General features: G+C 45.2%; 1 protein-coding gene and 2 non-coding genes across 4 annotated transcripts; all 3 read left to right on the forward strand.

Annotated features, from left to right (window-relative positions):
• Positions 1-27779: 27779 nt before the first annotated feature.
• Positions 27780-27861, forward strand: trnal-uag (transfer RNA leucine (anticodon UAG)). Its single transcript has one exon. It is a non-coding gene; the product is annotated as a tRNA-Leu (tRNA).
• Positions 27862-27998: 137 nt separating this feature from the next.
• trnal-uag (transfer RNA leucine (anticodon UAG)) lies at positions 27999-28080 on the forward strand. Its single transcript has one exon. It is a non-coding gene; the product is annotated as a tRNA-Leu (tRNA).
• A 2951-nt stretch (positions 28081-31031) lies between these two features.
• Positions 31032-48998, forward strand: slitrk4 (SLIT and NTRK-like family, member 4). Of its 2 annotated transcripts, XM_068581677.1 has the most exons (3): positions 31032-32395; positions 33221-35765; positions 47660-48998. In XM_068581677.1, exons 2-3 carry the CDS (start codon positions 33263-33265, stop codon positions 47821-47823), a joined length of 2667 nt encoding a protein of 888 aa, XP_068437778.1. In that variant the 5' UTR covers positions 31032-32395; positions 33221-33262; the 3' UTR covers positions 47824-48998. The 2 variants fall into 2 exon arrangements, with proteins under 2 accessions (XP_068437778.1, XP_068437786.1); XM_068581685.1 differs by lacking the exon at positions 47660-48998 and having other exon boundaries at positions 33221-38286.
• Positions 48999-72089: the final 23091 nt, after the last annotated feature.

The following is a 72089-nucleotide window of genomic DNA, read 5'->3' on the forward strand; positions in this document are numbered from 1 at the left end:
TACAATTTAGCTTTGGCTAATTTGAAATGTTTTAATTTGATATTGATCATTGTATCATAGATCAGGATTCTTTTTCTTTTATTGATGTATGAATATAAGGTTGTTTCCATTGTGATGTGTGTTTGTTGTCTTTCTTACGTATCCACACGTCATAATATAAGTATTCAGGTGTGTTTTAGCGTCTCTAGTCAAAAGATGAAATGTGTGAGTGAGCTGTGGGCGCTGCCTCTTCTCCATCACTGTGCATGCTACTCGATCGGTTAGCGGTCCGCTGAGCGGAGGATGACAACTCAACACCTTGTGCAGCGACGCAGCCTCTGTGATGGACTGACAGAGAACAACCTGTGATCTGTCAGCTAATTAGCACCGAACATGAAGTCAGGCCCGGACTGGAGGGAACGCCTTTAGCTTTGCAGGGATTCGGTTATGAACTGAAGAAATGCAACAATATGGACCCACGATGCGATGGAAGGGCAGAGGATCACCAGATTCATTCGGATGCGTCCTCTGGGAACCATGAACGTCTGTCCAAAATATCAGGGCAATCCCTTTCACAGTTGTTGAGATATCGCACTCTGGATTAATAACTTTAAAATCTCAAATTGTAACACAACAAGCCCGATCTTTTTTTTCTTTGCCGAGACTTTTACACTCTGTGAACTTTGTGTGTTTGCAGGCCGGCCTCAGAACGCCTCAGGTTGATAAAAAAAATACGATTCAGAGCCGACATAATAAGCTTTTGTATTCTGCACCTGGGCTGGATACCTGGAGCTTTGAGTCTTTACAACCGTAGTTCGCAGAGTCTGAACAAAAAGAGGCCCGGAGGCAAATCCATGCAGAACTAATGATTTTGGGCCGGTTTGAAAACTGTTATGTTAACTTTTAGGTGGCGTACAGTTCATGGGACGTGTTTAGCCTGCGTTAGTTAGCTAAAGGTAGAATCTTTCACATACCAACGCTTTGCTGCATCGACACCAACGCAACGCACCCTTTAGCGTCCGCGCCTTGTTAGCTCCTAACGCCTAAACGTGCTCGTGTGTGTAACCAGACCAACAATTTGGCAAACACTTATGTTAAAGGCTCCCGCAGCTCTCGCTCATGCGCACACGCATCTTTACACTGTTTCCAGTGGGCGGCAAAAACCCCAGGGCCTAAAAACATGAAGGTCGTCACATTCTTTTCTTTCTTTTTACCCTCTTTTTCCCGCTCGGTCCCTCTGTTCGCCTCACAGACGAGGAGGACACACAAAGTCACTCATGCAAAGCGTTATCCAGTCATCCTGCAGGCTGGAATCCTCCCTCCTCACTATAAGAGACACATAGGTGCTGAGATAAGGGGGCGTTTAGGGGCTCGGGGAATACTAGTGTGTGTGTGTGTGTGTGTGTGTGTGTGTGTGTGTGTGTGTGTGTGTGTGTGTGTGTGTGTGTGTGTGTGTCGGTAGCCACATTACACTGAAAAGAAGAACAAAATAAGTGTATGATGTGTGTGGGAGAGATGGAGAAATGGCAGCTCCCCCTGGATGCACCGATCCAATGAAACTCAGCCCATCCACCAATCAGAAGCCAGCAGCCGCACGCGGTTCAGGGTCCACTGGGGTTAACCAATCATCCGCGTGAATCATGATCACAGGATCCGATTCACACCGAGATGCCCACATGCGGCTGTTCAGACTCCTCCTGCGGCTGCGATTGTTGGGACGCGCTAATGACTCATCATAAAAATCCATATTATAAATTGGCAATTTAAGCTCCTCGACAGATTTACGCTCGGTGGACTTGAAACAAGTGGCACAGTTTGTGTTATTGCTTTTCTAGTACGAGCTGCGCCGCACTAAATCCCAAAGATGATCGCAGCGAGAACAAAGTCAAACTAATGAGTCACACTGCACCGCTTCGAATTGTTGGCCTAGGTAAAATATATTTATCACGTCCTTGCAGACCTGCCGCTGTGATGTAGAATTTGCGGTTTGTTGTGATGTCGGGGTGTTAGAGAGATGTTCCTCTGTTTTCCAGCCCCGGGCCTCTACGCTGCGCCCACCAGTCATTTTGTTTTCTTGTTTAATTTCAATGTCTTTCGTTGTTATAATTATCCCATCATTCCATTTTTATATTTAGGAGATTAAGTGGTGGTGGTGGGGGGGGGGGGGGGGGTGACAAAATTAGGATAATTCGGTGTAGCAGAACTGTGTCTAGTCTCTTAATCATTCAACCTGACCCAGCAGACGGTTTGTTTGAACACGCAACCGAGTGAAAAGCCGCCGTTGGAAACCGTTTGGAAACGCTTCCAAAGAAATACTTGGCGGGTGATTGGATGAACCATCTGTCAATCAAACTCTTACTGAAGCGAGCCAACATCTGTTCTCCGCTTGATAAAAAGGCCTTCGGTGCTGTTATTTCCTCTTCCTATCATGAAGCAATGCTCTCCTGTCCTGATAGAATTGATTATATTGCGGCTTCGACGCTAAGCTCTTCGGGAGCCGCCATTGTTGTCAGGAACGAGCAGTTCCCCATCACACTTTGTCTCTCTGCCCGCTGACTTTGTCTGTGCAGACTGGACTGCGTTGCATCTTTTGAGAAACTTTTCCTCGAGGACTTTGTGTCTTGAGTTCCTCAGTTTCTTCAGTTTATTCATTCGAGCGTTGTTCCCTCTCCCCTGGTGTCCTGTCTGCTTTTTAATTCCTTGCCTTTGTGTTTTCCCGCCTTAATTGATTGTCTGTCCCGCCCTGCTGTTTTGGTCTCCACATTGCAGCTTTGAAGATTGGTCGTAAAAACACATTTGAAAAATTGCCCATTTATTGCAATTCAGCGTGTCCTTTGCTGGTCCTCTGAGAGCGGCTGAGCGTGTTGTTCTCAACTGAGGGTTAAAGGTTGGCTCTTTATGGAGGGCTGTCCGGCTGCACTGGTCTTTCAGGTGGTATTTCATGTTGGCCGAATTGTTGCTCCGATTGCAGATTTGAAAGTTCCTCCAGAGTTCCTTCCTCCTTTCCTGCGCTCTCCTCCCTAATGTGAGACACACGTCTTCTCAGGATGAAGACAGTGGACTGCAGTCGCATTGTTAAAGCTCAGTTCACACGTTGGACACATCAGTGTACGTGATGGAGCATTGATTTCCAATGCAGAGAGTTGCTTATGCGGTCGTCCTCTTGATAAACTCAGTCTGTTCATCCATTGGCAGCAGAGATAAGCCGTCGGTGTGTGTTAGCCAAGCGTTGTCGGGCGCGAGCCCAGCTGCAGCTAAAAATAACTGACATGACCTGAAATCATCTTTTAAGTACATATACATGAATATGCAATTATACATTATTATAATAATTATAATCTTGAACTGAAATTGCTCTGCTATGCTCTCCAGCTCGTCTGCTGGTTGGTGTCGCCGGTCCAAACCAGATTATTGGCAGTTAGACTGAACTAGAACATAAAATGATGGGAAATGAAACCAAAGCTGTGACCTGATGGACGCCGAAACAAGGCGCCGATAAAGGAGATGTACCATTTAGGTTAAGCTGTGAATGTATTTAGTTTTAACCGTTTTGGCAAACAATTACAAAATAAGTATTTGCACTTTAAAATGAATTACATGAACATTCATCTCATGAACTCAGCAGGTTTCCTCCTGTGAGACTGACTGAGTGGATTAAACCTCACGGCAGCCAGTAAGAAAACAAGAAATAAAGCGCTTCATTCAGAGATGATCGGGTTTATTTCCGTCTCTCTCAGACTCCTGCAGCCGAGTGAGATCCCTATCGACACAACAGCAACATCCCAAGATGCAATTTGACTCAGAACAGCACAGAGGAAAGAAAAGTCATTTTTGATGAATACAGGAATACCGAGAAATCGACTTATCACGTAAAGCCCAGAAGAAAGTTTTATTTTTGATGCAGCTGGAGGCTGCAGACCTCAGACACTCGAGCTCATGACAACTCAAAGTGTGAAAATGTACAATGCAATATGGAAAACAAACAAGAGTACGCTAAAAGAAAGGAGGGTATTAATGCATATTAATGCATAAGATGTTCAGGGTGTGTAGCTGTCAGAAAGCATGAGGGCAGAGTTTCAGACCACATTTCCAAAGTGACGAGCCAGAATGTCTTGACTCAACGTCACCGAGGTGTTAAACAGGGAAGAGAACATGCATATGTATTGTTTTGCTATTAAATCCTCACTGTGAAATAGATGTCGAAGTATTACATTGAACACACACACACACACACACACACACACACACACACACACACACACACACACACACACACACACTAGGTTGTTCTGCCCCCCCCCTCTCTCCTCCATCAGATGTTTCTTGACTCAACACCAGATAAAGTGTCTGTTAAAATGTTCTGTTTAATCTCGTCTTTTATGAATTAATTTAGCCATCGTTCTTCTTCCAACAATATGTTCTGAATCCTGGTTCCCATTCCTCGCCAGCGTGGGGAAGACCACTCAGGAGGGGTAATTAAAAGTCTGTTTATTATCATATTTAATAATCACTTTGGTTTCCTTTGCTTTCCCACTCCTCGGGCTGCGTTCCATGATAATCCTAAAAGCATACAACGGTTCATTTTCATCTCAGCGATTCACGTTATTGCCGGTAAAAAAAAAATATCTAAAAAGTACTTAATCATCAAGCGACTGTTGCTCGCGATTCCCAGGCAGGCCAATTAAAAGCTAATCAGTTAATTAGATCCCTGCAGCCATCTGAAGGCAGCCGGACAGATATGTGATGAATCTGCAGCCGGCGAGTTTAAAGCGTCTGCACGGATCCACGCTGTCGGCCATTAGTCCTGTCCAAACACCCGCAGCTGCCATACAACCAGGCATCAAACCGCTCGGCTATAATTGTATGCCGACGCAGACGGACTGGACTACTATTTGGATTTCCATTTATAGCCTCGCCCGCTATATTTAGCGACTGACTGCACAGTGAACCTCCTCGATGCTGCCGGCTTCCCGGCGGCAGACTCGGGCCGTCTCCATCGTGCAGAAGGTCTTCTAGGCTGCAGGGCTGCCTTCATGGAAATGCATCATGCTTTTTTGTTCTTGAAGGTCACCTATTTGTGCACTGTATCTCATGTTTTCACATTGGAAGGGCATTCAAGAGTTTACTCCATCATGTTGTACCTACCATAGGGGAATTCAAGAGTTTACTCCATGTTGCATCCACCATAGGGGAACTAAAGAGTTTACTTCATGTTGCATCCACCATAGGGGAACTAAAGAGGGCTCTTCATCATGTTTTCTCCACTGGAATGGGACCATAGAGTAGAAGTTTGGTAGATGAAGTGCCCTCTTGGAACTTTCTCATGTTTTTATCTACCATAGACAAGTCCCTTTATGGTGCCATTCCAGTGGAGAAAACATAATCAAGTGCCCTCTTGGATTCCCCTGTCGTAGATACATGACATAGGGAAATCCAAGAGGGCACTTTGTCATGTTTTCTCCAATAGAAAGGTCCATAGAGGGCACTTCGTCATGTTTTCTCCAATAGAAAGGCACCATAGAGGGCACTTTGTCATGTTTTCTCCAATAGAAAGGTCCATAGAGGGCACTTCGTCATGTTTTCTCCAATAGAAAGGCACCATAGAGGGCACTCGTCATGTTTTCTCCAATAGAAAGGTCCATAGAGGGCACTTTGTCATGTTTTCTCCAATGGAAAGGCACCATAGAGGGCACTCGTCATGTTTTCTCGACCATAGTGAAATCCAAGAGGGCACTTTTGATGCTTCTGAGCCACTTCAGAGTCGCTTCTGCGTCTCACTGGATCTTAAATTCAAAGCAACAGAAGCATTGACAGAAAAGAGGCACAGGTGAAAGCGGTAGGATAGATCAGTGTGGGCGGGGCATCGAGGCCTCGGTGGCCATTGGGCGTGTCTTTTTCAAAAGGGCATCAGGGCAACCTACCCTGGATGTGTGGCTGCTTGCCCCATTGAACCCAGCCAGTTACATTTTTAATGAAAGGCAAATTCAATTGCATTCCTGCTTGTGCAGCAGAGTGAAAAGCTAATACAATCCAGTTGAATAAAGGCCACTGGTTGAGTGCCACAAGCACCAGCAGGCACCAATAAAAAAGTCTCAGACAATTGTTTTCTTATTGTTAATTTAATAGGCTGCACTCAAAACAGAGTTCAGAACCAACTCCCCTATTTAAATGTCATTCTTGTTTATTTACCCATGAACCACTTGGGCTGACATTTCTGATTCCCCGTTCCACCAACTCGTCCTCACAGTGAAGTCTGTTACGGTGAGACGGACGCGGCGCTCGCCGCTGAGCATTCACGATATGGAAATCTTAGCCGTGTGGGATATTTAGAAGAAGACATGCGGCGCCACGCTTCAGCAACAATCTGCTCTAATGATTTCTAATGTGATTGGATTTCTCTTCATGGCCACTGGGCTGTGTCCAACGCGCCGCTGATTCTGCTTTCAAATGAAGACCTTGTCACAATGTGGAGGTTGAGATGCATTGTGGGAGGCCGAGCCTCAGCACTGACCCCGCCAAACCAATTCCCCTCCTTTCCCTTTATTCCCGTCAGGCTCTTCCCTCCTTGTCATGTTCATTTCTCCTTTGCCTCGTCTTTCCTTTCCTCTTTCATCACTCACTTCCTTTCCAGTCTTCTATCCGTTATCTGAGTTTGAGATTTTTTTTGACACGGATGATTTATTTCCTTTGACCCTGGCCCTCGTTTCCTCTTCACCGCCGTCCTCCCTTTCTGGTTCTTTTCCTTATTGTTTTCTATCCTTGTTTCCTTTCCTATGAGACTAATAGTGCAGATGTTGTTGATTTGAATTATGCAACTATCATCAGTTTGAGTCAACTCCTAATCCAAAGGTACAGATTTACATTTACGGTTCATAATTTTCTTGTTTCTTGAAGTGTTGTTAATGTAAAAATGTTCATATTTTTAATATATAGGAATATGAACTGTGTGTATTATTGTGATGAATTAATTTTGCTAGATTATTTTTTAATTAACTTTCTTTTTGAGTTGTGAAATTATAGAGACAAACTTTCTTTTTTTCCATTCAATATGTGTGAAAATGCGATGTTAACTTAGCATAAAGTGAGTCCATTAATATTTTAATGCTTATCGTCATGCATAAATCTACTATGTGTATAGATATACTGCAGAAAGCACACAAAATGATCCGAGTCTTTGCTCATGTTAAACATGTTAAACCAGAACAATCCATGCAGGACAGATCTTACATGAATGTCTTGTTGTTCCACAATTTCAGGTATGTAGGTTTCTAATATTGTAGTATTTTTCAAATTTGAATGTGTTTTGGTTATTTATAATTCTACAAGTGCAGGGATGTTATGCTGATGCTCTGTGTTTCTTTGCAATAAATGGTGAACAGATAATCCCAAAGGTGTGTTTTTTGTCCACAACAACACACCGAACACACAACCATGACGTCAACACAAGTCATGCAGAGGTAATGTCCATCAGGGGGCTTCCTGCGTCCGCATGTCTGAATCATTTCATGGACAAAACCTTCCCTCCCATGTTGTATTGGCTCTTTTATCACTTCGATGTTTAGCCTGGCTGTCGGTCTGCGGTGCGCGACCACGAAACACGTCTAGAAACGAGCCGATGAAGGAGACCGAGGAGATGGATTGTTCAATAAGATCAGAAACAGACGACAGGTCTTTCAGAGCCCGTTTGGAAGAAGATGGTGGTTTGCTGCCTGGAAACGCATCGTAGAGTTTATTACGTGCAGATAAGCCCAGCGGTGTGTCTGCAGCGTGGATCCAGCAGCAAATAGAAATGCTTTGAAGGAAGAATCGCAAACAACGGAAGAATAAAACCTTTGACAGTCACAATGGATGACATGACATGAAGGCATGGGAGGCCTTGGCTCAAAGAGGAAGGTTTTCATATCTATCGGTGTTGCCTTCGCCAAAGAGGTTATGATTCTGGTTCGTTGATCTGCATCACACAGATGATGTTTCACCTCATTTAACATTGCGAGGCAAAGCCCGGCCTTTGGTTGGAGGTCTGCGCTCTCTTGGTGCCCTTCGTGGTGAGTTAGTGCCAGTTCATAAAGGACTCAATATGCTGCAGATGAGGAGCGTGTCAGATTGTCTAGCAGCGTAATAGACCTCCAGACGTTCTGCTTGTCATCGCAGGCGGAGCTCAGGATGACGTTAAAAAGCGGCCGCGGTCCATTCAGCAGGATCAGGGTGCATGCTGGGTGGAGCCGAGCCGCCGGCAACCACGTTTACTAACCTCTGCTTTTCTGCAACGCCAAGTCAAAATGTTGAAAATAGATTGCGGATATGATTGAACTTTTTTTGTTTGTGAAAATCTGACAAAGAAACTGTCGACAGCGGTCACAAGAGTTTTATATCAACTGTCCTCATTTGACAGAACTGTCTGTGTTATCCATCAGTCCTGGAAATGTCCATCAGAATCTGTTTTCTGTGTAACTCAACAAAACCACTAGTTCGGTTTTGGAAAAACTACTAAAAAAGACTTAAAGAGATATTGTGGAAAAAGGCCGTAGCTGGTGGACGGATTCAAACACATGACTAACCTCCTCACTGATCCCCTAAAGTGTCCTTAATGATCCCCTAAAGTGTCCTTAATGATCCCCTAAAATGTCCTTAATGATCCCCTAAGATGTCCTTAATGATCCCCTAAGATGTCCTCACTCCAGACAGAACAGGAAGTGAGTACGTTATCGTGGTTTTCGGGTCCAAACACGCCGTTGGGATTTCTGTTCTGAAGTTTCAACAGAATAATATCACTCATGCATAAACATCACATTTTAATTATTGACAAACTGCTGTACGAGCTCCATTTATTGTGTCTTCATCAAAGTAGATCATGTTACTAATTGAGTGTTTTCATCATGTCTCTCATGCTCAGCTCCGTTCTTAAGCCTGAAAAAAACTGTAGTGCAATGTGACTTTAAAAAATGATTTTCAAAAAGAGATTCCCAGCTGAGGGTATTTATAATGTTCTGTCTTTAACACTAACTTCTGAATATTGTGTTCTTATTCATGCTAAAACCTTCAGCTTCAGCGTATCTAAGGTTTGCAGAAACACATTCACTTGCAAGTGTATGTGAAAATCAAGAGTATTAAGTAAAGTTAAGGATGCATTTGGCTGATACAATATATTATTGGGCCATAATAAACATGTAGTGATCATTGTGACAGTCCCACCCCAGCCGGCTCTCAGAATACATTCATTTCATCCTCTGAAGAAATGTTGAAACTCTGATTTTTCGTGTTATCAGCGTCCTCAACACGAGTGCGCCTCCAAAAAAGTTGAGCCAAGTGTAATTGTGGAGGCATCAGGAGCTCAGGGAGCTGGAAGTTTTCAAAATTGGATTTATGACCGTAAAAAAAGGCATCTCAGCCGCTGTAAATCCCAGAAATGTGTACTCAAATCATCTTGAATTATGGATGGCCATATGTCATGTAGTGCCCCGTCTCGGTAAATGTTTAGACACTCGAGAGCCGGAGGAAGGGAAGGAAGGAAGGATGACAGAAAGGTTGAGAGAGGCAGTCTTTCCCTCTCCCCACACACACTGACTGGTCCTCTAAGTCAGTCGCTCATTTCAGTCATCAACCCACCAAAGAGCTTTGGACCATTTGTTCCTTCAAATTGTCCCCAAGCTTTATTTGACATAAAAACCAAACACACACAACATTCAGAAATAGTGTCCAGAACGAGTGTGTGCAGATAACGAGTGTGTGCAGATAACGAGTGTGTGCAGATAACGAGTGTGTACAGATAACGAGTGTGTACAGATAACGAGTGTGTACCGATAACGAGTGTGTGCAGATAACGAGTGTGTACAGAGGAGTCCGGCATCAAGGGTCAAAGGCTTCTTATACGAGCTGACGCATTTCATTCAGGTGAGCTCGTTCCGGCCGGTCGGTCAAAATGTCCGCCGTGAGAAAGGTCCACAGCGGGGAGTGTGTAGTGTGTGTGTGTGTAGTGTGTGTGTAGTGTGTGTGAGCAGCCACCTGACACCGATGAGTCACGGTTCTGTCAGCAGGTACCGATCAGCTGATGGCCTTTCCACACTTGTAGTTGATCAATTATTTGGACTCAGGACGACCTGCAACTTGGGCGAGAAACGTCGGAGAGAAGCGAGAGGAGCCGGTGGAAGTTGCGGCAGGAACTTTTCTCTTTCCATGTTCTTTGTGTCTGTTTCCTGAAGAGGCAAGTTGACCGTCTCCTTGTGCTGAAAGCTGGAGCCCTGAGCCAGAACGGCTTCAGTCAGGCGGTGACATGGTGCGTGTGATGTGTTGGGCCACCAAGAAGAGCTCGAGGTGTCCGCCTGTGTTCCAGCTGCCGGATCACCGGCTACATCCAGAGCTTTAAGTTACAAGATGCAACTTCTTTCTTTCACCACGTAGTTTGCTCTGCCGAGACACACGGTAGCTCACTTATCTTTGTTATTTTACTTTTTGTTATGAGGCTTCCACTCGGCTGTCTTTGTGACTCTCCATGCTTCATATTCTTTTTCTCGGTGTGTTAAAGTTCAAAACATTACAAATTCCATGCTGGTATTTAAATGTCATTGCTAAACCAAGTCCTTGCGTCTGAACCTCAGTATGAGAGGCCGCTGCCTCCCCCATGTCTACCTTTACCTTCAGACGCTCGCAGCAGGAGGGTCCACCGTGTCACTCACTGTCCTGGTCCTGAAAGCTCTTTCACAGTCAAATCTCTCAGGTTCCCGTCTCTCAACCGCACAGTGAGCATTTATATTTCACCTGAACTTCATCTCGCCGTGTCATAAAAAACACATTTAAAAAAGTTATATGACGGCAGAACTGACAGTTTTACAACAAATGCAACTAACAGGAAAAATAAAGAAGCATCCAGGAAGGAAAGAAAGAGCTCATTCTGCGGTTCTTTGTTCCTCTAAAGGTTCCCTTCTGAATATTACAGGTGAACATATGCATAGAGGAATATATACATGCTTTTATACTGCGTCTGGACGCTCTGTGCGTTTACAAACTCTGTGCATCAATAATACAAACAACAACAACATGGAGACGCAATGCAACTCCCCATATTCAAAAAAATAACTTTACAAATGAGCAAATGAGTGTCAGTGTATATTCAAGAGTTTTGATAGATGTCACTTGGATTCTGGACTTCACTTGTAGGTCAATTCATTTTTTAATGTTTTTAATGTGACCTTCCTGGACTAAAGAATCAAAATGAGACAAATTGACAACCTGCTCTTTCCCCAACTTGTCAAACAAAATGGCGGCGCAGTAGCTCCCCACCGACTGCGTGGCCCCAGTGCATGATGGGAAACGCCGCGTCAGAGAGCTGATTGGCTCTTAGATTTGACAACAAACACCACGTGTTGTTCATATGAAGTTGTAATACCTAACATTTGGCTATTTGTCTTAACCGAGCTCTTTCCCTCAACCAACGGAGCGGTTCCTGTCACCAAAGACACAACTTCCTGTGAAGACTTTGTGTATTCAACAAGCAGAGACTCACACACCGTCCCTGCAACGTCCAAAAACCATCACTAGAGGGTTAGCTTCAGCGTCTCAGGGCTGAGACCCGCTGACCTCATGAGGACGACCTGACGAGTTGAAATGGACTTCCACTACGACAACAACAACTTACACAGTTCAACAGTTTAGCTTCCAGCTCCACCTGCGCTGTAAGTCTTCCCTGTGGATGGATTCTTTGGACGATGACGTTGTGCTTCCATCTTTTTTTGTCTGTACAAAACGCCTCCTTCCCTTGATTGTTAAAGTTAGTGACAGGATGCGGAGACGCCCGCTCAAGATGGAGACCAACGCACCGGGATCAAGGAACAGGAACGACGGCTCGATCCTCCTCCTCTTCCTCCTCTTCTTCCTCCTCTTCCTCCTCCTCCTCCTGAATACATCAAATGTGAAGGAGGGCCGGTTTGGGAGCGAGGCAACAGATTGATGTTGTGTTTCTGTTTGTCGGCGTCAGGCGGCCGCCGCTTCAAAGAGAAGGTTAAACATTATTTTATTAATACGATGTGTCACTTCCCAAAAATATCTTGATGTCGTGTAACATCGTACGCTGTCTGGAAGTCAAAGAGCTGCCAGCGGAGACAAATCACAAGGAACGCACATTTTATCAAAGGGCCTCATGTAACTGCTGTATTCTTATTATTGGTGTGAAGCTCTGCAATATCTGTAAAGGATCAAAGGAGATCGTACAATTATCATAATTCAACCAAAAGCATGCATATTTTTTAATACAATCCTTGACAATTACACTTTTCAAACACTCTGTGACACATAAATATATAATAAAGTGTTCAGCCGCTGTATTGTGAGTGAAACAATGAAGCTTGTACAAACTGTGGGAGCACATTAAAGTTTGTTAGCAAGAAAGCTACCTGTCTGCTATAAAACTATTCATTCCAAATAGTTCCATCTTTTCCAGATCTACATTTCAACTGCAACGTTTAGTTTTTCAGGCACAAGAAAAAAACGTTCTTGGACGTCATCATCTGGACAATCAGCAACACAATCTGCACCCGATCAGTTCCCACAGAGCAGATGCTCCATTGCAAGCAGGTGTGTGTAGATGCTCCATTGCAAGCAGGTGTGTGCAGATGCTCCATTGCAAGCAGGTGTGTGTAGATGCTCCATTGCAAGCAGGTGTGTGTAGATGCTCCATTGCAAGCAGGTGTGTGTAGATGCTCCCTTGCATGCAGGTGTGTGTAGATGCTCCATTGCAAGCAGGTGTGTGTAGATGCTCCATTGCAAGCAGGTGTGTGTAGATGCTCCATTGCAAGCAGGTGTGTGTAGATGCTCCATTGCAAGCAGGTGTGTGTAGATGCTCCATTGCAAGCAGGTGTGTGTAGATGCTCCATTGCAAGCAGGTGTGTGTCGTACATGTGGGTCCATGAAGGCAACTGCAGAACCTCAGCTTGACTTCCAACAATGGAGGAAAAAAGCTATTATCTTGAGACGAGAGCGGTGCCATGCGGCTAAAAGCCAGCAGAGAAACTGCAGCTCGACGGACAACTGGTGTTAAAAAGTATGATTACTTTATAAGTTATTCTTTTTCTCATGTGTATGGCCTTCAGGACCTTTGATTGGTTACCAGATCCAATATTTGTCCAAAGCATAAAGGCACAAATAAGAGCTGTGTCTGGGTTGTTTTGTGTAGTTTGTGTCTCTGCACTTCCTGATTGTCTAATCATCACCTTCCAGACTCCTCCCTCCTCGTGTGTCGCTGGACATCACTGCTTGCAGTATTTCCTCCCAGTATGACTGAGGCATGACCTGCACTACTCCTGCCTGTTATTGCAATATCTAAACAAAAAGAACCGTCACTGACAGATTTTGAAATTGGCCGAGGGCGACGCTGAGGAAGCAGTTTGACTCAGCGAGCCTGCGGACTGGTCTGCGTCAGCCGAGCAGCTCGACAGTGAAGCACCGCTCGTGAAGGCCACGCCTCCTCCGGCGTGTGCAGCGTCGGGTCCAGAGTTGTACGTCATTGGTAAAAGCGTCAAAGGGAACAGCGTCCACGTTGTCCCCGGCTCAAAACCACCGGACCAAGCGAGTCGTGGCATCCGTCCACCGCCGTCGTTGTCGTCTTCGTCTTCATCTTCGTCGTCCTCCCGGCGACTCGTCCTCGGTGGCCGCCGGCCAGCCGCTCGGCTCCATGAGGGCGATGTCGGTGTCAATGCTACGATTTAAGCGCGAGGATCAGAGCGATAAGCGTCAGCTTGACGATCTGCCTCCTTCCTCACATCCTCATCCTCTCCAGCGAGTCTCTGGAACGTCTTCCCTTCGTGGCGGCGATGATAAGTCACACTTGAGGAGCGGAAGACGACAGAAAGCAGCTCAGAGGCACTTCAGTCTTTAACGCTGACGCCCGATTTGACATTTCAGTTACTGTGATGCATCGGAGGAAAAACTAGCAGTGTGTGTGTGTGCGTGTGTGTGTGCGCATGTGCGTGTGTGTGTGTGTGTGTGTGGAGGGGGAAGAGGAGTTTCTCCCTTGCCGCTCCATCACTGTCACTGCTTTTCTGAAGCATCATATTTTAATATAGCAAATCTAATTGTGAATGGGCCGGCACATTAGCGACACTTCTTTTGCAAGTTTGTGTCTTCTGCAGATTCTCAATGGAGATAATTTACCTGCAGGCCAGCTGATGGAAGCAGGACTCAGTCATGGTGTGTGTGTGTGTGTGTGTGTGTGTGTGTGTGTGTGTGTGTGTGTGTGTGTGTGTGTGTGTGTGTGTGTTTCTCAGAGGCTGGACATGTCAGCAAGTCAAAGCTATAAGAGCACTGAGCCGACCTTTCATTCATCAAGCTCTAAATGCACATTTATAATCAAAAACACTTCAAAAATGTAATTTAATCAGACAAAACACAGACTGCATCAGCTGAATGTCCATAAAGAAACAGACTTTCATAACAATATTAAGAATTGGCGCTTCAAAGTAAAGGTCTCTAAAACAGCAGATCTTTGTTCAATTGTGTTAGGAGTGTAATTTCTTTGAATTCTTACTTTTTATTGTCAAAAAGGTGGAAACATGCACAACAGAGGGATCGCACAAAAGAAACAAGAGTTATGTAACGCTAGACAAACAATAAAACAATACACACATTTAATGTATTAAAGGGTTTGTGACCTCGACCACCAACCATGAAAACATCTCTAGTGAGTCTTTGCGCTCATACAACCCAGGGTTACGCTCGAGGCTCGCTGTCTTTACTCGCATTAAGTCACTCCTTGCATTTTCTACTTCAAAATAAAAGCTCTTATTGTGAATTATTGAGATTTTTAAATGTTTGTTGCTGAATTAGCTGAGCGGTGTGAGCAGCTATTCTTGAGTCTTTATGCTGCTGGGAGGAAGAGCGAGCAGCAAAAAAGTTCTTTTATTTTGAAAGTTTAATGGAAAACATGTTTTACAGACGTGTTTTGACCACGAAATCTCTCCAGCACGATGCAAAGCGTCGTTGGCGTCTGCAGGTCTACGCTGTGGTCCATCACTGCCTTCAGGCTTTCTGACTCTTCAAGGGGTCGACGGCCATCAGCCCAGAAACACAGGACTGCTGATGTTGTAACTTCATCTCTGAGCTGATGTTGAAGCTTCATCTCTGAGCTGATGTTGTAACTTCATCTCTGACCTGATGTTGTAACTTCATCTCTGAGCTGATGTTGTAGCTTCATCTCTGAGCTGATGTTGTAACTTCATCTCTGAGCCAACTTCCCCATCTTCTCTCACTCCGGCTCACTGGTTCGCTCTGTGGAACGCTGCCAACGCCGACGGTTCAAACCCGACAGTAAAGGCTTGAATGACACTCATCTCAGACTACAGACGTAGTCACACCTTTGGTTTATTTCTGTTCCGGTTTAGAGTCAGACGTGTACTTTGCTGGATTCAGCCGGGATTACCGTCCCGGGACGAGAACAGTGGGAAGCGGATTACATCACACGGCGACGCGGTCGAACTTTCAAAGTCAACTTGTTTTTTCTGTCATTGAGCGTTGTGTGTGAACGTTATCCTGCAGGATCGTCCGCTGTGAAGATAATTAAGGGAATGGGTCCGGGACGCGACGGTGAATATAACATTATATGATATCAGTTTCTTTCAGGGCCGCTGAACACGAGCCTCAAAGCAGAGGCGCAATATTTAACTCGGGTCACCTGGACCGTTTCTTCAGGAGAGGAAAGTAGAGTGAAAGTTGAATTGAATGAAAAGGAAACTGCAGATGTCACAATGCTCAGACTTTGATGTCGAGCGTTACGCGAGTCACCTTCTCATTGACGACATCATCGTGATCGTCACGGCAGCTGCTTCAGTTCGTGTTTGGGTTTAACAAGCGTTGGTACGGGTTAGCAACAAAGCTAGCCGAACATAATTAAGAGCGCTGACTCTCACTCGGAGTGTCCAAGACAAAGAAATGTACAATCTGATTGGTTGAGTCTTTATTGATCCCCTTCTATTCAAGCAAAACAACAAAGTCATTGGTCGACGTACGTATGATGTTCGTTTAGCTGTCGGGTGGTTTGCTCGGTTTGTTGTGCGTCTAATTAAACCTTTGAAGGAATCTACAGACAGAAGGTCAATGACATGAACAAGGAAGCGATGCTCGCCACAAACCGCTGCGTACGTGCAGGTGATTCACGAGAACTGGTCGTGAATTCTGAAAATATTTCGTTAGCTGTGCCAGCTAACGTTCTTATGTTTCAGGCTCCGGTTCCATCGAATTGTCGACGAGCCGCATTCACCTCTACGACACACGATCATTTAACTTTACCTTTTGACTTTGGCTGTCACGACTTGTCCCAATTCCAATATTTGAACCCGTCACTCGTCTCAGGTGCTCTGCAACGTACTCTACAACTTCTGACGGGAGTGACGGCTCAAATGAGTAAAGTTTGACCCAAGCTGTGCTCTCCACTGCAGCTCTAATGAAAGATGATACCACTTTATTTTCATTAGAAGTTGCTCCGGCTGGCAAAAAATAACTTATTTAGATGAGCAAATACGCCACACATCTAATAACCACTGCAACGGTAGTTGGAGCGAAGTATCTGCAATGCTCTGTGAGGAGTACAATTATTCTGCACAGGCAGGCTCTCGGGGGAAAAAACACATTAAATCAGATGTAAGCCTGCCATTAGCTTGTTGCAATGATAATGGTGGAAACCAAAGGTCGGCTCTTTAGGAATCTGGTGTCAGAATCCTCATTGAAGCCTTCGCTTGGTTCCCAACAGAGCCATCTGGTTTCCCAGTTGGATTTCTTGGATAACCCAGTAAATCTGACTTGATTCCTGAAGCCCTTTTGTTTTTACTTCCATTGACATGGATTCCAGGAAATCCCATGTCGAGTCCAGTGGGCCGCCGCCGACAACCTGCAAAACGCTCGCCATCGAATCCCACTTGATTCCCCGCAGAGCAAGATGAGATCTTTGCATTTGTTTTCAGCTTCATTTCTAAAAGCTGAATGATAAGCGATGTCCCCGTTCAGCCCTCGCTGGATGCTCTGCATCCTCAGCATTTAACATGCGACGCTCACCCTGCAGCTGTCTTGTGCTTTAGAAAAAAAACTTACTAAAAACAGCTGTTATTATACATTTTTGTAAAAAAAAAATAAAAAAAGGGTTAAAGTTGGAATACAAACACATAACTGGTGGACAACTGTAATAGTGACCTTTAAATCAGGTAAACCCGCCAAATTATCCAATGGTTTCCTTTTGCAGGCCTCTTCAATACAAGTGCTTTCCTTCAGCAGCGTCGCGTCCTGCAGGTCTACAAGTAACCATTTCAACCAAAGACCAATTTTTATTACACATTAGATAAATTGTGGGCACAACAATTGTTTGCTGGTATTGTTTGACGAGAGAAGTGTTGATACTACTTGGGAGCCAGTGTAGAGACCCATGGAAATGTTAAAGTTTCCACTAAAAAGCACAAAAAAGCACTTCCTCACTTTGCATTGTGGGTGTTTTTCTTTGGTTTGCAGACAGACACAAACCCAGTAAAGCATGGCCGTCCAACACCTGGAATCTCCTGCTGAATGCAAGGTGCGTAAAATATGCACACCCACGACAACAACTCCTCCAAAATGGAAAATTTCATCACAGCCGTGTGCGTCGCCACCATTTTCATCACTTCTTCCTTAACACAATAAAATGAGAATGTAATCAAACACATGAGCGGCGGCCCAATTGAAATTCTCAGCAAAGCCCACATTTTCATATATTCTTCCCCCGCTGCATTCTGATGATGTACTTTACTCAATAAGCGCTCATCCAGCCGTCCGGCTGCCGTTACCTGTTAACGTGGCATCACCGGGCTGTTGCGGACGCCTCCCTTCATTTCAACTTATCAGCAGTTATTAAATCGCTCCTGGACCGATGCAAACTTCACGTGTTTCTTCACATCACTGCGGCAAAACGGTTTCATTTGTATTTACAGCGATGAAATACCAACAAAGGTTTGTCGAGGACACAGACGTTTACTTGCAAATGATTCGTCAAAGATTTAGTGGCCATTTTAATTTTGGACCTCATATGAAAAACAAACCTAGTTGGGGCCGAACGTCATATTTCACATCTTTATGATCTTAACGGCTCCACAATAGAAGTTTAATTCTGCTCTTTGTTCAAGGTGGTAGAACCATCACTGTTTGAATGGAAGAACATTTCTTTGCTGTTTTTCTGCTTCTTCTCTCCAACAATCATCTCACAACCCATTTGATTTGTCTTCAGAGTCTTTGGAAGGGATCAATACTCAAAGGGTTGGGGACCACTGAAGTACCCGACAGCAAACTGTACAACGTACTTTAAACAAGCTCCATCTCCACCAGCTACATTAGCACTGGTGGTTTTCTTACCAGGAAACGTTCCATCTTTGTATTTGTGTCGTTTCTCAGCGTGCTGGAGCAAAGCTAGAAGTTCCTCCAGTCAGCAGCAGCGCTCTCGAGGACGGCCTTCAAGAGGTTTGATGGGTCCTCCTGCCACTTTGATCCAGACATGTTGAGGAAGCAAATGCAGTAAATTGAATTCAATTCCATGACAAATTCTGACAGATGTTCTGCCACCAATGCTAGCATGACGCTATCACTACTATGTTTCCAGTATCGTAGTCTCACTCTGTCAGCGTTCAGAGAGCTTTTCTCTGGCTGCTATATATATATATATATATATATATATATATATATATATATATATATATATATATATATATATATATATATATATTTTGGTCCGTTTAGGTTTCCCATCTCTGCAGTGAAGACATTTGCATGATGCTTTCTGCCCAAGGAAGCAAAACACATTCACGCATGCCTTTCTAAAGAACCGACGCGACAGTGACCGAGTGATGTTCAGGTTTCCAACAACCCATAATCCACCTTAAAATAGCCATCTTCACTTCCTGTCGTGGGAACACTGAACCTCTGCATTCCCTTCTGGGGCTCTTGTCCTGACATGTAGACATTCTGGTCACAAACAAAACCAGAGCGCTTCATGTGACAAAAGAAATCTAAATAAATCTTCTGTGGACGTCCTCCATCTTTATATGGTACTAAATCACAGCTGCCCGGGTCATCGAAGCCCAATGGATGTTACTGATGTAATAGAAATGCTAATCGGCCCCGCCCAGCGGCTCCTGATTGGTGATTCATCACCAGCTCGTCTCACCCTAACGAACCCAGACACTGATTACGAGCAGCCCGTCAAACAGAGACCGCCGGCCTTCAACCCAATGGCCTCAGCATCGTCCAGTCGCGACTGCAAAAGTAGGTGAGAGAGAGAGAGAGAGAGAGAGAGAGAGAGAGAGAGAGAGAGAGAGAGAGAGAGAGAGAGAGAGAGAGAGAGACACGTTAATATTTGATGGAATGCGTCACTTTTTAGATAAAACCGGCATCGTCATGTTTTCTGCTGGTGTAAAAGCTCCACAGTTGTTTATAGTTTTTATAGATTAACTGAGAGGTGATGAAGGTGGCGGATGCAGTTAAAGACATTTGAGTCGCGATATATATTTAAATCATGCATAAACATGCATTAACTTCAAATGAAGAAACTTCTGTTGTATCACAGAGTCATGGGTTGAGTTTTGGTTCCTGTTTTATTTTGTAGTCTTGTGTCCTCTGCACTTCCTGTTCTGGTGATTGTGTGGTGATTGTGTGTCTTCCTGGTTGTGATTCTCTTCACCTGTGCTGCCCTCATGGTGTCACCTGTTGCTCGTTACCTCCTCTGGTGTTTGAATACTGTTTGTTTGTCGGTTCGTGCCGTGTTTCTCTGGTGTGTAAATGTTTTATTTCAGTTTCCCTTCAAGTCCCAACTTGATTCCAGTTTTGTGTTTTTTGGGCTGAGTTCAAGTCGGTCCTTGTTTTTCTGTTAATAAAGATTCTTGGAACGGTTCATCTGCGTTTGGGTCCTGTTTCCAACACCCCACGTGACACACAGCGCTCTAAAATATGGGCTCATTTATAACGAGTTCTAACCGGTTGAGAGTGATCTCGTCACAAGAGAATATAATGATGTCGCCCATCAGATTACACAGTCAGACCTGGGCTTCAATAATTGGTAAGCAGTTTTTTTTAATGCTCCAAACTCAACTCACAATACTAAAATATTCACAAAAATAGCATTTCTATAAATCTGTGCACGATTTCTTCACATAATAGACGAGAACGATCGGGGACAGAAACGCGTCTTCTGGATTCGTCTGGTGAAGACGAACAGCAGGGTTACAGTCTACCGTCATTGGGGAGGTTTGGGTTGTCTCATGTAATGTTTATGGATTCATTGGTGGCTCATCTGAGCAGGTGGACCGGTGGCATGATGGAGACGAGTGCATCAAACCTGCAACTATCTGAAGAGGAGCCTCAACAAACAGGTGACGCAACAGCGGGACGTCCAGAAAAAAATCAGAAAATCTGATTCAGAAAGAATCAGACGATCACGACGGCCAACGAGCCGGAGTCCAAGATGTCCAAACCCACCAGGGACTTCCTCCAGGACTTGTATACTTGGCTCTGCAAAATATAGGTTAGAAGTCCATTTGATGTATTCAGGCCATTGTTTGACGAGAGGGAGTCCAACATGCTTCACAGATCTATTCAGGTCAATTTCAGTCTCCCTGCTGTAATAAACATATTTCATTTCTAATTATTTGACAGACTGAGAGGCATGTAAGAGCTTTCAAATTTAGCTGATACTTCAAGACCTCTTTCTCCCCCCAGTGGGAAATTTACCAAGCGGCAAACTGAAGCGTAGGATGAAATACAGGCGCATTAAAGGCAAATTGGATGCAATCACTTCCAGAGTGATGCAGTAAATATGAAGTACAGAGAGCCGTGTGAGAAGTTTAAGCAATTTTGCAGCACAAGGGAGAATTTCAGCTTCTGTGATGACGCTCGGTTCAGCGCTCGGACCACCGGGTTACACAAACAGAAGCTGTAGTGACTGTAAGCTTCACGTGTCCATTGAAGTTTGTCCGGGCCTCTTTGACCATGAGATTTACACGTAAGAGGAAATGTGAACTTATTAGAAATGTGTGAAAAAAGTGCAGAAACTTAAGTTGTAAGAATTGTGACTTGCATAAAAATGAGAAAACCGATGGATAAACTTCAGATGTGTTGCTTCGGGCTCCTCCCAGTGTCCCCACTGGGAGGAATGGGTTACCCTTCACATTGGGGCTTTCCACGTCTCAGGCCATCGATCTTTGCTCCGTAACGAGCCCAAAGCAGCCGATCCTCTTCTCTAAACTGCACTGGGAGCTAACGTCTCTCTGAAGTTGTTCGGACTCAGAGGATGTCTGGTTCCACAGCGCTCGCTGCTCCGATCGCTCCGTTCGGACCGAATCTGTAACCCCGTCACACATCCGTGGCGGGTAATCTTTTCAGACCATCGCCCCGGCGGCGCCTCGGATCAGGATTTTCCATCCAAATGTCAGGATATAAAATGGCCCAATAATCTAATAGTGTGTCTCCAGCCTCAGAGGAATAGATGAGATGGCCTGCGGGTCAGATAGACGCTCGTGTAACAGAGAAAGAAAAGGTTGGACGAACTCTTTCAGACGTGCTGACAACCTTTCTTGCAATATGTGCATTTATTGAAGAGGAAGATGCTGCTCATGCTCATTTTGTATTGCTTTGTGTCAAATCAAAAACAGTGGAGGTTTACATAGGAGAATAAACTTCTAGCAAACATATGTGCCTTCTTGTCCGAGTGAATACCGGGTACGTCCCTCAAGCACATAAACCTGAGAGCCAAGCAAACCTACTGGCCCCGAACACACCCTGCACCAGTCCTTCTGAAGTTACACAGCTCGACTAATACCACTTTATCAGGCATGTTTTATGTTAAATTTAATGCACACAAAGTAATGTGGCTCTTTAAACGAACGTCTTGAAGGCGTCGCTCGAAAGCGGAGCTTAAATCGCACACGAGTGGGCCGTGGGACGATTAAGCCGAATCCTTAAATCTTAAAAATAAGAGTCAGATTTAGTTGGAAGCCACAGGCTGTGTGGCGCCGCTAAAGCATTCGATGTCCCTGTAATGGAACATAAACAGCCCGAAAACACCAAACAGGCTCTGAGGGGCGGGCTGTTTATAGTGACCTAACCCGAGTCTGCTGGGAAAACATTTAATGAGTCGTCACAGAGGCTTGTGATCTAAAATGTATCTGACTCTGAAGATTACAATTACAATTCAGCATGTATTGTGTAATAAAAGGAGTCTGGCCTAGCGGTAGCACGTTAACCGCAGAGACATTGTGCTAAGTGTGTAGCAGAGCATCAGAATCACACTCGTCTTTCATGACGTTTCCAAATCTATGAAATAGAAACGGCCTTTTTTTCTCTTTGTGATTATTGTGCTTCCACACAAATTGTTGTTTTGTGTGTTTGCCCCACTATTTACCATGGCCATCACTGTGCTGTGTGCTGGAGGGCAGCTGAACTGCTGAAATTGTACGTTTCCACACAGAGAACACTGACTCACGGCCTGTGAGTCACGAGCGTTTGTTTGTCTGCAAAAAGCAAAAGAACCAGCAGAGAGGTCGGTAACGAGAGAGCAGGAGGAAGGTGAGCGCTGGAGGTCTGACGTGAATGCAGAGAACCATCTGACGGGAGAGCGAAGCTGGGGCTTATATACTAGAGGAGGAGCTTATATAGCAGAGGAGGAGCTTATGTAGCTTATTCCTCTGCTACATAAGCTCCTCCTCTGCTATACAAGCTCCCCCCTCTGCTACATAAGCTCCTCCCTCTGCTACATAAGCGCCTCCTCTGCTACATAAGCGCCTCCTCTGCTATACAAGCTTGTATAGCAGAGGGAGGTGCTTATGTAGCAGAGGGAGGAGCTTATGTAGCAGAGGGAGGAGCTTGTATATCAGAGGGAAAGGTGACAGGTGAGCGTGATGGAGCTGAGGAGGTGGGTGTGGCTTTGAGACTATCAGAGTCAGAGACCCCATGCGGCTGCGAGCACACTTCATGTCCTCCTGGGGGCTTACTGGCTATATTTCTTCTTATAGCCAAAACTTTGGACCATATCTCCTCCTGCAGCGTCGCCAGCTCATCAAAATACATCAAAACGTGCGGCTTGTGAGAGGCAGCGACAGAAACTGTTAAAAAAATAAAACATATTCTGTCTTTACTCCCACAATGTTCACTCTTCATACACCATTGTTGGATAGAAACGGTACACATGCGTCGTGGAATCCAACAAACTTATACTTTTTTTTATCAGAAAGCCTGAAAGCAACATCAAGTCCGACCAACTGCTCCATTGGACTCCATGTTAAATCTCACCAGATTTTCCTCCCGTGTTGTGAAGGTTTCTAAACTGAAGTTATGCTCTCTTGCAACGCAAGTCAAGAACTCTCCCAACTGTTAATTCTTGATAACTCGCAGTGTTAACGTTCAACACAGAACACCAGTGTGTTCATGTCATGGAGGCCTTCAGCGTTCAGGGCAGCGTCAGAGTCTGAGCCGTTCTCTTCCTCCTCGCACCGCCGTCTTATATCGTTATCGCCATGAAGGGAGGGAGGTGATGATTTGTACATCTATCCAACCTGGGTCACATGCCTCACCCCCGACCTTCTTTCTCTCTCTCTCTTCTTCTTACCCGTCGCTCTCCCTCAGCTGACACTGGGGGGCATTTGTTGTATGTCCCCTAACCCGCAATGTTTCCTCTAACGATGATATATAAATATGCTGCTTAGCAGAGAGAGAGAGAGAGAGAGAGAGAGGGAGAGAGAGAGAGAGAGAGAGAGAGAGAGAGAGACAGAGAGAGAGAGAAAGAGAGAGAGAGAAAGAGAGAGAGAGGGAGAGAGAGAGAGAGAGAGAGAGAGAGAGAGAGAGAGAGAGAGAGAGAGGAGAGAGAGAGAGAGAGAGAGAGAAAGAGAGAGAGAGAGAGAGAGAGAGAGAGAGAGAGAGAGAGAGAGAGAGAGAGAGAGGGAGAGAGAGAGAGCTGTGAGATAAGGAGAAGAGATAAAAATGTGTTGGCAAGATGCAAAGGAGGAAGAAGAGACAGAGTTTATGAACTCAGGTCTCTGTGTGTCTGTCACTCAGACACTGTGTGGGATGGCGTGGGAGATAGCTGCGTTGTGATTGGCTAACAGACAAAGCTGCTTCTAGTGTTGATGAGGCCTCTTGCTTTTAGGCCTCTCGGCCTTCACACACTTAAAGATGCAAGAAGCAACCAGGAAGAGGGGAAAGAAAACGACAAAGGGTCATGAAAAAATTGCCAAGAGGCAAAAATGACCATGAAGGGACACAAAACAACCACAAAAACCACTCGGAGCCCTAAAACAAGTATAAAGTCAGTGTCTTGCCCTCTTTGCATGTCTGTTCCCACATGCACATGCTTTTATACAATATAATCATTTCACATTTTTATCACATGTGAAAAATGCAAATTTGATATACTCGCATGTGTTTTTTTTGGACTTGAAGCCCATATTCAATGTTTCAAATGTGCTTTTTCCACCTGTAAAGCTTGTGCTCAGCTTTTCATACCAGTGATTTACAAACAGCCAACAATGTTTTTTCACCGCGAGTCGTTCTGCCAAACGCTGCCTCAGCTTTAGTGTCTGTCAGCGTCCGGCCGGTTCAGGACGGACGCCGTCTCTGGGTCTTCATGAAGTTGATGCATTTAAACTGAGGTCGTCCTTCATGATGAGTCACTTATGGATGATGAGCCCCAGTTTTAACACAGGAAAACATGCCACATGTACTTTCTCCTGTGCATGAGAACAAAACAAGAGTCTTGTTTACTGGTCAATACATGGATGCAGCAAACTGGGGAACAAGAGTTTTGTTGTTTTCCCAGACAGGTTTACTTAAAAACTGGGTGGGAATATTGATCCGAGTAGAGAGAGAGAGGGAGGGAGAGAGAGAGAGAGAGAGAGAGAGAGAGAGAGAGAGAGAGAGAGAGAGAGAGAGAGAGAGAGATGGAGAGAGAGAGAGAGAAAGAAAGAGAGAGAGAGAGAGAGAGAGAGAGAGAGAGAGAGGGAGAAAGAGAGAGAGAGAGAGAGAGAGAGAGATGGAGAGAGGGAGAGGGAGAGAGAGAGAGAGAGTTTCTCCGTGCCCAAGTAACCGTCCACTTCCAACTCTTTGTTTATAATCGGTTAAAGGAACAGTTCATCATTTTGACAAGTCTGATTTTTTTTCTACGGAACTTTATTTTGAAACGACAGTGCGCGTCCAGAGTGACACTGTGTGTTGCTATTGCAGAGACACAAAGTGTACTTTTTGCACAACTACTACGATTAACATGGACTTTCTATTGAGCATTTCTTTTTTTTATCCGTTACCTACTTGAACTCATTCGGCACTAAAAGCCTGTGTGTTGTTTGCTAAACACCGGCGTGGAAATGCCACAATCAATTATCAATCACCTGCACCCAGAATGCACCTGTGCAGAACACCTGGAACCAATTCGAACCAATTCAAAAAATGGAGACGGAGTTGAAACACTTTAATTGTAGAACACAGTATTTTGTTGATGGCAGCATCAGTTCTATGTCCAGTTAAAGTCGTCTTCAGGTCTACAATAATAAACCCTCTGCACGTGTGTTCACACCGCGTGCCAAATACTGTTTTATACAACACATTCATGCTCAGCTGGCATGTGGAAAGCACTTTCTGAGAGATACTAGAGCTTTGAATTGAGTGTTTTGCTTTTGCGAGATATTCAGTAAATGTGTGAGCAGCCCAGTTTGAAACGAAGATGTTTCTGGCTTTGCAACAGCAACCTGTGAGGCAGCAGCACGTCTCCAGCCGTCCTCCTTTCCCTCTCCGGGACATTAAACAGCCCGTCGTCTCTGCGTTGGCACATTTCCTCGCCGCTCTGTGCTCCTCAGCTGTGTGTAATAAACGGGCTAGCACCTCGCGCCGCTGAATAAATAACGAGCCATCAAACGCCGCCGATTTCTGTAAAACGGCGGCGTCCGTCGTGAGCGTTCATTTCGCCCGCCGCCGGCTGAGCGGAGTGACGGGCTCAGAGCGGGGCGGCGCCGTCGGGCCGGTTCAGCCTCCTCTCCGGATTATTACGCCCAAAATAAGTGTTGCACTATATTTGGCTCGCCAGCGCCATGTTTATTTTATGTGTATCTTTATTATTGAACTGGTTCCTTCCTGCTTTGGTCAGGCTGCAGGTAAAAGATGCATTTTTCTATTTGTAGATTGTTACCTTTTTTGAATTTACTTTAATTAAAGCGCATTGTGTCGGACTGGCCAGGAAAGAAAGTTAAAGAACAGATTGAAAGGCAAATTACTATCGCTGAACTAATAAATTGGCAGAACCATGTTTCTTCTTCTTCTTTCCTATCCTGTAAATCATCACTGTCTCCTTTGCATGTTTTATTCTGCGACGCACAAACCAGCAAAAAATTGCCCGCAAGGGGAAAAAGCAGCTTAAAACAATTCAATTAAATATAAATTGAATTTCCAGGAGACACAGTTTATGTTAAAAAATTCAAAGGTTTTAATTAGTCGCTCGTATGCGACTAGTATGTTCATGTTCATCATGTGACCCTCGGAGGGGGAACGAGGCCTCTTTGTCTGCACGAAAGTGCTTCGACGAATCAAGATGAGATCAAAAAAACATTTAAAAAACGCAATAACGAGTGAAAAAAACATTTTGGATCACAGAGCAACAACAAATGAACAATCTTCAACCTAAAATAAAAAATAAAAGACAGGCCAGATTCCAGCGAGTGTTGTTGTTGTTGTTGACACCACATGGAGGCTGTTCCACCTCAGCATCGTTAAAATAATCTAATTTATAGTTTTCTTCCCCTCGCATGGCGATTAGAATCAGTCTAACGATCATCTGCTGCTCAGCTCTACGTACAGATCACTGTGTTCTCCGGCGTTACGCTCTCAGCTTCAAGCTGTGAAAGTCTCGGCGCTCTGAATACGACGGCTCCGCCCCCTGACGGCTCCGCCCCCTGACGGCGTCCAACAGGACGACGGACCAAAGGCCTCTTTCCCACTTGGATCGCCACGTAACGCGTCAGAGATTCACCGGAGGCTAAACGGACGGGCAGGCCGTTCACCGTGGGAAAATAAATGTCACTTCACAGTTTAGACAATGATTACATGTGTGCGTTCCAAATGAAAGGTCTTCTAATGAAAGGTAGAAAAATTGCTGTATAATTTGATTTATGACTGTTATTGAGACACTAACCCTGCAATTTACCTTAGTTTATAGGTGATTTGGCTATTTGTCTGAGAGTCAGAGCAAAGCAAAGTCCACCAATGAGTCACTCCGGCTCTTGAAGCTCGTCTCCGTGAGCAGACGATGACTGAAGGAGCGGCAGCATTTTAATCACCTTCTCGTTTGCCCGGCGTCTGGATTTCCACATCTGGGCCGTCAGAACATGAAAGATAAGATCATGAAAGATAATGACAAACATGTTAACTTTGTTTTGTAGAACACACATTAAAAAAAAGACCAAAGCGTCTCGCGAAGACATTCAATAAAATCCTCAGAACGATCGAAATAGAAACAGACATAAGCTATAAAAGGTGCAGAATGCAGATCGCCGCCAGATGTGTGTGAAACTACCGCTGCTGTGACGTGTGATTGGATTCGTTCAACCGGCTGACCCCACATCTCCACACCGATTGGCTGTGAAGAAACAAACTCATTTCATTTAAACCCCAAAATCAGCAGCGACGCACGCAGGCAACATGTAGAGGACGCGTCACACCGAGTAGTATACAACCGGCACACTGCGGAGATTTGAGCGATTATAGTTCACCTCAACATTGAGCATGCGCCAAAAAAAATTACTCAGTTTGTTGCAGCTGGTAGAGGACTCACAGGTAGTGTGGCCGAGTGGTTGAAGGCGCTGGATTTAGGCTCCAGTCTCTGTTGAGGCGTGGGTTCAAATCCCACCACTGCCAATCTTTCTTGACTTCAAGATTATTTAAAGACAAGTGTCCAGATGAAGTGACCCAGTGAGGGAACGTCTTCTCTCTTTCGTGCAGCGGTGCACATGAAACATTCGGCCCAACAATCTGATGCAGTCGTCACATTTTCAGGTAGTGTGGCCGAGTGGTCTAAGGCGCTGGATTTAGGCTCCAGTCTCTCAGGAGGCGTGGGTTCAAATCCCACCACTGCCATAGGTTTTGGGACTGACTTTGCTTTCAAATAGAGGTGAACACTCGCTCAGACACATGAATGTGGTCGCATTGCGTGGAGCTCCTGGGAGAGATGATGGAGAGAGACAACTGATAGTGGCAAACTGCTCCACAATGTGCGACACAGCAACACACAACTTATGGGTTTCTTCCGTTTGGAGTAACTCATATTCAGAAAACACTGATTTAAGATCATCATTGTTAACATTGGACAGGGTTGAAGGAGTGTAACATGGTAGCTTTCCTTGTGTCTTGTGAGTTTTTATTTGTTCCATAAAAAGAGAAATAAACTGTCCAGATTGGCGTCCGTGTTAGTTTAGCGCTGCTGCTGCTGGAAAACAGCTGCAGCGAGACAACAGGTGGCGCCGTCCTACAAAAGGCCGGCGCCATTGATCAGCCCAGCATGTTGTGTGTGTGTGTGTGTGTGTGAGAATAAAATCCAGGAGAAAAAGAGCAAACAGGCCTCAGCATCGCCTGCATGTCTTGTGGGTGCAGTTCCCTTTCCGTCCAGACGGGGGCGACACATCAAACCCTTAAAAAGCCTTCAGTCCTCACAAAGTGCAAACGAGGGCTCTACACACACACACACACACACACACACACACACACACACACACACACACACACACACACAAATCCCCCTTCTTCTTCATTTTTAAACGCATAATAAAGTGCTTTATTTTAATCCAACAAATGGGATTAGAGCACATGAGATTGAAGGGTTTGTCTTCATTGGATTTGACCCCCCCTCCAGTGTTTGGACACAGGAAGCAGTGTCTCGGCCACATGGCCAGACTACCAACGACAGCTGAGACGGAAGCGGCGGCTTTGCCAACTGTCTGGCTCTTTCCCTCAAGGCCGCTCACAGCCGGGCAGGAACACGTCCAGGCCGTCCGATATCAGCGCACACTTTGCAGCCCTCCACGTGTTGATCTACACACACTTAGGGGACACACACACACACTCAGTTTGTGTTTGTTTTTGTTGCGCTCATACTTTGGATTGAGTGATGATAGCAGGAGGCCTGATGAAGGAGAACTCATTGATGCTGAACGTTCTCTGGAAGCAGTTTGAAGAGGCTCTTAATGACCTGCAGGCTTCTCTCCACATGAACGGGAGACAATGGCAGACGTCCTGTGATGTGTGCATTGTTCTTTAGCGCACAATGTGTCCGTCAAGCGGCGAGGTTTCAGATGGAGGCGATGCGTTGACATGGAATTATGACACAAATATCACGATTCATGGAGGCGCCACCGTCACGCGTAACACATCTTAGTGTAATATTTATTATTAACATGGAAGAGAAGCTGGGAAACACGTCGCTGATGCATTAGACGTGTCGGTCACAGACAACGCACAGCGCGTTATAATCTGCGTTAATGTGAGTTATGAACACTTTTAAATATGAATACGGCTTCGTACTAAACTTCTAAACACTCAAAAAAATGTGTTTCTTTACTCAAAGGCCATGTAACTAATAATCACAAATACAATATTTTAACTTTTTATTTTTTAAATATGCCGACATGATTGTACCTCACTAAATATACAACATAATAATAGTAATAATATATATATATATATATATATATATATATATATATATATATATATATATATATACCACACCTGCCACGCTAACCACGCCCACTTTCACCCAAACACACCCGCGCCGCCGGGCTGAAGTGGGCGGGGCTAAGGTGGGCGGGGTTTCGGTTACAGCAACACTTCCCATCATGCCTTTCTCCAGCTCCGCTTGTTTTGTTTGTTCTTGTCCGCGTGCTCTTGTTGTAAGAAGAAACCAGAGGTGCTTCCGGTGTGGCCGGAAGGAAAGCTGTCGGGTTTCAGGTGCGACTCCGCCCCCCGCCCCCCTCCTCCCTCCCCCATGGGAGGAGAGAAGGTGTCAACTGCAGGAGCGCGCGTGCGCTGCGCCATGATACTCTCAGCCCGCATGAATAAATGAGAGAGAGAGAGAGAGAGAGAGAGAGAGAGAGAGAGAGAGAGAGAGAGAGAGAGAGAGAGAGAGAGAGAGAGAGACTCATTTAAAGCAGCTTGTACAGTTTGTGGAGGAAAAGAAGAAGTGTATCCGCCTCTCACGAGCGCTTGCGTCCATCTCCTCTCCATCCTTCCGTCTCTTCTCCCCGCAGAGCTCACAGAAAGAGGGAGAAACAAGTGTGAACCGCGTGAGCCCTCTGAGTGACTGATTTCCCCTCCTCCTCCTCCTCTTCCTTCTCTTCTCCCCCCTCTTGCAGCCCGTCTGACTGCAGCACTCTTGAATAATAACCCTCTCTCTCTCTCTCTCTCTCTCTCTCTCTCTCTCTCTCTCTCTCTCTCCTCCTCTCTTCTATTTAAGATGCCGCTCACAAGGCGCGCTCCCGTGCCAGGTTTTAAGCACACACACGCGCGCTCGCGCTCTCTCCGATCGGACCTCGGGGTCGCGCTCACGCCGTGTCGCGCAAGTCAAGTCCAATGCGACGATTTGGCAGGTCTTTTTTTACTGTGTGTGTGTGTGTGTGTGTGTGTGTGTGTGTGTGTGTGTGTGTGTGTGTGTGAGAGAGAGGGGGGGGGGGGGGGCTTTGATCCCCTTGGATGTTGAACGTGGAGGGAGAAATTAAATTAAAAAAAATAGAGTTGCAGAAAGAATATATAAAAATACAGGTTGATTAGAATAAAGTGTCCAAAAAATGAAGTAAATGCTCAAAATAACGACTCGTTTCAAGGTCTGAAGTTCTTTTTCTTTTTTTTCGTCGAGCTATGTGAGAGTCTCTCTCTCTCTCTCTCTCTCTCTCTCTCTCTCTCTCTCTCTCTCTCTCTCTCTCTCTCTCTCTCTCTCTCTCTCTCTCTCTCTCCTCCTCTCTGCATTCTCTCCGTCCGTCGTGTTACTCGTGAATGCGGCTGCAGAAGGAGCAGCACACTTGCGCGCCTGACACGGATCCTGCTCTGTCTCACAGGAGGTGTAAAGGAAGGAGGGAGGGAGGGTGAGGGGACGGACGACCACAAAGCTCCCTCCATTTCCTACAACTGGATGTTATATTTAGTTTTTTTTTGATGGGGGCTTTAAAAAAAAGAACCCCCCCACATCCATCTGCACTGTAAGTATCGTGTGCGTGTCGTTCCTGTGGACGCGCGGAGTTCCAGCTCCTCTCCTGCACCGCAGCGGACTAAAAGGCTGAATAGCTGCATTATTCATTTTCTTTTTTCTTTTCCAACACACCGGACTTGTCTCTCTTGTTTCTCTCTGCTTGCCTTTTTGAAAATTTGTCTTTAAAAAGAGAGAAAGAAAAAAATCGGATGGAGACTGAAACGAGCATCTCAGCCTGCAAATAAAAATCAACTGTTTTTTTTTTTTTTTGCAAGGAGGAAGAGGGTGGTGGGGGGGTCCGGGTAAAAAGAAAGAACCAGGATTTTAATGCTGCCTCGATGGAACATATCACTCCGACATGCCGGACCCTGATGGGAGCGCTGCGCTCGCGCTCGCCCTCTGAAGCGTCACCACCGCGCGCAACTTCTCCCGAAACAAACCGGCATTTATTCCCTGGATCGTTGAGCTGCTGAGCCGAGCTGAAGCCAGACGCACAGTGCTGGCCGTGCTCTCTCTTCCTTTCTCTCTCTCTCTCTTCCATTTTCTTCTCTGCTCATCCGCCTTCTGCTCAGTTTCCTCATATATATATATTTAAAAAGCTCGAAGAATGATAGACTTATTTCAGCGCGTCACCGACCGCCTTGCGCCTTTTTTCACGCCTTGGAGTCACCGGACGCGCTGTCAAGATCTCTAAAAGCTCCCTCCCTCCTTCCCTTCCTCCCTCTTTCTCTCTTTCAGTCTTTCCCAATCTCTCTCTCCCCCCTCCTCCTCTCTCTCTCTCTCTCTCTCTCTCTCTCTCTCTCTCTCTCTCTCTCTCTCTCTCTCTCTCCTGCAACCAAATGAATGCTCTCCCATGGAGGTAGTACAACCACCTTGGGGACCGAACGACCAGAGGGGTGATTTTTCCAAGCAAGAGGAGCCCGTCAGCAAGAGACGCATCGGGTGAAATCGGAGCTCCCACCCCCCACCCCCACCCTCTCCTCTCCCTTCCCCCCACCTCACCTCCTCCTCCTCTACCTCCATCTCCACCGCACCCCTGCCAGTTTGCTTGGCTGGGGTTGATGTACAGTAGCCTGCATGGGGACTTAGGGGGTCTGGAGGAAACCTGTAACTGTACGCTCGACTTCAGGCCCGACTGTTTGCCTCCATCCATGTCTCACCGATGCTGCCCCGTGTCTCCGGAGGGAGCCGCATTCGATACCGACTCAGCTTTGGGTGAGTCTGGGTTTTCTTCTTCTTGAAGAGCTCAGTCCTTTTTTATTTCATTTGAGGAATATGTTTATTTGCGGGTGTCAATGCGCGCAGCTTTAATCCTCTCAACATGTCAGCGATGGGCACAGAACCAATTGTTCATCTTCCCCTTTTGCTCTCACAGTTGCTTTCCTAAATAACCTGAATGTGCTGCTCAGTGGTGGTGCTGCTGGCTTCAAATGAGACCCCTTTCAAAAGAAAAAAAGAAAAAGAGAGAAAACTGCAGCCGTTTGACTTTGATTATGTGGAATACGCTGAGAGGTGAAGAATAACAGTCGTGCTGCTGTCTTAGACAGTTTCCAAGACGATGCTTCATGCTTTGACTGGCAGGAAATAAGACGCATAGACGTGCAGCCGATCGCGGGTTTGAGTAATTTCCAGAGCGTTTGGCACTTTTCTGTTCCTGCAGTACCCGAGCAGTCTGCATCAGACATGTGCTGTCCAGATCATTAGGGCCAATCATTGCTTCATCGCCAAAGCCACTCACTGCGATGCTTCCTCACGAGAGAGAAAGAAGTGCAATGGGTAGAAATGTGCACCTTTAGCTTGGTGATTTTGTTTATTGTTATAATTACATGAATATGTTACAATGCAATCCTTGAGAGAAATGTCAAAGAATGGATTAAATATTACAATTTCAGTGTAATCAATATGAAATATGCATTTTTTGATGGTTTGCCTTCTGTGTGTGTGTGCGTGCTTCCTTGGGCTTGTTTGCACATACGTGTGTGAACATGTGTGTGAATGTTTGTGCATGCGTCCGTCCCCTTTTTTTTTCCTCTCCAAAAGGTTACTAAATGGTTTTCTGGGGGAGGATTTCTAACCGGCGAGATGCTGCTCGTACTCCTGCTGGCAGCCTTTTCTTCCTCCATCTCCGGCTCCCTCTCCTCCTCCCTCTCCTCCCCCTCCTCGTCGGACGGACCCCAGATGGCGGACCCGTCCGCCTCGGACTTGATGGCCGAGACCTGCAGCGCCTGCTCCTGCATGTCCGTGGAGAACGTGCTGTACGTCAACTGCGAGAAGGTCACCGTCTACCGGCCCACGCAGCTCTTCCCGCCGGCCTCGTCCCTGTACCACCTGAACTTCCAGAACAACTTCTTGGTCATCCTCTACCCGAACTCGTTCCTCAACTTCACCCACGCTGTGTCGCTGCAGCTGGGGAACAATAAACTGCAGAACATCGAGGGCGGGGCGTTCTTGGGCATGAGCGCGTTGAAACAGCTGCACCTGAACAACAACGAGTTGAAGGTGCTGCGAGCGGACACTTTCCAAGGGATCGAAAACTTGGAATACCTTCAGGCTGACTACAACTTGATAAAATACATTGAAAAGGGAGCGTTTAACAAACTGCACAGGCTTAAAGTGCTCATCCTGAACGATAATCTCATACAGGCACTTCCTGACAACATATTTCGCTTTGCCTCGCTCACACACCTGGATATACGGGGGAACAGGATCCAGAAGATTCCTTATTTGGGTGTTCTGGAGCACATTGGGCGTATTGTTGAGCTGCAGCTGGATGACAATCCCTGGAACTGTACCTGTGATTTAGCGCCTCTCAAGGCATGGCTTGAAAACATGCCCTATAACATTTTTATCGGCGAGGCCATATGTGAAACACCAAGTGACTTGTACGGGCGGCTCCTGAAGGAAACCAACAAACAGGAGCTTTGTCCCATGGGCACAGGAAGTGACTTTGATGTTCGGATGCCTCCGCCCGATAATGGGCAGTCGCCCTCCATAATGTCCCCAACCACTGTGGCTCCACTAGCCACGAAATCGCCAAAAACCACTGACTCATCTAAGATTTACGGTAATGGCATTGTGGCCGGTTTACCCCCTTTTGGAAGAAATAGCCAGATTGTATCGTTTCAGACACGGACCCCTCCGTTGTTGTGTCCACAGCCCTGCAGTTGTAAAGCCCACCCTTCAGACTTTGGCATCAGCGTGAGCTGTCAGGAGAGGAATATAAAAAGTTTAGCCGATCTCCTTCCCAAACCCCCGAATGCCAAGAAACTTCACATGAGTGGAAATTACATCAGTGACATAAGCCCGCTTGATTTCCAAGGGTTCGAGGGCTTAGATTTGCTCCATCTTGGCAGCAATCAAATCGTCACGGTCCAGAAAGGTGTGTTTTCGAATCTCACTAATCTGAGGAGACTGTATCTGAACGGAAACCAGCTCGAGCAGTTACACCCAGAGATGTTTTTGGGCCTCACAAACTTACAGTACCTATATTTGGAATACAATGCCATAAAAGAAATCTTAGCGGGTACATTCGACTCCATGCCGAACCTCCAACTCCTGTATCTCAACAACAACGTCCTGCGGAGTCTCCCCGCCTACATGTTCGCGGGTGTCTCTTTAGCCAGACTCAATCTGAAAAACAACCACTTCATGACCCTCCCAGTGAGCGGGGTCCTGGACCAGCTGCGATCATTGACCCAGATAGACCTGGAGGGGAACCCCTGGGAGTGTTCCTGCGATCTTGTCGCCCTCAAACTCTGGCTAGAGAAGCTAAGTGATGGAGTGGCTGCCAAAGAGGTGAAATGTGCCTCCCCCGTGCAGTTCTCCAACATTGAGCTGCGCCTCCTAAAAAACGAGATCCTGTGTCCCAAACTTGTGGCGAGACCGCCGTTTATCCTCACCGGCGCACCCCCGGTTTTGACCTCGGCGTCGCCCGCCGGAGTTGGCAAAGCCCCTCCGGGAGGGCCCGTGCCTCTCTCCATCATGATCCTCAGCATCCTCGTGGTGCTCATCGTCACTGTGTTCGTGGCCTTCTGCCTCCTGGTCTTTGTCCTGAGGCGGAATAAAAAACCGGTGGGCAGGCAGGAGGGGCTCGGGAATCAGGAGTGCGGCTCCATGTCGCTGCAGCTCCGCAGACACAGTCACAAATCCGGCAAAAAGGGCTCCATCCCGGGGGACGACCTGGGAGGCGAGACGTTCATCCCGCAGACCATCGAGCACATCGGCAAGAGCCACACCTGCGGCATCGGACGCTCCTCGGACATGGACGCCGGGTTCAAGTTCGCGGACTCGCAGAGGCAGAAGATCATCCTGCGGAACAGCGCCGACAAGGACAAGGACTCGCTCTCGCTCTCCACCCTGGAGCGCAACAAACGCCTCAGCACCATCGACGAGCTGGAGGAGTTCCTCCCCCACCGCGAGCCCAGCATGTTCATCCAGAACTTCCTGGACAGCAAGAGAGATTTCAACAGTATAGGGATGGGCGGCTACGAGATCCGCTACCCGGAGAAAACGCTGGATAAAAAGATGAAGAAGTCGTCGCTGATAGGCGGGAACCACAGTAAGATCGTGGTGGAGCAGAGGAAAAGTGAGTATTACGAGCTGAAGGCCAAGCTCCAAGGAACGCCTGATTACCTGCAGGTGCTCGAGGAGCAGACTGCGCTGAGTAAAATGTAGGGATTGTTGTGTTGGGTTTAGTGCATTGATTACACACACACAGACACACACACAAGGAAGTGAGACACGCATACAGGCAGACAGACAGCCAAACACATCTGCCTTTCTCTAGTTCTTTCTCCCCCTCTGGCCACACACACACACACAGACACACACCATTCAACCTCCCAGATCTCTTGTTTTCTGTCTTCATCTCCCTCTCTGCAGACACACACACACACACACACATGCACACACACACAGAGAAAAAGTGCCTTCTGGAAATCCTTAATGACCAATGCAGAGATGGACAAAATGGCTCCACACTACAAAAGCTATTACTAGAATCGGCGTGGATCTATTTCACAGTAAAAGACCTTTTGGATTATCCATGCCACTACATGTATGAATCCCACATACATAAACCACAGGACACCCTAACGAGCAACCAGACAGTCGCGTTATTATCTTTTTTGTTTTTGTTGCTGCTATTGAAATGGGTACTTTTCTGTTGTTCTTCTTCTTGTTGTTATTTTTTCTCCTCCTTTTGTTATCTCCAACCAAATCAAAAGGGTCTTGAAAACAGTGCTTGAGAATATACCTCGCCGTCTTCATGCCCTCATTTAAAGAAAAAGTGAGAGAGAGGGGAAAAAGGAGGGCACGTCGGTTGTTGTTCTTTTTTTTGCTCTGGAAAGTATCCAAAATCTTCTGGGATGAGATTAACAGAGTCGGTGACTCAACGGATGCTACTTTTTTTTTTTTTTTTTTGTATTCGCGGGGATATGTGTTTGTTCTTGGGGATGCTCTCTCCTGGAGTCGGAGGCAGACTCTCTGCCACCTCGTCTGGATTACACACCAGTAGCAATCCACCTGCTCCAGTTTAGACGCGACGAAACTCTTTTTTTGTGAGGGGAGGGTCGGGGGAGGGGTTCATGACTTGTTCTCTTTGTGTAAGGAGCCATGTTAAATATAGTGTCTTCTGAATGGAGTTGTGTTTCTCTTCAAAGTTGCTACTTACAGTTGCTGTATGTTTTGGGTGAAAATCTAACGGCACACACACACACACACACACACACACACACACACACACACACACACACTGTCAGAGGACGTTGTTTCTGAAAAATGATTAAAAAAACAAGATAAAAAACAAACTGAATATAATAATTACAAAGCTGCTTGCCATGTAAGCGTAACCTGGAATTTATTTTGTAAGTCTTACATTATTTGTATCTGTGGGACTGGTTTGTAAATTACAAGGAAGGACACACATCTACACACACACACACCCACACACACCCACACACACACACACTGTACGACGGAGCATCATCATCAAGAGACTACAAGCCAGAATTGTCAACACTATATAATTCAACCGGTGATCCACCTCCCCTTGTCGGCTCTCAATTCGTAGTGAAAGAATTTAACAACATAGTTAATTTATTTTTCTATGCAGGAATTATTTAAAGAGTTATTGGTATTATTTAAACAAAAAGAGAGAGAAAAAATAAAGAAATAATACACAAAGAGTGGGAAGGACTTGACAAGAGGGACGCGACCGAGATTATTCAGGCCGGCAGAAGCGACTGTTGAGCCGATTCAAGGGTTCTTGTTTCTCCCAGTTTGAACGGAGAACTCGACCCCGCCGGACGAGGGTTGTGAAATGTGATCCGTGATGTTTCCTTTTCATTGTGTCGCACGACAAGACGAGGCCCGATAGAAGTCTGTGAAGTCTCGAGACGTTTTCCTTATTCTTATATCTCCCACAGTATCTTGTAAAAGGTTTCTTATTAACATTATGCAACCAAAATAAATGTGCATTAAACTCGGTTATGGTTCCAGAATTGTTGGGATGGTTGAACGGGGCTTGGGTTGACGAGATAGACGACTAATTGGAGCTCTAAATTGTTCGATCCGGGCAAGAATCATATCATGAAAACACCATGTGCAATATTAGTAAAAAAGAAAAAGAAAAAAAAAAAGAAAAAATGAGAAAAAAAAAATTGCTCGGTCATGACGGCTTCAAACAATTTTGTTTAATTTATTTAGTTTTGAGGTTATATTGTCAAGACAGGTTCTATTTCGAAATATTTTTTTCTCAACTTAACTCTCTATCCGGTCCTTATTTAAAAAGTATTGTTACGTTGAACTTCTGAGTGTTTTATTGACATTACAAATGAATAGAATGTATCTTGGAAAGTATAATAAATACAATTTTCTATCGGTCATAAATCTCCTGTATATTGGTTAATTTTTCTCTTGTATAATCATGTTGAAATCAAAAGGTATTAAAATCAGCACCTCTTTGCACTGTGTCCCACTATTTCTTTTAGCGCGCGTCCTCGCGTTACTCTCACGGACGAAAAAAAAAAACGGAGGACGGAGGTTTTGCCGCCGAAAGCGACGACTCCTCCGGTTCCCCTAACTTTTTTTCCCCCCCGAGAACACGTTGGCTGGAGCGACCGCTGGAAGTCGGCCAGACGCTCGGCTCAGCTCCGGCTCGGCTCCGGCTCGGCTCCGGCGTCGCGACGTCGTACTCGTTCATGTTCAAACAGCGGCCTCCCCTCGGGCCGCCGTCTGCGTTTGCTTAGTGTGATCAGTTCGAGGAACGCTGCCGCTTGTTCCTCTTCAGGCCATGGAACCAGGCGTGCGTCTGCGCTCGTGGTTTTTCCTGCGAGCTCGTGTCATAATTCAAGCAAAAACAATTTGAGCTAAAGCAAACTTACGGAGCACGGTAACATTTACACTGTGTGTGTGTGTGTTTTTATTTTCTGGTTCAGGTGTCCTTGGATGGCAGGAAGTCCGATCTCTAACATGTTGTGTGACCTTTTTTTCACATTCATTTCTCTTTTTTTGCCTCACTTCCTGTTCTGTTCCACGTCTGAACGTCCCGAATCGTACATTCTGAAGCTTCCTTTTCCTTTTTTATTTCGGCACAGGTCTTTCTGTCTAGCAGGTATCATCACTCCATCTGTTTTTAGGCACATATCAAACATTCATGTCTGCTCCACTTTAGGGTTAAAAATTCAGATATTTCCTGTTTCTGTGTTAATCCCAACCTATGGGGCTTTTGGGAACCCAAGTAGCAGAAAGTATGACTCATCCGGACGCCAGAGAATTGTCCTCATTAATTATTAATACCCTTGGCAGTTATGAACTAAAATAGGGATGTGGTGGTGTCGGCGGTGGGGGTATACGAGTGTGATACGTCCGCCCCCTCGTACCCTCCTCTCCCTCCTCCATCTTCCCTCGTTCCCTTTGTCATATTTCTGATCAGAGTGCTCCGCAAGAGAGCAGAAATATCATGTGTCCACTTAAAAAAGACTGGCGGGGAAAGTGTCTTTTCAGTCCAACATTTTACTGCAGTGACTTGGCTCCCGGGCAGGGTTCTGTTCCTGGAAGCTCCAGGGGTCCTTCAGGGGAACGTCATCAGTGGAAATATGAGAAAATATTTTTTATTTTCACTGCAATCTAACTCACCAAAACACGAGCACCTTGAGATCCGCAGAAGGAGCTTGATTGTTTTCTGTTTGTTTTTTCTCACTTTCTGTTCTCGGCTCATATCTGTCATGACTCAGAGGGCCTTCTTTTCTGATAAGGTTTCTTGGTGAAATGCTGGAGTATTTGTTTGTTTCGTGGGGAGATGCAGTGACGAACGCTTGGGAGGCGCTGCTCGTATAGGAGGGTGCAATGCGTTATGTCTGGGAATGGCCACAAGGGGCGCTGTGGGCTAAGGGCAGAGCAGAGAGCGGGAAACGGTGTCACGGGGCTGCTGTCGTCTGAAAAAGAAAAGAGACATAGAAAGAAAGAAAATACATATTTGTAATGTATTCTTTTTCTGGTATTGTCTTAATTTTACCTCCTTTTATTCTGGGAATCTTAAGGTGAAGACCATTTCAGAGGATGCACTAAATTATGATTTGCTCAATCTACAAGTTAATTATTTTCTATTTTGCACAGTCGATTCTACTCTAGTGTTTTATTGTCACTTTAGGATTCTTGTTTTTTTTTTAAATTATTTTTCTTCTTGGATTGATGCTGGATTATTATTCTGCTCATAACTGAGCACACAAGCTTTATTTGGGTCCAACCACAGGGTTGTAAAGTAAATAGAAAGCTGACAGATTATTTATCTAATGTGATGTAATTTAATTTGCATTTTATTATATTGTAAGCCAAGGAGTTAAGAAATAATTAGCTTTTTGAAATTGAACATTTACGCCAAGAGATCTACTTTTACAATTATCAGAGAGAATACACTGTTTTTTTTATTAAAAAAATGTGTGTTGTGTAGCCAATGTTCCTACAATATGCAGTCTTAATTAACTCTGTCTTTTCAGCTTCTATTTTCCTTCTTGTTTTGCTGTACATGATTCTAGTTATAGTCCATATTTTTATTATTGAAAATGAACAGGAATAAGGTAAAATAGAATATGTGATTAAAACAAACAAAACAGAACTCACTCCAGTATTGTGTTAATAGATTAGCACTTTTAGAAATATTTGCGTATTATAACACAAACTGCTCAACACAACCTGCTCCCAGACTGCCGTCTTGGGACTGAAACATAAAAAGCTTGAGTTGTGTAAATTGGGAAGTGAAGAACCAAACATGGCAAAAATATATAATATTCTAATGTAAACACAATTTAGGAACACTTATTTTTTTGACAGTTGTCATTGATCAAGTTATAAATATTAGACAGTTCCCTATGACCTCAAAACCCATTAAAAGTCTTTGTCAAAAAGAGATTTCTTTATCATTTTACCCAGAATTTCCCTGAATTTAAAAGAATATAAGTAATATTTTACGTATGCTTGTTTGAGTTGGAGTATTACAGCAAATGTGAATATTCAACATACTTTTTAAAAACATTGCATCTTCCAAAAACGGTGTTTCATTTATTGGTACTTTTAATCTTGAGTTAAATTTAATTAATGTGTTTGCAACTCTCATGCATACTTTCTCATTTCACAACATTTTCATATCCATGCGGTGCATTTAGGTTCATACTTCTTTAAAGAAACCAGGCACCATTTGTTTCCATTGATGTATTTGTTGTATAAAAGTTAATCAGCACAGCAAAACATCCGTTTTGGTCAAAGAGCCATTATCTTTGTATCCTCGTGCAGCTTGAAGAGGTGATTCTCCACATGGAGGTCAGGCTCTTTGTCACAAGAAGAGCTATTCAACCTGGAGAAACAATTGCGTCATGGCTTCTGCGGTTCTCCAGGAGCTTTGTCAAGTCTGAAATAAATAACCTTGATGGTGTTTTCCAAGGCTTAAGACTTAAGTTATGAACAGTGGAGATTGGAAGAGGAGGACATTTGTTCAATGGCCCTTTGCGTCTGATACCGACCTCTTTAGTGCCCAAAAGATGAGCACCAGGCTTTAAACTAACTCAGATATAAACCCTGCAGCATCATTATTAGACAGTCAGAGCTGGAACTGGAAGGATAAACAGCGAGAAGGTACTCGCAGGGCGGTTGGGCTGAGATCAATGTTTGTGTGCTGCCTCAAACCTGAAAGTCAACGGTTTGTTTCCCACATCCATAAATCACCTCAGTTACTTAACCAACCTTCATATTTGAATCCAGACCATGGTTCTAAAACCATACCAAGTGGTTTAGTTGTGTAAGAGAACCTAAGAAAATGATTTTTAAAAACTAAAGTAGGAGGTTTATTTAGAGAAGGGATGATACACGTAACGAGAGGAAACTGCTTTTTCTGTAAACACAGAAGTTTATTTATTTTTTAAAAAAAAGACTGACTTGTTTTTTCAAACCTGACTCAAACCATTTCTGTACTGACCAAACCAATGGAACCAATTGGAAACCAATGAATGCCTGGAGTACCAGGAAGCAGCAGTGGGAGTGTTTTCATGGTAGTGACTTCAAATGAGTGAGTGATAAACATGTAAAACCAGTGGAAATGTCCTGAAGCTCAGCATTATGTCACAATGGATCTACTGTTAGTCCCAGAAGTGAGGACAAGGTCAAGAGTGCGTTGCCTTAATCTCAGCACTTCTGTGATGTTCATGTTAGAATCTGTGGTGTTGTTATTATTTTTATTCAATGTTTTCAACAAAAAAAGAAAGTTTAAATATGTAAATCGTCTTGTTGATTATGGACTAGCTGTAATGTATTCCAGAATAGAAATCTGAACATTGGACAAAAGCCAGGTTTCATTGTGTTATATCAGAGCTGAAGATTTTTAAAGAAGGAGGGAACTTACGAAACAAAATGTTCAAGAAATCCGGCTAAAAATGATGAATAAACAAACACCTTCCTCCTTCAACCCTTCAGCATACAGAAAGACGTGAAACTAGAAGGTCTGGTGTATCTAAGTATTACTGAGGTCTATATTTATGGAATAAAAATATGTATTGTAAAATGCCCTACTTTTTAAAAGACACAACAAGAGAATAGTGTAAAAAATCTTTAATAGTCATCACCCAGTTTATTACCTTCATTGAGACAATACCTCTTCATGCAGTCGTTCACATTGGAGGCCTTGACTCCCACGTGTTTCCCTGGTTGCGCTGTATGTGTTGTTTGCTTAATTACACTGTCACCTCCACTTTAACAGCATTTTAAGCCGTGTTGGCCCCCACGGCGGCTGAATGTGCTCAGGAATGGGCTTCTTGTTTTTTTTTGGCAGACAGGCGGACATTTGAGGTGGGATGAAAGGGGATTGCGCCATCGTCCCCGCTTGTGACCAATTACTCAATGCATCCCCAACGAGAGGAAAACAATGCCTCGGCCGTCCCGCCAGCTGCCACATTAAACGTGGACAAATCCGCCAGAGCTGCTCCGCTGTGGCTGCGCGGCCGACGTTTTCACGCCGTTTATGGAGATTCACGAAAGACCGGTTTCCCTCGCGGTTGAGGCCGTCGCACACAGCCTCCAGACATCTGCAGTGATGACACACAAGGACGTGCATGTGTTGCTTTTGTGCTAAACCTTAAGTGTAAGGCACGACACCTAAACACGAGACAGCAGCGCCGCGTGTTCTTGACGTCTTAAAATGTCTTGCTTTAATTTAATGCCACTTATTAAAGACCGTACTTAAGGTTGAGTTTCACAGCCTATTTGGCCTCTGTGTCCACACCATTAAATTAATTCCATTTCCCCATTCAAATTCTGTCCTTTAAATATTCTTTTTTTTGCACCCGCGTCGTCCGGAAAGGATATTGAGTTACCGGCGAAATTGACATTGAAATTAAAAATGAAGAAGTGTCTCCTGCTCTCGCAGAATAATTGTGAGAATGAAAGTCACCATCGATAGGACCAGAGTATCCTGTCTGTAAGGTTTTCTCTTCCAAAAGGTTTTTTGTTTTCAACCTCAGGAAGCATCACGTATTTTGAGAAAATCCTTTTCGAATCCACACGTAGTTTCACACAATGAATGCAGTTCTTCTTCTTCTAAAACACAACGACCGTTGTTGAATGACTGAAAAAGGTTGTGTGTTCACTTTAAAGTCGACAGGTGTATTGAATGTCTCATGACCAATGCGTGAGGATTGGAAATGTATTGTCAAGATTTCACGGTTAAGCACTATTTATGTCTAAATGTTGCCGGGATCTTTAACCCCTCCACCGCCACGTGTTCGCTTATGTTGCCGAGTGTCTTGTCTCCGCTGTGTGGGTTGTTGTCGTCGGTGTACATCCATTAAACTCAAACACTCATTCACGTTTGCATCGTTGTCCTCCGGCAAGCTCGTCCAGGTGACACACCCAGGAAGCTGCCCCCCCCCCCCCCATCCTTCTAGACACAAGGTGCTGTAAATACCCTCTATTCAAAGAGAAAAACAAGTTTGTGTTTGCACAGGTGAGCATTGCACTAATACTAATAACACACACTAATTATTGCTGCCAGAGCAGCAGTGTGTTTGTTCTCTGCCGCCTGTATTCTGTATTTAAAGTGTGTCCTGTGACCCGATTAGAGGCTGCAGGATCGATTTCTACCGGCAGAATGCGTTTTTTGCTATTTATTCATCATTTGCGTCTGTGTTTATTGATGTTTTAATTACGAAGTCATTAAATAAGCCAGGATATGATTATGCTGACATTTGAACACTGCAAAGTATTTATTAGGATTAGTGTGTCGGGGGGGAAATTGAAATGATGTAAGTCATCAAACCCGACGCTCAGGAATTATCCGCCCGCGTGACTGAAGGCAATGACGAAAGTTTCAAAATGTCTTCTCGCCGACAGACAGAAAAACTCTCCTGCTCCCTCTGGACTTCAGCCGCATCCAAAAGAACAAGTTATGAAGGAAACGGCAGATTATGAAAAGGCAAATAAATACATTTTACCCACATGATGATGGATTATGAACAAATCAGAGTTTCTGTCACACCGGTGTGAAACTTCAGTGATGTCGAGGAAAAACTTCAGATGCGTCCGATCGGTGCAGCGTCCAATCAAATCGCAGCGTGTCGGCGGTTAAAGGACCTCGCCGTGTCCCAGTTCCTTCTCTCTCCATCGCAGTTCTGAGGAACTTTATTCGAGCACATCGTGTTCCCACTGGAGACTAAATCGAGTCTGACGACTGAATCAAAGAGTTGCGAAGAAGAAAGGATCAAATCTGTTATTTTTAATTAGCAGTGGCACTCTAAAGTTTCAAACTGATCTCTTTTTTTCATTTTTTATTGCAGACATTTGGTCTGGTTCGAGCAGGGAAAGCAACAGGTGTGACACATTTAGTTAACGATGGCTCAGTTCCTTCACGACACGAATGCTGTTGATGCTATCAGGTCACACAAAAGCTGTATTATTGTGTACTAGATGTATACAGTATGTACTGTATGAGTATCATGAAGTACATGTACCACTATCACAGTGAAGTCATACTTTTACGCAGCGGTTTTGTGTTTGATAACGGCGAATAGTCTCCTTTGTGAATGCCAGCATTCCTTTTAAGAAGTATTTATTCTCTAATGTGGTCTGAGTGCACATACTGTAGTGCACATACTGTAGTGCACATACTGTAGTGCACATACTGTAGTGGTTCATTCCTCTGTCGCAGGACAACATGATAGTTCAGCATGGTCAGAAGCAAATACTGTCCTCGCAGTGAAGCTGTTCAGTCTCCCTGAATGTAAATCAAGCAAAGTACCATTACCTCAAAATTATACTTCAGTAGAGTACTTCATGTACTTTGCTACTTTACACCTGTGAAGCTCTAAATCAGTCTTTTTTGAATCATCACACTTAAGCTTTGAAAGCCTTGAAAGCCATGAAAGCCCTTACAGTTTGACAGATGAGCCTCGAAAAAAAAAAAAAAAGGTTGTTAAACCAATCCGCGTTAGCTAGGAGAGCGGCCGCGCGCTGTGATTAATGTGCGTCGGTCTCATGTGGCTGCAAAGCTACACCTGTTTCTGTTTTATTACACTGATCCATGAGGGATCGATGAAGACGAGGGAACGATTGCAGAGACGGAGAGGAGACAAACTTTTAGCCCTCCGGGAACTGGAGGACTCTGGAGGTTGTACATCTTACGGCGAGGGGGGACGTCGGAGACTTTCCCGCCGCTCGTCCTCTCGCTAATCGATAGCTCGTATTTCATCGCGGAACCTGGAAGCTCCCTCGATGATGCAGCGGAGATGAGGTCGTTCACAGGATCTGGTCCAATAGAAATGTGTATATGGTGCTGTCAATATCCGTCTTTTGGCTGTCTACTATCCGCTTTCATGCAATGAGGTCCGGATATATATATATATATATATATATATATATATATATATATATATATATATATATATATATATATATATATGTGTGTGTATATATACATATATATATATATATAGGTATTTCAGTTTGTTGCTACGTGTGTCTAATCCTCATGGCTTTTTAAAATGATTTTACTTTTTAAATGTCCTTTTATGAGGGAAATACACACACATCTCTACGTACCCCTCAAGCATCATGCGTAGTTTCACTTTAGTTACTTTTCAGATTCATAATACCAATTATACTCAACTAATACAATGTGTATTTAACCTCTGTGATATTACTACTTTTACTTCCAATATCCGAACCCCTCTGCCACGGCCGTTGACAGGTGACCTCTAATGACTGGAGCGCCAGGCAGCTCATGGGACAGTCCCACCCGAAACTGCCCCCCACGTGTCTTGTTTGCCTTTCTTCACATCCCTCGTCTCATATTTCCTGTCTTTTGTCTTTGCTGTACCTGAGCTGAATTATGATGGTATTCTTGCCTGATACGTGGTGATTGATCGGGCTTTCCAGCTCACTAATGAATTGGCCCCTCAAGGACGAGCGAGCGGGCCAGCGTTGGTATTAATGTGGACTCTGCTGAAGGCAGCTCAAAGACTCCTGACACCACAGATTTAGCGCTTACAGTGTTTATTTGGATTTGGCTTTAGCAGGGGGATTGTTGGGCTTTAATTTTATAAATAGCTACCAATTGCATTCTAATGGCTCGGTGCACATTGTCTCACAGAGACACGCAGCGGGAACATCCTGGTCTTCCTGTTTTGTTGTGATCATATGCTAAATAACGCATATTAATACACAGGTAATAGTGCAGCAGTCTCGCAACATTCACTTGAATTAGTTTATCTTCAAAACTGTGAAATGGTTGATATGCTTGTGTGGATATGTATTCATAAGTTTACATTAATATAGTATATTATATATATATATATATATATATATATATATATATATATATATATATATATATATATATATATATATATATATATATATATATATTACATTTAATATTAGTATATAAAATGTGCAATGTGACGCGTCCCGTCAGAATGATACTGAAGTTTCACTCTGTTAAATTGCAGTAAATCAGTTTCACTTTTAAACACACAGTTCACATTTTGAAGTAAAAACAAACTCCTCTGTTAGGTTTACGGAAAATGTCACGTTTTGTGTTAAAATGATGTTCGTTCTGGGTTGTCGTCAAGTTAAATTACATTTTGTATGTTACGAGAGAGTAAGTTTAATTATATTACGTGTATAACGTTTAGTTATTTACTTCAATTTAAGTTTACCTACATTACATTTAGCTTTTATCCAAAGTGACTTACAATAAGTTGATTTAACCGTGAGATCAAACTCAGAACAACAAGAATCAAGAAAGTACAATTTCAAACTACAAAGTGCTCTCAGAAAGAGTCATTTAAGTGCTGCTACTGCGTCTACTACGTCACATGACCTCGCCCTGAGCTCCGTCGTAAACCCTCCAGGTCCAACTCGGTCGTCTTGTGTTGACCATGTGACCAGACTCGCCACGACCTTTCTGACCTTTACCTACGAGGCTGATGACGACGATGAAACCCGTTCAGTCGGTTGAGAACATTCAAAGCGTCCGCAGCGTGCCGCGTACGTCCGCTGGTGGTTCTGTTCTTGCAGCTCTTCATCATTCTCTGCAGCGGTCAGCTGTTCAGAGGGAACGAACGCTGACGAACCGCCCGCCGCCAAACAGTTGGCAGAGGAAAATAATAGTGAACACAGCCAAGCGTTTAACAGCTAGAGAGCCAGATGTTCGCCTCTGGAGTTGATGGAGACCCAAAAGAAACTAAGAAAAGTGGAAATTGGACTAACTGCTTACAACGGCATGTGTTTGAAGCTCCTTATAGCCCAAATGCTTCTGTCAGTGCAGCATCAATGACTCTTGAGACCACTTACATACTTTCTCTTACATGTTTGCACTCTCGCCACATGGCTAGCTTGCTTATCCTGCGACGCATGACGTATAAGCCTCCTCATAAATAACTGTACATGTCCACAATGAAGCCATGAACAGGACTGTGCATGTGTCGTGTTATTTTACAGATATCCCAACCAGCTCCTGCCGGTCGCCAGCGGAGGAGCATCGTGGAACTGAGCAAACAATTAGCCTTCAAATCAGCCGCGTGTTTTCATTTCCAGCGTTTGAGGCGGTCCAGCGCTCGGGAGGAAGTGATGGGACCGGCCAGCAGGAGAGCACTTTGGTTTAACGTGACTGCAGCTGTAAGAGAAATGAGTGGCTGTGATTATCGCAGCGTTGGATTGCGCTCTCCTAAACGCTCGACTTCATCCTGCCTGCTGCGATAGAATATATATTTTTGCATTAATCATCAGCTTCTATGTGTGTGTATTTAATTGTGCAGAGCGCAAACTGAATCAGTGCCTGCTGTGATGGTTGATCGTGCAAAAAAAAAAAAAAGTGTGTGGTCCAAAAAATACTACGAAGCCTCGGTGCATTTTACTCACTGGAATGGAGCTTTTTACAGCGCTGATGTTGGCGACTGAACGCATCTTATCTTCATGCTCGAATGCAGGAAACAACAATTTGCTCTTCATTCAATTATCCTCAGGATGTTTGTCTTCGTTTCGTGTCAAACACGATGCAAGATGCTAGAAAACTTGTTGATGACACGCTTTCTCGCTTTGAAGGAGAATATGGATCCGAGCCATCAGCTGTCGAGCTGAGGAGGCAAATCAAGATGAAGATCAATGTCAACCTGCATCTTGATTGGAAAAAGAGGTCAACCTGTAAGTCCCTGTGTGTGTGTGTGTGTGTGTGTGTGTGTGTGTGTGTGTGTGTGTGTGTGTGTGTGTGTGTGTGTGTGTGCGTGTGTGTGTCATCACTCTTATGACAGTAGGCGGGACGAGGGCACGTTTGTCTTTGCAGCACCTTCAATATGTGTTCCTGTCCTCTCGCCTCCTCCATCACTGTTTAATTTTAAATATTCAGGATGTCAAATTAAAGCCCAGAGAGTGACGGATGTTCTTTTGTGCCGGGGAACAAAAAAGTGTCAAACAAAACTTGTAACTGCTAATTAAACCCACTGTTTCAAACTGAGAAGCTGTGCGTGGATTTAAGGAACATTTCAAACCTGTGGTATATTTATGAAAGCAAGATTTATGAGAAAACTGAAGAAACTGGACAAAAAATAGATTTTTTTATTTTACAGATTCCTATTACAGAATATACAGTATGTGTATAACCTTTTTTTTAAAATGTTTTTTAATTGGGTTCAACTGTCCTTTCTGTTAGCATCGCTAGCTGCTAGCCACCAGCTCACACACATTGAGAGCCGTGTGGAGGCGATCCTTCAATCCTCCCCACATTTTAAATTTAACACCTTTTAAAATGGAATTTACATAACTTGTTGCATGTGAATCTATTATGTATGTCGCTTTCTTTCAACATGACTTTTCAGGAAACACAAATAAAGTTTTTTAATAAGTGAGCTCTGCGTCTCCAGAGTTGGTTTTCCGTCTTTATTCTTCATAAATGATGAACGCGAGGTGAACCTCCAGCAGACTGCTGCTGAGCAGCGTCATAATATTCTTCTTTATAGAAGTGAAGGGGACCGGAGGGTCAGACATTATCGCCTCGTCAGCGTTTTCCCTTCAGCTCCGCTGTGAGTGACGCTTCAGCCATGATGACGGCGAGGTGGAGGTGTGAAGTCTGAGTGACGTGAAGATCTTCTTCATGCTTTCCATCAGTTATGTGTTTGTGAAACCCACAGATGGAGGAGACAAAAAAGCATTGCTTTACGAAATAAAAATAATACCACAAGGAGGAAAATGCGGAGACAAGAAAGGAATACAAGGAAAAAACAACGTGCCCAAAGACAGAAAAAATGACATTTTATATCATAAAACCGTCCCTTGAAATAATTCAGGACACAATTACACAACCGTCTCATTTCAATATGTATGTTGAGTGATAGCGGCTCCATGCTGACCCTTAAAAATATGTTACGACACCGTGTGTGTGTGTGTGTGTGTGTGTGTGTGTGTGTGTGTGTGTGTGGGGTCAACCCTACACACTGCATTGTGAGTATGAGTTAGTTGTGTTGGAAAGTTCATTAAGGCATCAACTCAGCTGTACACTGTGCATGCATTTCATTCACATGGCATATTTCTTCATTGTAAAGCAGCTCAGATTATCCAGATGAAGACAGAGAAGCCGCTGGACCCGTTGGGTGAACACCAGCACCGACTGTCAGTCTTCATTCGTCTGTTCTGCTTCCTGACCGAGTGGCTGGGCGTGAGGGAGGAGAGGGGAACCTGTGCCCATCCCCCGCCACACATCTCTGCAGCTTTCGTGCAATCTTCCTCTTCACAAGATGAGATCCGCATTACGCAACAACGCCGCCGCCGGTCGGACGCCGTCAGCTGTTCCGTACGGCGTTTGTTCAGCTGGCGTCTCCGGACCAACCGGGACGGATATGAGTTTAATCCATTAGGTGCATCTGGTGATGTAATGTATTCTGTGCTGTGTGTGTGTGTGTGTGTGTGTGTGTGTGTGTGTGTGTGTGTGTGTGTGTGTGTACGCAGTGTTTCATTACCTGCAGTGCTTTCATGCTCTCACATTACCAGTTCTCTTATCTCTCATCTCTCTTTCTCATGTCTCCCTCCAACACCCCTCTCTCTCTCTCTCTCTCCCTCTGTCTCTCTCTCTCTCTGTCTCTCTCTCTCTCTCTCTCTCTCTCTCTCTCTCTCTCTCTCTCTCTCTCTCTCTCTTTCTCTCTCTCTCTCTCTCTCGCTTGCCAAGCCAGCCGGTGTTGACGATGCACTAGCTGTTGAAAGAGAAAGAGAACGAGTGTGTGTGTGTGTGTGTGTGTGTGTGTGTGTGTGTGTGAGTATGTGTGTGTGTGTGTGTGTGTGTGTGTGAGTGTGTGTGTGTGCTGTTGACAGAGCGAGAGAGATTTAATTGACACCCACAGAGAGAATTATACAAGCTTCCAAATGCTCTCTGTCTGTGAGTGTGTAATATATTTCAACATCTATGTGTGTGTGTGTGTGTGTGTGTGTGTGTGTGTGTGTGTGTGTGTGTGCCCACCCATGAAAGCCGTGTGCATCTGAACAGGGTCTCTAGTGTGCATGGAGTGTGTGTTTTCTCCGTGTTTCATAGAGGAACTTGTTTCCTTCCCACTCGCCCGTGTTCTCGTTCTCTCGTGTGCGTCTGACTCGCCGCTCGTCTTCTTTCCACGCGCGACGGAGATCTTTAATCGACGGTATTTTATTCGGCGACGTGCCGCAGAGCGAACTCCAGGGGATTAGAACAGAATCTGTCATCTGCCTCCGCTATCTGCCCTCCGAGTTGTTACGCGAGTGTAACCCCGCCACGCCGGTGTCGCTAACAAGCAAACGTCCGACATTTAAACGCCGACTCTCAGCTGCTATGGATCTGCATTTGATCTGATGACTGTGTCGAACCCCACTGTGTGTGTGTGTGTGTGTGTGTGTGTGTCTGCCAGCATCCTGGCGGTTAACGCATCACGGTGGAGCGTTTAGCGGGTAAAGCGACAGGAACTTTTCTCTCAGGAGTCTAAAAACTAAATTGCAACGCGTGGTATTTACCCTGGATCTGTCATGAGCGGTGTGATCTCAGTCTGCAGAGAGAACATTCGGTCTCTCCACCTCACCGCTGTCGTCTCAGGGAAAAAACAACAACAGGCATGAAGGTTTATTAAAAAGTAAGAGCGTTTCCTCCGACTAATAAACGGCTCCATTTGTGGGTTGTTGGTTTTTATTACAGCGCACAACTCTTCATCCAGATAACACACGACGGAGGGAGCTGCAGATCTCTGACCTACTTGTTTTTAATTTGTACCCGTGCATTATAATCTGGAAAAGGATCATACTTCTTGTACGTCAAGTAGAAGCAGGTGTTTGCTAAATGTAGAGTAATGTAGCGACGAGTACAGAGTACAATACGTCTCTTTCAAATGTTATTGGGTAGAAGTACAACGTAGCAAACAGAAATACCCGAGCTGTACTTCAATATATGTACATACTACACTTCCTGCTCTCAACGTGGACGGTAAACCTGCACAGTTTAGACCTTGAACTACAAAACATATCAATCCCTTTGAAGGATTTCCGTGTGTACACAGGACACACAGTGTTATCTGTGCGCACACACACACACACACACACACAGTAACACAGTTTATTACACAGACGAGCACATACATACGCATGAGCTCGTACAGAGATCATTCACACTGTTGTTTTATTCCGCTGCGGCCCGATTGTCTTTTTTCACCATCCTCGGGGGGAACTCGCTCCCCGCATGATGAATCCCGCGTTCCGTCTTTCTTCCGCCGATATGCAGACGATGTGGTCGCATCAACGAGGGGTGACGTCGGCTAATCCCGTGGGTTCGTTGCGTGCTCGTTTAACCACGTCTGAGTTTCTTTCTTTATCATACAAAGTGAGGACTGTGCTGCCGTCCCCCGGGGCGCTGAGCATTTCACTGAACTGAATATGTAATTTGTCTAAATAAATGAGCGTCTGCAGAGCAGCCACAGATTAGCTGTGTGTGTGTGTGTGAGAGAGACGTATGATGCCATGAAATAATTATACGTAAATACAAAGAATATGATTGAAACTCGTACTAACATGGTTTTATGGGATTGTAACGCTTTTCTATGCATAACTATCATATCAATCATAATAATGCAATAATTAGTTTGGTACCTTTCAAGCAATAAATGAAGCATAAATTGCTTTACAATCTGGGGAGTTCAGAGGAGGATGGGTGAAACAAACACACCTACCGCGGAAACTAACGGAAACTAATGCTGGAAGTTTATTTTGAAAATACACTAATGTATGAAACAATACTTTCTCACCGAAGCGCCAAATAAGACAGCTTAGTTCCTGGCTCTGAGCTACAAACTCGCTCTCAGCTTTGCATGCGTCCGGGACGGCGTGTCAATACACGCTCATGATAGTCAGTTATTTTTTTCAAAATAAACTACCCTCGTCTTCACGGGAAGTTAAGTTTTGGCAATGAAGACACTCAGACAGGTTGAGAAATAGAGCGCGGTCGACGTTCACTTGACTGACCAACGGCTAACGTGAAAAACAAAGTCACGCGGCTAACGTGAAAAACAAAGTCACGCAGCTAACGTGAAAAACAAAGTCATGTAGCTAACGTGAAAAACAAAGTCATGTAGCTAACGTGAAAAACAAAGTCATGTAGCTAACGTGACAAACAAAGTCATGTAGCTAACGTGACAAACAAAGTCATGTAGCTAACGTGACAAACAAAGTCACGCGGCTAACGTGAAAAACAAAGTCACACGGCTAACGTGAAAAACAAAGTCACACGGCTAACGTGAAAATGTCAACATTACTGTTGGTTTGCACGGGACAGGAACAGCGGTCTCCTGGGAGAAAGTCTTGTGTTTGTTGCGCTGCGCTTCGCGTCTCTCCCTCGTGGAAGGTGAAACTCAGAAAGCATTTTTACTTTGAGTGCACATCCATCATAATGTAACCGCACCGCGTGAGAGGAGCTAGCAAGAGAGCAAACGCATTAGCTCTGAAATACATCCCGAGCGTGAAACGGCACATTTCCATATAAATTAACGTTCTGCACTCAACCCACGGCGCTTCATCGTGTTGAGTGCGAGACTGTAAACGTTCGCCACGCGATGGGAATGAACATGACCTCTGTCACGGCGCCGCGTCCCTTCTGGACGTGATCTGCTGCGACCTCAGCATCCCTCTACGTTTAAAGAACAAAAGTAGAAAAAAAATAAAAACACCGCTCTTTAAGTGTAGAAATGAAGCCCTGGTATTCAAATAGTGTATCAATGCGCAAAAAAAGAAGAAAAATGAGGGAGAAAAGCAGCATGCAGCATCACAAAGTCCCCGAGGGTAAATACATATATGATAGTTAGCTTAGCCGCACAAACTGTGACATTTTGTGGCTTGAGAGCAGACGGCTCAGTCAACAAACAGTTGCTTTATGCTTAATATGCACTTTGCACTGATGCCCAGAGGGGAATGCAGTTGCTGCAGCGGCAAAACAAAGACAATAGAGACAGGCAAATAATAAATAATAATGATAAAAATGAACAAAAACTGACTGTGGTGTTTAACAGTAAAAGAGTCATCCATCCATTCATGCAATGTACACCAAACTGATGATGTCGTTAAATTATTACTCTTGTTTTTTGTTCAGTCTTAATATAGAGATGTGAATAAATATCTAAGAATACGAGCAATGAGACATGATGACATAATGAGTATAATGTGAGACATTTATAGTATGATATGTATATATGTATATGAGTCATAGTATAGAGGTCAAAGGTGACGTCACATGATAATTCACTCTTCCTCCGAATGGCTTCAGGAGCATTTTTGATGGACAGATGGTTCATCCTATTTTCTTTCCAAATGGTTCTGAACCATCCGGACGGGTCGGACTTTGAAAAGATGTGCTTTTGTTGAGGAAAAGGAATCATTCAAATGTGTCCAAATAACCTTAAAATATTTACCTATTGTTGTTAAATTGGCTTAAACTTCCCAAGATACATAACTGCAAAGAGTGAACTTGCAATCGGCAGCTCATAACTGTGAATGTATTGTGTCTCACTCAATAAAATAATAAATATGATATATGTATACACATACTGTAAATATGTCAATTAACCTCAAAACAAAGTGTGTAACCGTCAGCAGCTGTCTGTAAAGAACCTGATGGTCGACTGAAAAGCCAGAAAATTGGTCAAGAAACCGATGACATCAGGAGGAGACATCCGCTGGAGTTGGTCCACGCTGGTGAAGTCCTGTGTTTTCATTTGTGTGAGAAAAAAAAAATGAAGGAATTAAAAGGTGAAGTCGAGGCTTCCAGCTTCTGGGTGCTTCAGCGTTCAGCAGTTGATCCATTATTCAGTCTGGGCAGAAGCTCCGGGCTTTGTCTTTTTGACAGCATCACTACGGTCGGTTCAGCTCAGGAAGCTTGTTCGAGTTGTACAATATAACGGACGTGATAACACGGCGGGAAGCATCAGCGTGCATGGATTTGTCAAAAGTTTGTTCCGAGATGTTTCGAGCCTCGCGGGCGAAGAAGCTCAGACGAGAAAATGGAGGAAGCGCCCCGGCCCGCCTCGGCCGAGGGATTTGAATCGCAAAGCGTCAAAGATTGTTTTACGCTAGTGTTTAAAATAAAGTGTGAACAGTAACAGGCATCATGGGAAGCACACAACATATTGGACAAGAAATGACAACTCGCAGGTAAAAACTGAAAGTTTCCAAAAGAAATGTGCTTAATAAACACAGCCCATCTGTCGCTGGTTTGATTACACACCCAAAGGACATAACTCCTCTTCAGAGCTCATCTTTTCTTCTCTCTCTCGCTTCTCGATGCTGCTCTTTTTATCTGCCTCTCACCGGCTCTCCAAGAGGCCTTTGGCTTTAGCGCCAGCGCTGCGTCTAAAATTACCTCTCTCCAAGTGGGCCAAAGAGATTTAGATTTCACTGCTCTGATGTGTAGGTTGCCCCGGTTGCTGAGTTGGAGAGGTCCTCGTGTTTCATGCTTCACACATCGGGACAATTATTATCACACCGGCTCTGATTGGGAGGCGGCGTGTTGCGGTCACAGAGCGAGGTGTTTTCACGGCACCTGGAAACAGGTTTGTTCTTGTTTGATCGTGTCAGTGTCGAAGGGCCGCATTCGTTCGCCTGCTGTTGTCTCAGGAACTTGGTTTTCTCTGCAACAGTTTCAGCATTAAAAAGGGCAAATGTTTACATTCACTGCAGCAATTTTGTATTGCACCCCCTTAGAGTTGGGGGGCCGAGGAGGCACATATTTAAAAACTAGAATTAGCTCCTTGGTTTTATGCCGCGAGCCAACAAGTCACGTTGCAGGACCAAGATGTCATTTCTTGAGTTGTGGCAAAAAAATCATCTTATGACATCACAGTGACCTTTGATCCACCTTCAGTGCTCCTGGAAGTTTTTGTGGATCAAGGTTGTTCCGGTTTATCACGGTAACGGGACGGACGTGAGGTCATAGTGATCTTGACCTTTGACCTCCAAAATAAAATCAGGTCATCCTTGAGCCCACGTGAAATTTTTTGCAGGAGATATTGAAGTCTTGAGAATGAAATGAAAACAGGAAATCGAAGGGTCAAACTTGGTGTAGCAGAGGTTCAAATATCCTGTTGTGTTTTTTTTCCTCCGTCCAGAAACATTTGATCCTCCCCAGACAATCTCGGCTTGGTAAATGCTCTCGTCTTGCAAACTTCCAAACGTCCATTTTGGAACACAAGCTATCTGTTTATCATTTGTCTACGAGCCCGAGCTCAGATAACCCTGATGACATCATCTGGGCTTATTTTCCCCAACTTGACAAAGCTCCTGCAAAGCCACAAAAGACCTTCACAGGCTGAGTATTACTGCATCAAAGCTGGATTATAACTGTGCAAAGTGGGCAACTATCCTGTTGTCTCAAGCCCCCCGGGGGGCAACAGATTTATTGCATTCAAACTGGTTTTGATGACGTGATCAGGTTCTGCATGGCTATGAAATCACTGACTAGTATTTTGACTTTGTGATGATTATCTTCCCTTCATTCAGGAGGTTATCACGCACTACACTGTACCTACAAATACATTTTATAAATCAGTCATTTTCTCTATATATGATAAGAACATATTCAAGCTCGACATATGCTCATACAACCGTTTGCATGATATCTTAACAAAAGGTGCACAGCTACCTGGTTAGGTTTAGGAACATAACAGGGTTTGTTACGTCAGTAACGTTTGGTAAGTTAAGTCGTGGTTTCTGCGTCCTGTGGTTTCACACATCATTCGTCCATATCTTATTTACCGTTAGCCGGGAATCACCAATCAATAACTTCCCGATCTTCTCTGCTTCAAAGGGCCAACGCGCAGCGTTCAGTGTGAATCCCGGGAGGATATCAGCTCGTCTCCTGCTCCTTTTAGTAATGGCTTCATTCCTACATTTTGATCTGACAAGAACACGTTCAGAGTTAAACTCTGAGCCTGTTCTCGTTTTTATTTCTTGTATTCATTATTCATATTCAGCTGTCTCCCAAAAAAAAATAATCAGACAACCTCAAATGTGAGATTAACATATTTTTCAGGACATAACACACTTGTGTCTCTTAATAAACAGAAACCTATTTTGTACTCTTCTGAACTGCTTCTGAACTTCAGGTTATGATATGAACTTTAGTCTGTTTTCAATATAGTTTACGAGGCAGAACAGCCACCAACAACTCAACATGCTCCAAATGTCATCATCTAACTCTCTTCCAGCTTCCAGAAGAGATTATGAAAAGGATCCAATGGGTCCTCTCGTCTCCACGTGTGTCTTCTTGGTGGCATCAACACCCCGATGGAGGCCATTTCTCTGCAGCAACCTTTCCACACCTACTGTTCTCAAGCACATGTTGTTTTTTTATGGTGTGAACATCCGGAGATGAATCAAAAGAGAGAAAGAGAGAGAGAGAGAGAGAAACACCCAGAAGACTGCGAGGGTATGAATAAATAAGGGATATTGTTCGCCGTCTGCTCCCCAGCTGCTTTCTGGGGATTGTCAAAGCAAACAAGCTAATTAGCTGACTGACATGGCGGCCGTGTCATACTTCCAGGGTAAACAGGAAAGGCGATGGAGGATATGCTTTCTAAGATGTTTCCGACATGCAGTCTTCAGGCTGGCGACGGACCGCCGAGCGTCCTGACTCACAGCAGATTGGTCTTTTCTGATAACCAAATCAGGAACACGTGATCTTTCCAATCATTATCTGTGAAAACCAGCTTAATCACTCAAGAAATGAGTCTCAATCCTTTCAGGCTGACAACACAAATTTCAAGTTTTCACACGCTTTTGGATTTTGGGAGATTATTTATGTTCCCCAAATATTTCTTTTTTTCTCAGAGTTTCTCAAAGTTCCGGTCATCGGAAATTTTTCCGTGCACCGAAGTCTCACTTCCAGTGTCTCAATGCCGCCTCACGGACTCTTAAAGCGACAGTAACACAATTCTGACACATGCAGACGCTTCAAAATCCAGTCACTCCTGAATCAATTTACAGTAATACGAAACATACAGTGACCTTCATTATTCATAATAATGTATGTATTCATACATACGTTAAACATTTAATTATTCGTGTGCACGTTCAATTTTGACCAACTAAACTATCACAACTCTTCAGTAACTCCCTTCCTCTAGAAAAGGCCTCATACAAAAAAAAAACACTTTAAAAAAAACAACAACTATCCCTTTAAGTTGATGGTTATGACCAAACATAAAAGAAAAAATAAAGATAACACAACCCCGGTTGCAGGAGCACTTTTCCTCGCCCTGCAGTGCGACCCCCGAGGCTCAGGTGAGTGACGGCGTCATCGCTGCCCGTCGACAGCGACAACAGAATCGGCAACAGGAGACGGGACGCCGGTCACGCCGCCTGACCCCGCCGCCGCCGCCGCCTGACCCCGCCGCCGCCGCCGCCTGACCCCAACGCCGCCGCCTGACCCCGCCGCCGGCGCCTGACCCCAACGCCGGCCGCCTGACCCCGCCGCCGGCGCCTGACCCCGCCGCCGGCCGCCTGACCCCAACGCCGCCGCCTGACCCCAACGCCGGCGCCTCGCAGCGCCTGAGAAGTCAGACGACGGTCCTGTTGTTGTTTCCAGAGACGTGACCGTGCACCTGAGCTCAGCAAATGGGTTCGCGGCCCCGTCCTCGCCCTCTCTCGCCCTTCCATTCCTCTCTCATCTCTCCATCTCCTCCCCCTCCACCTCCACCTCCACCGCTTAACCGTCCTCTTCATCTCCTCCCCCGCCCCCTTCGTCCCTCCTCACTCCTTTCTATCGTCCTTTTCTTCTTCTCTCTTCTCGCCTCCTCTTCCTCGGCCTTCCAACCTTTCCTTTCAGAGATGCTTTTCAATATTCTCTCTAAGTCTGTCGGTTATGCCACCACACACACACACACACACACACACACACACACACACACACACACACACACACACACACACAGTCCTCTTATTTCCCGTCAGCCCGAGCCCCATTTGACCTCAGTAAATGCAGCCATAGAACGCCTATTGATTTACGCATACAGATGTAGTGTGTGTGTCTGTGTGTGTCTGTGTGTGTCTGTGTGTGTGCGCCTTGTTCACCCTTCTCAATGTCACATGCTCGTTAGCTCCCTAAGTCCTTTTCAAAGTGTGTGTATCAAAAATACAAGAGTGAGTGTTATGTGCATGCTGCTTGTTTGTGTGTGCATATATGTATGCATGCGTGTGTGTGCATGTGTGTGTGTGCATGTGAGTGTGTGCATGCGTGTGTGTGTGTGTGTGTGTGTGTGTGTGTGTGTTTGCTCGCCAGGCCCCGTGTGATTGAGATGGAGAGGGTGTTGCATGGCCGCTCCTCCGCATGCACAATCACCCGGACCCCCGTGTCGCTTTGACGGACGGCTCCTTCGACCAATCAGGGCGCAGCGGTGAGGACGGGGCAGCGCTGTGATTGGCAGATGGAGATGGATTAACCCACGAGGGGGAGGGGCTACCGCTCTCTTCCACTCTCTCGTTCCCATGCTGAATAATGTAGCTGTTTGTTTGAAGAAGAAGAAGAAGAAGAAGAAGAAGAAGAAGAAAGCGAGGGGATGACAGAGAGGCATGTTGGAGGGTGGTGGTACCGAGCATTCTGGGAAATTAAGAGTAAATCATAAGAGCGGGATATCCAATCTGCATGAAAGGAGAGAAATCAAAAGAGAGGAGAGGAAGCAGAAGGTGGAGGAGGGACGACAACACGAGGAATTAAGTGCAAGCAGGACACGAGAGGGAAAGAACAAACAAACAAAATCAATATGGGTCAGACGATGTAAAACAGGAGAGCGAGGCTTAAGAGAGAGAGAGAGAGAGAGCGAGGGGGAAGAAACCCCAAAGAGGAAAGAGGACGAGAAGCTGTTGATACGCAGGAAAGAAGACGGCTGACTCGCTGTCGCGTAACATTTCCTCCTTCAGAACAGCAGACCGGATATGAGTTAAGGATGAAATGTGATTTATATCATTTTGTTGCATCTTCACAGCTCCCTCTTCTTTTATTTTAATCCGAGGTGAAAGCTCCTTGAGCTCAGCAGTAAACAATTCAAGTTAATGTGATAAAAGAAGAGCTGAAAACGTGTTTTTATGGGGTGTAAGTGCACACAATGCCATGTGAGTGTATTGCAGAAATGCAGATACTATGACAAAGAAATATAAAAAAAAGAAAGTGAGTTTACAAAAATACAAATTCCGATGATGTTTTCATTTTTTTTTTGGTGCCCGAGTGCATGTCGAGGCCCAGCTGGTCTCAGTGCTGCCTGTCACTCATCCTGAAGGGAAACTTCCACATCTGGAAAGCCTCCATGTGACGACGATCCAAACTGACGTGCACAATATTTTTGAACCGAACGCATCTGCGGTCTCTGCGTCGTCTTTTCTCTCCGTTCTCCCACTGTGTTGTCGTTGCTTTGCCCTTAGCTAGTTGCGGCTAACCTCGGGATAGCCGCAACTAGCTCGCTTGCCGCTAGCCGCTAGCCACGCCCACTGTGAACGACGTGCCAACTGCAAATGGTTAATGCCCTCAAGCCAAAAAGCTGATTTTTTTTTTGGCCAAAAATTGAGGATTGAGGTCAACCAGTTAGAGTCATACTCACACTAAAACTGCAGAATATAATCTCCTTAATTCCTGATTTAATTGTGTAAACATTCATACAAACAAAACCCGACAATCCAAACTGACACACTGTGAAATACGCTGTTCGCTTTTTTTTGTCCACACCTGCCAAAACTCGCGCCATAACTCATAATTCTTGGATTGTGGGTTTAAAAAAATAAAAAGTTTCACACGGGGCGCCACTATAATAGCTTTAGCCAAATCTGGCTCTGGGGGCGGGGCTTTTGGGATGTGACACACCATCATCAGCTCATCCGGCTCGGGACAAAACGCCAGAGACGTAACGTCTGTAAAGCAGCCAAACGGGTCACGAGCCCAACGACCGGCTCTCGACCCGCGGTTCTGATTTCTCTTCGAGTCCGAGGACCCTCGAAGTACGAGGCTCCGCCCCCGATTGGCTCTCACGACGTCGCTGCAGTATCCTCGAAAACCCTCGAGTGCGTAAGCCCGAAATCTGGAAGGAGTGTGTGTGTGAGTGTGTGTGTGTGAGTGTGTGTTAAACGTCATTTGCATAGCTGCTTATCAGCTGTTGATGAAACATTTTTGACCATATTGGGGCCTGGATGATGCCGCTCCGGTTCAGGGACTCTCTGTAACCAATCTGCCTTTCTAAGCCCTGGTAAGCCGCGCTAAGCCAGTTTGAAAGTTGCTGCCGGTCTGCTGTATGCCCAGAGCATCGGGTGACGCGTGTGTGTGTGTGTGTGTGTGTGTGTGTGTGTGTGTGTGTGCCATAATGCCCAGAGGAGGTTGTTGGGCTGTAGATAGGCCACATACAATGCTCCCATTTGAGAACGAGAGCGACGGGGAGGGAGGAATGAAGGGAAACAGACAGAACTGGAGAGAGGAAGTGAGTATTTTTGGGTCATGTGGGTTGCCCTATTTAGCGTTTTTTTTTTTTTTGCAGACATCTCAGAGGCACAGTACACACACACACTCACACACACACTCGCTCATGAACACACACACTCCGACACCCGGTCACACGACGATAACCCGTTTTTGCTGAGTAAATATGTGCGTTTGCTCGAGCAGCTTTTGGGTAATATGACTCTAAAAATAAGCTCAGTTCTGCTTCCAGCCGTCCACCGCGACCACTTCAGAGACAGGAAGTGGACACCAGCGGTGCGGTACTGTAACATCGGTCCTGGTCTCTGGACAGGAACCCGGTCTTGTGGAGGTCTCTCTGGGCAGTGGAGACGTCACTGAATCAGACCTCTGATGCAGGATTCGTGTGCGACAACTTTTCTGTTTACACGAGAAGCCAACGACACGAGTTAGACATTATAATAATGACATAATAATCAAGCATTCTGATTGGTCGAGAGTGAGTCACAGGGTGCAGTTCATCCAGCCATAAAGTACTGTTCAACCTGTTTAGGTTTACCAGAGTCTTCCATATCAGAAATAACACCCATGAACAGTACATTAGTGACGATACAGTCCTGCCTCCTGCCGGGTGTCATGGGTGGTGCCAATTTAACACCACAGTGTGTAACACCATGCTTTATTCCTTTAAACCTTAAAATGCTAAATAAAATGTGATTTTCTCCCCCGTCGGTTTGACAATTCGAAGCAGACGTTGAATATCCATCTGGGTCACTCTGCTATCAGAAACACAGACGACATCAGACTTCTTCCCCCCAAACACACACACACACACACACACACACACACACACACACACACACAGTCACCCGGTTGCTGTCAGGAATGTGTCTTTCCTGTGAAGCCGCCGTTGTGAGTCGTCTCCGCTGGCGACAGTCGTGAGCCGCTGAGGCCGAGGAGGCTGAGACGCTCCTGCGTGGTCGCGCTGGGAACCAGCTGCTGGATGAAGAAACTAAACGCAGCAGAGTCTCTCGGGACGCGACAGGAAAAGCATTGATGTGCAGTATCCAGGAGGCCGACGACGGGGCGACGAAATGCTTCAAGCGAGCCAGCGGGAGACGCGACAGCAGCAGAGTAGCTGCGTTGCGGCGTCGGTGAAGGCCGGACGGCGTCCCGGAGGAGCGTCGAGCGGTCGCGAATAAATGTCGGTCCACAATGTGGATGTCGGTCTCGTCTGGATGCCTTTGACTGCGGTTTCTACAACTCCTACCGGGACGACATCATTTTGTGAATAATGATGACGGTTCACACATTCTGACCAATGACGTGCAGGAATACAAACCACATTGTCATGACCAAACATGTCGTGAAGTGTGTGTGTGAAAAGTGATGAAATGTAGGATTTAAACTAACAATGAGGATTCAAAGCATACAGTAAACTTTAAATGACTCAAATGAATGAGAGACAATAGTTTCATTTACATGACTGTTACTACACCTGGGATTTCATTTTTTTCAATGACCTTTCCAGGCCTGGAAATAACCATTTCATAAAACCAATGACTTCTCCAGGTTTTCATGAACTCTGTGACGAACAGTTCAGACACACACTCAGTGTTTCCCTCCACTTTGGCACACTGGTGTGTGTCGCACTGGTGGCTTTCAGATCCCAGTGGTGTTGTTGTGGTGTTGTTGTGGTGTTGTTGTGGTGTTGTTGTGGTGTTGTTGTGTTGTTGTTGTGGTGTTGTGTCTGAGTTATTCTCCCTCCTCTCATTTCCAGTCATCTTTCTGCTCTCAACTCGTCAATAAAGGCATCAAAAAAGACTTCAACTGAAGTCTGATAACACAAAAAAATAATCCCAAAGAGGGGGAAATGGGAATCAATAATTCACAATGAAGTTCTCAGCGCTGCATAAAATGTCTCAGAAGTGATGAGACGGGCACGTTGTCAGGAAAAATGAGGAAGTTCGGTCTTTTTCCTCTTGTTTTTTCTGCAGGTATCAGCTGAACGACGAGTCGGATCAAGTTACAGACGGTTACATCACCAGGAGGAGATCGGCAGGACGACGTGAACGCGCCCGAGCCTCCAAACGGTTGCATCATGGTTACACAACGCCAGAGACTCCACAACAGACTGTTGCTGCAAGCGACGAAACCCGGAGAGACAAACTTGTGCTTAAGTCAATAAAGTCAAACCTCTGAGTCTTATGATGTCATCCTGTTTCATGCTCTGGACAAAGCCACAGAAAACCTGCTGCAGTCCATCGAGGGACTCCTATTTTCTCGCTGGTCTACCTTGACCTCCTCATTGCCTCCGGTCAGGGGTTGAGTTTTTTTCCTGTTTTATTTTGTAGTCTTGTGTCCTCTGCACTTCCTGTTCTGGTGATTGTGTGGTGATTGTGTGTCTACCTGCTTCCTGGTTGTGATTCTCTTCACCTGTGCTGCCTCGTGGTGTCACCTGTTGCTCGTTACCTCCTCTGGTATTTAAACCCTGTTTGTCTCCTTGTCGGGTCGTGCTGTGTTGTGTGTTGTGTGTTGTTCCGTTGTGTGTCGTCGTCCTGTGTTTTCAGTTGCCCTTTCAAGTTGTACTTGTTTGTGTTGCCTTTTGCGTCTTTGGACCCGGGCTGTGCTGGAGCCGGTCCTTGTTCTGTATGATTAAAGATTTCTGGAACGTTTGGGTCCTGTTTTGCATCACATCCTGTGACACCTCCAAACTGTGAAAGGGTCCATGGGATGGAGGTTTTCTGAGGTGATCAGGTGGTCCACATGACCTCTTGTCCTTCAGAACCAAGCGATCATCCAGCCACGCCGTCCTCCACGCAAAGCCGTCAGGACATCAGAAAAGGACCCCGCAGACTCACAAATGCAAATGCATGTTAACACATGGCAGCGACTTCTGCGACTGTGTCATCAGACTCCAGCTGATGGACGGCTGCTCCAGCTGTCACTGGAAGCTTTGAGAGACTTCATACAAGTACCACGCCAACACTGGGCATGCTCCTGCTCTGGACCGGTCCGACTTGACCTCCTTTTCTTTTGCTCTCAACTTGTGTTTGTGTGTTTGTGTGTTCGTGGATGTCTTTTGCATCACGAGCCCGAATCCGGATATTCCCTCGACTGGTTGAGACAACGTGATGATGTGATTCTAGTGGAGGAGTCCACTGCCTATAAATATGCCCATCACAATAACATCATCTGCCAACACACACACACACACACACACACACACACACACACACACACACACACACACGCTGAGGACGAGCTCTGCACCTCCCCTGCTGCGTGTGTTGTGCACAAACAAGTCATGTCAGTGTTCCGGTCACAGCCTCTCTCCGTTGCCAAAAATTTGAATGGATGGTGATCCATAAATATTTAATTGGCCCTTTTACCCCCCCCCCCCCTGAGAGGAAACTCTGAACCCTCAATGTCTGACTAACAAGACTGAAGGGAAGAGGAGTGAACTCGGCTTCAGAGGAAGAAGAGAGAGAAAAGAAAACGCAGGAATGAACATTTGATGTTTGTGTGCGTAAGAAACCACCGAAAAGAGGAGAAGAGGAGAAGAGGAGAGTGTTCTCTTCCGAGTGGCTGCATGCATCACGGCACAGCGTGACAGTGATGCGCTACTGACGGAGAGAGAGAGAGAGAGAGAGGGAGAGAGAGAGAGAGAGAGAGAGAGGGAGAGAGGGAGAGAGAGAGAGGGAGAGAGGGAGAGAGAGAGAGAGAGAGAGAGAGAGAGAGAGAGAGAGAGAGACAGAGAGAGAGAGAGAGAGAGAGAGAGAGAGAGAGAGAGAGAGAGAGAGAGATGAAGGGGGGATGATAAAGAGTGACATGAGTAGAACAATGCCATCCACTTTGAAAGGAGATGAATAGAGTGAGATGATGATGCTTAGAGTGATGGATGATGATGATGATGATGAAGGTGAAGGTAGAAACTGGAAGAGGGATCTTTATTTGCAGATTATTTTTGTCTGTGATTTTATTTGGATCCGAGTGATTCTGCCTCTATAAAAGAGGGGAAAGTTTTTTCCTCATTTATAAAAACCATCAAATGGATTTTAAACATCACTTTTCTTCACAATGTTACAAAGTTCCTCACAAAAGAAATCAAACAAAGTTAAAAAAGAGAGCAGATGAAGTGAAAATAAGGCTGATGGACAGAGGACGTAAAGACGTTAAATGAATAAAAGTAAAACACTTTAAACACGTGTAGAGATTCATGGAGAGAGAGAAAGGGATGAGGAACGAAGGAGAGAGGGAGCAACAGCTCGAGGAGGAAGGGACGAGTGAAATAAAGCCTAAAGAGGAGGAGGAGGAGGAGGGAGGGGAAGGAAACCGAGTAAGACAGAGATAAACTGTGTCCTGACCTCGAGCAACAGCCTCGCTGAGCGGCTGTCGGTCTGAGCCCAGCAGCGGCTGCGGCAGCGAGGACGCCTGGTGATAGCAGGACTTAAAGGACTGCTCATTAATCTGCGACCTTTCATTGACCTCTATTGTGGGTCCGGTAAGAATCGCGACGACGTTAATAGAAAAATCTGTTCCGGCGTCGCCCTCCTCCTCCTCCTCCTCCTCGTCCGCTGAGGGGATGGAACGCAGCCGCTGGAGCCGCAGTGTGGACGTCTCCGGCTCCAGCTCGGCTCCAGAGGATTGCAATGGGATCCGGTTCTGGCCCGTATGCGCTGTCAGGTCTGCATGGTTTATTGCATTGTGAATGGGGAACACGGGGCGTCCACTTAGGAGGCGCTCGGGGAAGCTTTGAGCTAACTCCGTTAGCCGGAATTGGACCAACGTACATATACGTCTCTTTATGTGATGTATTGTATGTTTTGTACTGCGTGTCCACTGGGTTCAGGCCCGGGGGCCCAGGACCAGCAGGAGGTTGCACAGTTGATTAAACGTCCACATGAAATGACTGAAAATAGATTCAACACGACCACAAAACACAAAATGACTTCAAAGAAATGCAAATCGACCACAAAGAGATGCAAAGTGATTGAGACAACAAACACGGTTTTGTCAGTTTGCCAGTGGCTCTTGGCTGTTGTTGTGTTCACAACAAGAAAGAACACTACCACACTGAGGACTGACCACAAATACAATGACTTTAGAAACATGACATCTGACAGACACAACACAATTAGAGACACAAAACAACCGCAAAGAGACACACAACCACTGCAAATATACACAAAATGACTCCAAAGAGACAATATACGTTATTGTTAGTTACAAATTTTTTTAATAGAGATGTAAAATGACCACAAAGAGACACAACATGGATGCAAAGACACGAACGATGACTATGAACAAAATTACAGAAAATATACACAAACAATCACAAAAAGATCCTCAATGACTACAAAATAAATGCAAAACAACCACAAAGAAACAACTGCATAAATCCAACAAAACGACCACAAAGACACACTAAATGACTCCAAACAGACGCAACAACGTTTGTTGATGACTAAACTATTTGGATCTATTAGAATATTTATCGTGTTTATTTGGCATTAATTTCAGAAACCGCATGAACAACGTGTCAACCGTTAATGGAGTTTATGATTGAGACGTCTGAGATGTGTCAAAGTTTTCTGAAAAGTACCTCAAACTAACGTCTTCCTCGTTTGAAGCTTTTCCTCAGACTGCCATGCAAAATGGACGCCGCCTCCGGTGACGCGGCGCTTAACTTCTGTCCCCGTTGTAAATTCACGGTGAGATGCGAAGCGCCGGAGCTGCAGGGAGGAGAAAGCAATAAATAAGAGATGCCGACAGACCTGATGGACGAGGAGGAAGAGAGCGCAAGGCAGAGGAGGAGAAAATGAGTCTCAAGGAAGAAAGTGCTTTTGACGGATCGTTGGGAGTCCCAACGTCTTCACCAGACACTCCTTCCTCCTCCTCCTCCTCCTCCTCCTCCTTTCTCTCCATGTCGGCTCCTTTTCTTCACCGCCTTTTAATTCCTAGACAGACGATATGAAAAGCCTCTTCCTCTCTTCCTCTCTTCCTCTCTTGTTGAATACAATCAACAGAGGCGTTTTTCTTCTTCTACATATTCCAAGCGGCGCTCTGTTTGAACGCCACAAGGCCAAACGACTCGGTGCCTTTCTGTTGCGTCTCCTTGTGCGTTTGTCGATGTCTTTCAATAAATTCACAGTTGGGGCGTCATCGCTCACCAGACGGCCTAAAGCAGATTGGAAACGCTTGTAAATCTTACCGCTTCGTCATATTGATATTTTGCAGGTAAGGGAGGGTGAGAGGAGCAGCCGGACACATGCTAACGCCAGTTTGTCACAGTCAAGCTAGCTTTCCTGCTAACCGTCTGTGACAAAGCTCTGCAGCTTGTTGTCATCTCCATTAAAGACATATCTGCATATGAATGCAGAATCTGTCGGCACAATTTCCTACAGAGAGCAATCGGCTCAAATGCTTTTTCCAAACACACCGGCTAACGTTTAATGACGACCTTGCTGCTTAAAATTAGCTTGTAAGCTAGCTACTTCTGAAACAATCCAGTTGTACATTTCTTTCCTTTAACTCCAACTTCTTTGGACATTTAAAAATGTAAAAGTTGCAGAAACCAGATGAAAGCAAGGGCTTTTCCATGTTCATGACCTCTTTAATTAGGTACATCTGGGAAGATTTCTGATAAGTCTTTTGATCATTTCTCAAGGGGTAAAAACTGGTTAAATTTAGTCCATGCAGCAAAAGGTATCCTTGAATGTTCTTTTCATGCATGCATGTGACGTACGGCTCCTGCTGTACTGGCTGGCTTAATCAAGAAGTTGTGTAAAATCAATAGCTTTTAATCTGTGTCTGTCTTTGTGGCAGCGCTCTTTACATTGATTTGCACTTATCATTAAGCCAAATCAATCAGCATGTGTGGCCTGAAAGACTAATGTCGACACGCATGACACAAGTTCGAGTTATTTTATCGGGAAAAATACAAAAAACTCAGCACTAACCTGAGGGAATACGCCCTAAACACAGTGATGTATTGATATTTATCGGTAAAACAGTTTCATTAAAGTTCTTCTTCACACAAAGACAACAACACAGGGCTCTCTCCTAAATACCTACACAAAGCTCCACGTCCGCCAGCGCTGATCCGATGGAAAAGAACACATCATTTGTACAGCGGACCAGTTTTTTCACAGTTGTGTGTGCACAAGGAGGACGGCGGCCCGAAGGCCAGCGCTCCAGGAAATGATCTTCTCACGAGTCGTGAGTCGCTGGACGAGCAGGAAGTGACTGATGCGGCCGCTCTTGCGTACACGATTAGTCTGGAGAAACGCCCGAACGGCTTCACGGGATCTGAACTCAAGAGTCCCCACAGGAAGCAGGAAGGACCGGCCCGCAGGTTGTGCTCCAATGTTGGGTAACGAGAGCATCTGAGGTCAGCCAGCACTTCTTTTAAGGACGTGGCAAAGCGAGAGAGGAACGGCAACAACCAAAAGAGGGGAGAAAAGTAAAAATAGTGATAGTATTAACTAAAGTAAGAAATAGGATATTTTTACATTTTGATTTTCTTCCTGCATTGTACTGTGGGAAAGTAAAAGCAGAACACCTGACAAAGAGGCGTTGCTGTAGCAGTTAAGGCAGGCCAGGTTTTTTCCAGTCTTTCTACTTCCTGGTTCACGATCACGTATGAACCGATTCTGTTGGGACTCTACGATTAACGCCGCATGTTGGCTCAGCTGCGACCGCTGTAATGAAAACAGCCAAACCACAGCTCCGCTGTACCGCGCTGTGGAAGTTAGGCCCAACAATCTGAACATAGCCACGTCGACCTGCATATTAGGCTACAGCTATTGCCATAGCTTGTTCTTGGGTTCGCTTCTCGCTGCCCCTCTGCAGCTGAGAGACAGCAGCTTGACTTCTTCTCCCCGTACTCGAATATTAAATCCCTCGCGGCACCGCAGCGTTTTGTTCTGTTGACAAGTTGGACTCGAGTGCCTCTTAAAGATTACTGCAAAGCCACGCTGTTTCAAATTTCATTGCCATGTGCTCTCAGATTATAAACAAAGCTGTGGTGCTGTGTGCAGTTGGCCCGGCGCCAGCGAATGAATATATTAATGATGATGATGATGCATGCAACGCTTTTTTTCCCTCCTCATTTTCCCACTTGAATGGAAAGTTCGCCGCAGACTTCAATGTGCTGAGTAAGTTCTGTAATCCTCGTTACGAACCCACTTAACATTTTGAAGGGAAGAGGGGGAAAAAATATGTAATAAAGAAAATTCAATTGGCAAAACATTTTTTCCGGTGTGGGCGGGGTGAGGGGTGGAGGCATTACTGAAAACTAAAAGCTCGCTTCCTGCCGGATGAGCGAGCGAGTGGCTGATGACGTGACCTGTCACCGAGTTAAGTCCAAGAAATCCCGCCGCTGTGAGTGACACGCAGACGGCTCAGGAAATGAAATCCGGCAGTTTGCTGCCAGCCGGGCAGCGTTTCCTCTCTGGGATGTGAGTGTGAGAGTAGTGTATCACAGCAGGGGTGAAGTGTGTGTGTGTGGTGGGGGAGGGTGCACACTTCATTGACGGACAAGCCAGCACCACACACACACACACACACACACACAAGTAATATTTCTCCTTGCTCTAGCAAAGCAGCGCTGCATGACCTGGTTATGTTATTACCTTAGCAACAAGCTGCCATCTATCCCTGTGTGTGTGTGTGTGTGTGTGTGTGTGTGAGCCCACTGTTTTTTTTTATCCCCCCTGGTGCAGCAAATCCCAATTCCTGCGTCTGCGTGTCCTAATGTGTGCTTTCGCCAATACATCCCTAAGTGTTAGCGTAAACCCGGATTAGGGTTCGTTGCAGCGGCGCCTCTGGACTCCTCTGCGACCCGCGCACCGGTTTAATATTCACACGGCACATATCGGATTACGTTTACACGGGCCTGTTGCCGGACCGGCGGCTCGATAGCCCGCTGCTCGGGGCTTACTGTAATTGTTGCAGTTATGGTTAATTAGCTCGCAAACACTGAGGATTCAATCTCGAATCGATATGAGAAGAGAGAGAAGAAAGAAGAGGAAATAAGCGTGCACAGCCTGTTGACCCACAGGCGCCTTTTTTAAATAACTCCAAAAAAGAGAAGGAAGCACTTAAGGACGCGGATGTGAAAACCGCTATTGGTAGCATTTTAGCATCGATATTTCAACAGCACAATTACTTTATAACGGGTATAAATATCATAATTACTACAACAAGCATGAGCAGACTGCAGTCTCAGTGAATGTGACGTTGTTTGCCAATGAAACTGATTTGGCACCGTGTGATGCGGAGGGGAAAGGAAACAGTGTGATTTCTTTATTCTTTATTTTTTTTTGAGCTCAAAATGGAGTCAAAGCTTTTAGAGAGGCTGGCAGCAGCCACAGATGGTTTGAGTGATGACAGAAGTAGCACTCCCAAAAATGTGTTTCCTAGTTAAGCAAAATATGGCTGGCACGGGGGACGGCAGGCGGGGACGAGGTGTGCAGAGGACGCTCTCTGAATCTTAATGAGGGCGAACGCTGAAAGAAATCCGGGGCACCAATTTCCTCGCATGTGGTGTAATTTGTTTCTGGTGCTATTTGTAAACCGCAAACACACCGGCGCTCAGGTATCAAGGTGAAACACTGCATTCCAGCCGGCGCTCACCGCCTACATCCACTGCAATCGCCCCGCGCTCCAGTAGCCGGTTGTCTCTATTAAGTCCTTGAGAACGACGCCCACCCTCCACGCCATCACGCCATCACGCCATCACGCCACCACGCCACCACGCTCTCACCCCGACTGCCAGAGCAGAAGCAGAAACTTTTTATTGCCACGTGAGTTAGTACAAACAAGGAATTTGTCCTGACGGAAGATGCATCACAACACAACAACAACAACAACAACAACAGAAAACATTTAACTATACAAGAGAAAGTATAAAATAAAATTTGGATAAACAAGTAATAAGTAAGAACAAAGTAATTAAATAAGTAAGGTGCAGTAAATAATTAGCTAACGTGGTCTGAAGCTTCAAACCACGTTAGCTAGTTAGCTCTATGTGGCCTTAAGCTTCAAACCACGTTAGCCAGTTAGCTCTACGTGGCCTTTTCGTTAGTTAGTGACCGTAGAGCTCCTCATAATAAGGGCTGAATGTTCCATAAATGTAAATATTGCCGTAGAACTCATTCACTTCTTGTTTTGTTTACTATGAATCCATCAACAGGAACTGACTTCAGCTCTGCCTCTGACCTTTTCCTTCACAGGTTTTAAATTCTTATTTTTGTCACGCTTCTTATCATTACAGCCATCATTTGAAGAAAAATATTGTGCAAAAGGAAAAGGGATTAAATCATGTTATTGATCTGAGAAATGGAGAGAGAGAGAGAGAGAGAGAGAGACAGAGAGAGAGAGAGGGAGAGAGAGAGAGAGAGAGAGAGGTAATATGGTTTACAGCTGAATCAGATACAAAAAAAGAAGAAAAAAAGGGTGAAAGCAATAAAAAGTATACAAATGTATGAATACCCAGAGCAAAGAGAGGAGAACATATTTTGGTTCCAGCGCTGAAATAAACCACCTCATCTCTCGCCTCTCCGCTCAGGGAACAGTTCATTGATACGAACATTTCCAAATTCCTCTTTGAGACGTGATAGCGCCGCAGCAGTCTCTGCAGGAAAGCACAAGACGAGGAGTATTTATACCACTGCTGACATGCTCGATTGGAAACCCAGAGGGGCCGTTCCCTTTGGAAGCAGCACCAGAACTACATCATGGAAAAAAAATGAACCTGCATCTCATGAGCCTCATGCTACGCTATCCTGATACCGCTAAGCTGCGCCGCTGCCGCTGGTTCTCTCGTGCCCTTTCCCCGACTAACATCCCTCGCCCAGCTCTACCTTCCGTCACCTTCCTTTCTCTCGACATTCGTCCTGTTATTTTTGCATAATTTATTTTTATCTCATCCCCCTCGGGCTTTTTTTA

This window comes from Clinocottus analis, unplaced genomic scaffold (assembly GCF_023055335.1).
Source record: "Clinocottus analis isolate CAN_PGR_092001 unplaced genomic scaffold, fCliAna1.0.p SCAF_10, whole genome shotgun sequence".
In the NCBI taxonomy this organism is placed as follows: Eukaryota; Metazoa; Chordata; class Actinopteri; order Perciformes; family Cottidae; genus Clinocottus; species Clinocottus analis.

Bases quoted from the DNA above. Each gene is read 5' to 3' on its own strand.
- slitrk4 (XM_068581677.1), top strand. From the start codon at position 33,263: ATGCTGCTCGTACTCCTGCTGGCAGCCTTTTCTTCCTCCATCTCCGGC. The intron at 35,766-47,659 runs GTGAGTATTACG...GTTATTTTACAG, and splicing joins CGTGGTGGAGCAGAGGAAAA to ATATCCCAACCAGCTCCTGC.